Source organism: Phyllostomus discolor, chromosome 7 (genome assembly GCF_004126475.2).
Source record: "Phyllostomus discolor isolate MPI-MPIP mPhyDis1 chromosome 7, mPhyDis1.pri.v3, whole genome shotgun sequence".
NCBI lineage: Eukaryota > Metazoa > Chordata > Mammalia > Chiroptera > Phyllostomidae > Phyllostomus > Phyllostomus discolor.
Window position 1 is genome coordinate 122,049,037 of NC_040909.2, and position 72,089 is coordinate 122,121,125.

A 72,089-nucleotide genomic window follows, 5' to 3' on the forward strand; every position below is an offset into this window, starting at 1 on the left:
AACTGTGTAAAAGTCCTATAACCAATGAGTTAAGCCACATTCATCCAGATAGGTTCCTTCTTTAGGGTATCAAAGCAGCTTTACCTAATACATGAAACCAAACACAGGGAGGCTGCCAAATTGAGGAGACAAAGAAATATGGCCCAAATGAAAGAACAGAACAAAACCCCAGAAAAAGAACTAATGAAATGGAGATAGCCAACCTATCAGATGCAGAGTTCAAAACATTGGTGATCAGGATGCTCAAAAAATTTGTTGATATGGGAGCAACATAAAGGAAGCAATGAAGGTTACATTAAGTGACATAAAGAAAAATCCATAGGGAACCAACAGTGAAGGTAAGGAGGCTGGGATTCAAATAAATGATTTGGAACATAAGGAAGAAATAAACATTCAACCAGAACAGGGAAGAAAAATAACTAAAACAACAACAACAATAACAACAACAAAAACAAGAACAGTATAAGAAGACTCTGGAACATTTCCAAATGTGCCAACATCTGAATCATGGAGATGCCAGAAGGAGAAGAGGAAGAGCAAAAACTTGAAAACTTATTTGAAAAAATAATGAAATAAAACTTCCCTGATTTGGCAAAGGAAATCCAGGAAGCACAGAGTCCCTAACAAGTTGGACCCAAAGAGAACCACACCAACACACATCACAACTAAAATGCCAAAGGTTAAAGATAAAGGCAGAATCTTAAAATCAGCAAGAGAAAAGCAGAGAGTTACCTACAAAGGAGTTTGCATAAGACTGTCAGCTGATTTCTCAAAAGAAACTTTGCAGGCACTGCAAAGGGACTGACAGGAAGTATTCAAAGTGATGAAAAGCAGGGACCCACAGCCAAGATTACTGTATCTAGCAAAGCTATCATTTAGAATGGAAGGACAGATAGAATGCTTCGCAGACAAGGTAAAGCTTAAGGGGTTCATCATCACCAAGCTATTATTACATGAAATATTAAAGGGACTTATTTATGAAAAAGAAGATCAAAACTATGAACACTGAAAAGATAACAAATTCACAACTATCAACAACTGATTAAAAGAAAAAAAACTAATCAAACAACCAGAACAGGAACAGAACCATAGGTATGGAGATCATTTGGAGGGTTATCAGCTGGGAGGGGGAAGGGGAAGAACAGAGGCAAAGGTACAGGGATTTAAAAAGCATAATTGGTAGGTACAAAATAAGCAGGGGATGATTTAAGAATAGTAGAGAAGGGAGAAGTCAAAGAACTTATATGTATGATCCCTGAATATGAACTTGGGCTGGGGGTTGCTGGAGGGAAGGGGGATACTGGGCAGAGTAGGGCAAAGGTGGGGGGGGTGTGAATTGGGACAGCTATAATAACATAAAATATACTTAAAAAATAAAATTATGTCTAAAAATGTAATTCATATTTATCTTCTTAATTGATCTGATCAGTAAAGGATTTACAAAATATGTCCCTAATTTGCATACCATAAGTGAAATATATAAGTCAAAGTTCTCTTCAATCCTGCAAATACTGATCAGTGACACTTTGGGTCTCTAATACATTATCCAGATACACGGTGCTTTGATTACATTGTGCTTGGTGCTTTCGTGAATGTGTTCTTTGTTTATCTCATTTTATAATGCTTTGTCCACTTTGAATAATCACAGAGGTTTTTCTAAATTTATGCTCAAACCGCAATTTAACATACCTTGATATTCATTTCCATGGCATTTATGTGATATAATAGATCTTGTCGAAAACTTCCACTTGTCCTAATGTATTAAAAACCTATTCTATCCCCTCACATTTGTCTGGCTTCCTGACCAAAGTGTTAGTCCACCACTCCAAAGGTCTTCAGTAGAACAGTAAAAAGAACTGACCTGCACAGGAAGTGCCTACAGATTGCTAATGATAATGAAAATGTACCAGAAATACATTTTGTTAGAGATTTATGCATTTTTAATGTAGATGGAATACAGACAGTAGAGAAATGAAAGTACAACCTGGAGAGCTTTCCCTCTTCCTGGGTCTCTCCCTGCCCTCTTTTTTGCCGGGGGGTGGGGGGGGCGGTGTTTCAGATTACATCTGGGGAGCTCCTGGCCATGGCTGAGACCTGACAAAGGGCTACCTGCATTTCTAACCAGACTCTATAAATCAAAGAAATTTTTTAAAATTCTTATAGAAGCAACTAGGTTGTAAATGTAGGATTGGTAAAAGATGAACTCAAATAAGCAAAACTGAAAGATCTGAACGCATACTTTTTCTCCTCTAGAAATTGCTTCTCCTTGGCCTTTATTAAAAGAGTGAAACGTATACCGCCATTATTCCCTGACCCTAAAGTGCATGTTTTATCATGGTTATTATTTTTGAAATTGGGATTCACCATATAATCAATTGCATCTTTTAAGTTAGTAGTTTTTTTTCTTTCTTAGAGGTACACAAAATAATAAGGCTTTAAAATAATAGTGTTGTAGTTTTGATGACTTATAACACATGATTCCATGTCACTGGCTAGAGATTATTAAATTATATGCTTGGTCTGATACCATTCTGAAATTTGAGAGTCTCTCTCCAGAATCTGTGCTAATACATATAAGATATTGATGAAGCGATGGTTTGTAGTGTTGTAATTGTAATATTCAATGTTAGGTAGTATCAGGGATAACATCAAGGTCAGGGCAAGAGTGTGAAGAAGCCATTTGAGACAAAGAGGAGAAAACTAGAAGAACGAGATAAGAGATCATAAGATCCCCTAAGGCAAGAATACAATGCAGATTTTCTTTTTCTTCTAGAGGCTACATGACTTCAGTTCTCATTACAGAAGCATATAATTCAATATTTACATTCATAAGATTGCCTGCTGTACCGTAGAAGAAATTCTCTATAACTGAGTTAGTTTGAATGGATGTCTCTTCTTTATAATGGCAGAAGCTCCAACTCAAAGTATATTGATATTGCCAATTTCATTAGGTCTTATCTTTAAATAAGAAGTAGATACAAATAACTTTTTATCACAATAAGGACATATCCCATCTCATTGCATATTACTTTTCTTTGATATTTGCTTACAGAACAAGTGTGTAAAATCAATAAAATATCAGCATATTTGAAAATGTTTGCATTTTGTATTTTCTTAAGAGTGCTTAACAAGACAACTGCATAAATCAGCTTGTTGGTACTGCAATTTTCATTTGCTATTCTATTTGACAAGTCCCAGCTTCTAAATTTTTTATCAAATAGACTTCATTAAATATGATAGCTTTTGCAACATTTTTGCACCATATATAATCAATGATTCAGATATTTTATTAATAAGGCAGATGTCTCCTATTTTAAAGCCATAGTTTTTAGTGCAACATTTATTATTTTGAACAAAACCAGATATAAAGGGCTTCGAAGAACACAGAAATTTGTCTTTAAAAAGAGCAAAAATGGTATAATTACATGACTACATCAGATTAATATGCATTATAGTTCATTTACTGTTAGATTCCCTTGATATTTTTAACACAGAAATTTCGTGTGTACCTCGGGGCTACGTATCCAACCATGTGAGCATTATTTCTGTGAATGCCATGCTTTCCGCCCAGTTGTGTAGTCAAGAATTTCACAGTGTCACACTTTCTCTCTTGACTTTCATGACCAGTTACTAATCCCTGTACAGTCCACCTTTCACTTATCTTCCATTCCAACTATTTTATTTAACTACAGTTTTCATTTCCCCAGAGTAAGCTATAATCTCTCAACTGTAAGACTATGTCCAGTTGGGGACATGCAAGAGGCAAGCACGCACTGATGTCTCTCTCCTTCTTTTTCTCTCTCCCTTCTCTCTCTAAAAATAAATAAATAAAATCTTTTAAAAGAAAAAGAGAGAAAGCAATATCCTGTCACCATTTTCTACCTCCCCCTGTTAATCCAATGGAATGGTGCTGGTTGCCCCCTGGGAAGGCTATAAAGCCATCTTTCCTGCCTAGCTCACTGGGCAGGCTGCTGTCTGGAGAGATGCTGGTTACTCCCTGGATGACTGTGAAACTGCTGTTTCCTGCCTAAATCAAACTTAACCAGCTGTCTAAACTCCCTTCTCTTCCTTTAATAACTAACTAACTAACTCCCTACTGTAACATACTCACCACTGTAAAGGAAGTATTTGTCTCTTCATTTTACTTTTTATCCAGTCTCACAGATTGGATAAAACCCTGCTTTGCTTTCTCCCACCTCCCTAATCTACGACAGAATTTCATGGAACCCTCCTTACGCCTCTTGATTTTACTGTATAAAATAAAGTGCAAAACTGCCATTCTCCAGAGCATTTTCTCAATCCATTGAGATTTTTTTCCCCAGCAATCGTCATCAGTTTGGACTTTCCTTACGTAGATACAATTAATTGAACACTTATTTAACTAAAAGTAAAAACAAGTAATTGGTTGAATATATAGATAGCTATAACTGTAGAAGAAACTGACTAATACAAACATAAGACAATACTCATTACATGCAGGGAGTTTATCATCAATTTTCAATATGAGACTCACAAATAATAACATAAGGAAATAGCCCTGTCTGGTGTAGTTCAGTGGATTGAGCGCGGGCTGCAAACCAAAGTGTTGCAGGTTCGATTCCCAGTCAGTGTAGATGCCTGGGTTACAGGCCATGACCCCCAGCAACCGCACATTGATGTTTCTCTCTCTTTCTCCGTCCCTTCCCTCTCTAAAAATAAATAAATAAAATCTTTAAAACAATTTTAAAAAATAACATAAGGAAATAAGATAAGAAAAATATGATTTTTACCCCCCAAAGGTAATTGTAGTGTCTCAGTGTCAAATGAGGCTGCTCACTTTTGAACCTATACGCGCTCCTCTTCAGAGTCAGCCACGCAGCAGCTCCTCCTCCCAGGTATGGGTTCCTTTTTCCCCAAACTCAGAGATGGAAACATTAACAAAGCGGTGTCTCCTCATCAGAGGTCTTGTTTTAAGCTCCATGGAGCATCTCCCTCTAAGCTTCTAAATTTTCCTTTTATCATGTTAAAAACAAAATGCAACAGTAAACTTGAAGGTCTAGTTGGCATTATTACGCAGTTCTTGGATCAGGCAGTATCCCGTCTAGCAACTAGAAGGGTGTTCTGAAGGGCAGTACAAAACGAAAGCTTTTATGGGAAAAGGGTGGAGCAAGACAGCTATTAGCAAAGGAAAAGAAAGGATTCTTTTCAGACCAGGGCATCTTCTTTGGAGAGAAAGGGAACGACAAGTGATTTTTATCATGCAGATCACCTCTTCTTTCTCTGGGGATGGAGAGGAACAACAAGACAGATTGCCTTACTGGCACTTAATCAGAAATTTTCCCACTCGTTGATTTAGATTACATTTCTGGGAGAGGTTACAACCACTGTAGTTACACCAGGTATTAAAGCTAGGCTCCTATCAGAATCTTGTAACATGAGTGAGGCCATTTTGTGCCTATGGTTGTCTCTTTAATAATCACCTCTGTCCCCTTACCTCTAGGATGGTAACTGCTTCCTACATTTGCTACCATGTGCCTTAGAATTCTTTTAGATTTTTATGGACTTATGTGTACATCTCCAAGTTTAAAATTCCAAAAGTTATTTTTTGGAAACAAATTTTATTTTGGTTATCATCTTCTTAGGTCTCTCATATAGTACACAACTCTCTTTTGTTACCTGACCAAAGGGACCCATTTCCTGCAAGCATCAAAGCCCAATAAGATAGGAACAGGAATTTGCAGCAAAGGAAGTAGGGGTCTATTTTTAGCACCTGACCCAAGCTCAAAGACAGGGGAGCTAATGCTCTAATGTTACAGAACAAACAAGGGGGGCCTGGGATGATATACTATTATTGAAAGAAGGCCCCGGGTCCGTTATGTCTGCCGCCAGAGGAAAGACGTCTCTCAATGCCAGAGATTCGTGAAAAGGAAAGGAAATGTTTATTTAATGCTATACTAACTTAAAGTAGTGACCTAATGTCTTTATCAAAAAATCCTAAAGTCCCTAAAAACACCCACAAACACAGTCCTTCCTTCCTTCCCCCTTTGCCCAGTCCAGAGTACCATATCTCAGGAAAGGAAATAGAAGTCCATGGCTCAGGCAGTCCTCTGGTTCTTCCCAGTTAGAACTCCATCTCGACTGGGAGACCTCCCTGGGTTCCCGGCACCCTCGGCTGAGTCACCGGGATCTCTGCTAAAACCAGGTGGTGGTTCCCCCTTCTAAAGCTGTGGGGGCCCCACTCTGCCAGGCCATGTGGTTCTCTTCTCAGGGCTGCAGGAGTCTACACTCCGTCAAGTCCGCGTGCTTCTCCTTCTCCCAGGGCTGCGCATGGTTCTCTCTCCTAAAGCAGTATGGTTCTCTTTCCTAAAGCAGCATGGTTCTCCTCCTCAGAGCTGTGCATGGCTCTCCCTTCTAAAGCAGCATGGTTCTCTCTCCAGGGCTGCTCAAGGTTCTCCTTCCTAAAGCAGCATGGCTCTCCCTTCTAAAGCAGCATGGTTCTCTCTTCAATGGCCGCCAAGTCTGGGTTTTTAAATCCCTGTGGCCAATTGTCCTCTGCAGCCTCATTTCCGACTCATCCCACACTCGGCTTCACATGCCAGAACTCGTATCCTTCCAGCTTTACTGGGCTGCCATCATGAGTCTGGGCAGGTGTGGCCCCATGTCCTGGAGCCAATCCTCTCTGAGCTCCCACGCAGGTGCTGTAACTCAGGGGACCCGCCCCCCCAGTTACATCTGGGTGGGGAAGTTACTTCCATTCCCCTGGCTTACAGCTGATCACAGCTACTTAACATATCTATGCAATCAGTCAAAGGTTATAGATATGCCAAACGACCACACCAGAGCTTAGCTGCAAGGCTCTTGCTATGCTAAACAGCTCTCAATGGCCCTGCTCCATTTGTCCCATCCCCCAACCCACACCCTTGGCGGGGGGGGGGGGGGGGGGGGCAAAGAGACATCTTAAAATCTCCTGGACACCTTAAGTTCTGGACCCCATTTCAAATGCCTATTTGGGGCCCCCCTCTTGGCTGCACCCTGTAACACTAAGACTTGGCTCCCCTAGGGCTTCCAGAGGGTGGGTTTCATAGGGGAAAACTATAATCATGGTGACAAAGGGATTTAGGGTTGTGGTCAGGGTCATGGTCTCTACCGATCGGTTGGTGCTAGGGTAGACAGTAGTTGATCATTGCCTCTAATCCTGATGCCAGCCATGGCATTGCTTCATCAGGTTTCACCACCTTTCTGGGCCTGGAGCTGAAATACAACTAAGACATAGATGTTAACTCTAGTTTGACTGAAATTCTGTCTCTGGGGTCCACAGGACCAAGGCTTTGTTCCTAAGATTATTTGATGCAGATCAGAACCTCAGTGCTCTGCAAGAGAGAAGGAGGCAGTGAGTTAGGGTTCTGGATGAGGCCAGCTTGAATCAAAAGGGAAAAAAAAAATCTTATTCAAGAATGAAGTTTCTACACAGTTACACTTTCCTTTCAAGGTTCTTTCTCTCATTCTTGGTTCTCATAAAGGTACCTCTTTCCTACCTACCTCCTCATTAGTATCATTCACTTTGGAAGTATATATAGTGCTTCTACTTTTAAAAAAATATTTACCCCATATTTGCCCTCTTCTTATCAGAGTAGTCTCATGCTTAGGAGTTAACTTAAGTACTCTCTGCTCTGGAACAACAGTGCTGATGTGTCTTCTCCTAAAAGACTGCAACAGAGGCCAAATTTCCCTGTGACACTAAAAAATGTGGGAAGTGCTGGGATATTGTCTGCAAAAGTAAAAGGAACTAATCATAAGATGATTACCAACCAGGATAGTAAGAAGCTAGGAAAATTCCTTGGCAAGTAGAATGAGGAAACAGACAGAGAGCTACATAGACTGAGCAATTTATAGCCAGCTAATAAATCACAAGGTGTTATCTTCCCTAATCAAGGACATTTAGGAGTAAAGGGTTTACACATTCCAGACTGTGCTGGAGCAGACCCACCTTGGTCCTGGTCCCTGTTGGGTGACATTCTTTGAAGGGGAAACAGACCAGATAATGACTCTTGCACCTTTGTATGCTTATTTTGGTAAATCAGCATATTAATGGACATCCCTGGAAAGCTGATGAATATTCTATTAAGATCCTCTTCTGAGACCACCCCTAAAATTTCAACTTTTAGAAAACAGATAAAAACACTTAAGATAAAGGACCCAGTGGACACACTAGTTTCTAGAGCATGCCCACACCTCCCCCTTTCTTCTTCAGGCACGTATTTTTGCTCTCTTTCCCCTCAGTTTCAAGGACCCCGATGAGATTTGCAGCCAGAGGAACAGTAAGCAGTGGCAGCTTGTCCCAGGCTAACCCCATGAACCTGGCTCCAGGGGCCCACCTTTTGCCTAACTGTTAAATGAGCCAAAAACAGCTCCTCCTCAGCTCACTCCTGTTGCTGTGATCTTGCATCGTCTATCTTAAGCCCTTTGTTTCACTGTCCCCAGCTTTAATAAACATACTTTCAAAATCACCTAAACTATTTTGCAAAATCTTTCCTGCTTGACGTCAAGAACCCACACATTCCAAACTGTGCTCAGGCAGACTGTCCTCTGTCCCATCCCTGTAGAGTGACTATTAACTCCTAATAGTATCAGCAAATCATTTGGGATCCACTTATTTGATGGTCAACTGAAAAACTCTCTCTCATTATCAGGTTAGATTAATGCAGAAATGCAATGCCTTTTTTTTCCCCCCAGGGGAACTAGGAAGGACAGCAGCAAATCATTTAAAATAGATTTAATTTATAAGTTAATTGGCTTTTTTCTAATTTGAAAAAGAATATGAAAGAGTTGGTAGAAGGAAGAGCCTTTATTTTTGATCAATTGTGTATTATTCTTTGACAGGAGGTATTTATTGGCATTTTTGTGGTTTGGGAAATGAATACATTTGAAAGAAAACAGCTCTGTCAGCAATTCAAAATCTGTATACAAAGTAATGGTTCTTTCTCCCCAAAGAACAGGTTATATCAGCATGTCCAAAAAAAATGCTCATTTTATCACATTTGAAAGATTTCGCTTTCAGGCATACAGATTTGTATTTTTAAAAAAATCACCACAGACATCTTGTATAGTCACAGTTTAGGATACAATGGGATCAATCAATGAGTCTCCCCATTTTTAGAATCAGAACAGTCTTGTAAAACTTATTTTTAAAGAAGAATCCCAGAAGCTATATCCCAAAGATTTTATTTTGTAGTTCTGAGGTGAAGGCTAGACATGTTTTTTTTTTGGAGCATCTTATTCTGATGTGCACTTGGGCCTGCAAACTACTGAATCAGAGCCCGGGGGGAAGAAATGCAGCTGAATTCTGAATTTAGGAGTGCTCCACTCAAGAGCAGTTGCCTCCGTCCCTATGGCAACACAGAAGAACACATTTTGGGAAGGAATAATATGGTCGTCACAGTTTCTGGAATCCAGGAGGCTATATGATTACATTTGTAGTAAGAAAGTTGAGCAAGTTTCCTCTAATCTCGATTAAAGATCTGTTGTTTATCTAAGTCTGAAGGAAATTTCTTGCCCTTCATCCTGAGTCAAAAACTTCAGAAAATCAAGTAAACTATTTTAGCGTCTTGCTGGCCTCAGAAGCCCTTTGCTCTCCTCCTGCCAATCTCTATGAAAAGTATTTCTAAAGGAATTCCAAAATTAATCAGAGGTTTGAAAGTGCATGTCTCTTTCAACTCCATCAATACACTGCACAGAAAAGTTAATGTAGTCCAAAGATAGAAGGAAAATATCTATTCCAGGAAATATGAAAGATTAGATAAATGAAAAACCAGACAGTTAAGAAATTATTAAAAAAAATGCTGACTAGGACAGGACAAAATCCTTTCTGTTAAAACATTATTTTCCAAGGTTAAAAGTAGAACTCTCATAAATATATAAAATAAACACTCATCAAAAATTTATTAACTAACAGATTCAGGAAATGTAGTAAAATGGTCATGGTTCAAAGAATATTTAAGAAAGAAAGATTTATATATTCCAACAGGAATTTTTTTAAAAAACATTGCCAGCATTAGCTACAAAATTAAAGTACTATATAGTAGTAAATTATAGCCCTTGGGATTATCTAGTCTACTAAACAGAAATATTTTTATTGCTGTCTGACAAGAATTCTCTTTATTACTTTTGATTTTCTGTAAGTTAACCTCTATCCTTACAGAGTTGTAAAATATTATAATCAATAATAGATAGCATGCCTAACACACGTACATAACCCTAGAGAACCAGATAAATTCCTGCTACACACGGTCTAGCACTCTAATGAAGAAACATCCCACTAGTCCATTTGCCAATTACCAAGTTTTAGGTATTTTTATTAATACTGTTCACCCTAGTAGTAATAAATAATTCTCAAGAATTATTATTTACCATATAAGGAAGGTCTCATTATATTTTGATCTGATTCATTTGTATAGGCAGAGAAAGGGTTAGTTAACATCTATACATCATCTTATATTGGTCAGCAAATGCCGAACCATTTGGTATTAAGTTAATAGTAGACCAGAAAATTAATGCTTGTCTAAAATTTTTGTAAGAAATTGACGGTGTTACTTTAAAAGAATACTATGACTTGCTTTTCTATATGAGGCTGAGAGTAAGCACCAAGCCCAAGAAGTATGCCATCGCCTCTTGTCGAGGTCCCACAAATTTGCCAAGGTTCCTGACCTGCAAGGAAGTTACCTTTCTTGCTATGAGACTTGGCTCCATAAACCATAGAATAGGTAGCATGCCAACTTCCTTTGAGGGCTTTGTTGGCATTTGCTCTACATAGAAAGTACAGCATTTGATCCTTATGTGGGCTCATCATACCTGATTATATAAGTGGTATTCTCAAATACCACATTCATGGCCTTGGCTGCACAATTTCCTGTCCAATTATATCCTGTTAAAAGGAGGACATATTCTCTCATCCAAGCAATTTGAATAATTATATTGCCATAAAAATGAAGAAGTCTCAGTAAAATTATTTAATTTTGAATTTTCAGTGTTCAGTAAGAGTCACATATGAGTAATAGTCAAAAACCTAAAAACATGATACTCTAACACAGAAAATTAATGCATGTAAAGGATTTATTAAATAATCATTAATGAGAGAATGGTAAAATTGTAAAGCCAGTTCAAAGGCATTTGTTAGCAGGGGCTTTTATATTCCAACAGAAACTTTTTTTTAAGTTTATAAATATTGAGTTAAGATTGCCAAATGAGATATAAAATGGCAAATGTTCTTTGGGACAATAAAGGATAACCTTTGAGATTACCTTTCTAACAGGACAAGGATCATGTATATTGTCTCAGACAAGAGCAATTTGCAATGCAGTTAAGTATTTCACAAGTTAAATTCCACCTTTAGTTGTAAAATATCCTAATAAATAGTAAATAAAATGTCAAATGAACTGTATTGCCCTAGGAAAAGAGGTAGCCTCAGTAAGATACCACATAAACTCAGCAAACTCTTTTGGCTATTTCGAAGTTTCACACTATTATTAAGAAGTAATGACTTTTCTTAATATTTCACATACATACTTGAACTCATGTGAGTGAAAATTCCCTGTGACCACATCCTCAAAAAAAAAAATACACAAATACTATAGATGGTGAATTAGTTTTCTAGGACTGTCCTAACAAAAATCATAGACTGGTTGACTTAAACAACAGAATTTATTTTCTCATAGTTGTGAAGGCTGCAAGTTCAAGACCAAAGTGCTGGCAGGGTGGTTTTCCTGAAGTCTCTCTCCTTGACTTGCAGATAACTATCTTTTCACTCTGCACTCTTAGTGCATACATCTTGGGTGTCTCTTCCTCTTTTTATAATAAGGACACCAGTCCTATTAAATTAAGACCCCATGTTTATGACCTCATTTAACTCCAACTTTTTCCATGTAGGCCCTGTCTCTAAATATAGTCACTTTAACAGTTAGGGCTTCGGCATAGGAAATTTGGAGGGGCAGGATTCAGCCCATAACATGATGCTAAAAGGGATAAAGTAAAACTGAAGATTCATCTGATTCACTGGCATTTGATTATCACATTATCAAGAGGTTTCCATTTTAATTTCCCAGAGAAAAGATTCAAGGCCATGAGCTCAAATAAAATGGAAAGTTGTGACTAAGAATGCTGCACGTAACCAAACTCCTCAATGTTTTTTACTGTGAGAAAAACAATGAACTAAAAAAATGACAATGACAAAAATAGACAAGAAAACATATTTGGTTGAGAATGGATTATGTGTTAAAATTATAAAAACCCTCTCGGGAGATAAATAATTTCATAGGGTTTGGAAGTTATATGCCTACTGCCAGAACAATAAAGCTAGCCTAGTAAACGGGTGTAAGGTGGTCCTGTTTTGGGACTTCATTGGATATAAGGACAAAACAAAAACAAATTCTTTCTGGATCTCTATCATAAACTAGATAAAGCACTAACCATATAAACATAAACTCACTTCCTCAGATTATAAACATTCTAGCAAGTAATTAAGAACAAAACCAACAATAACAAAAAAAGAAAATTATGATGGGAAGATTTCCACATTTTATAATTATTGGATATGGAATATAATGTAAGCATATTCAATACATTTAAGAAGTGATAAACTGCTCAAGAAGTTTAGAAGAAAATAAGCTACTATTCATAAAATCTTCAAACTAAAAAAAACATATAAATAAATTAACTCCTAGAAATGAAGAGTATAATATTGAGCTTAGAAACTCAACGGAGGACTTAAGCAGCACTGTAGACATTTATTAAAGAGAATGAATAGTTATAAGAGAGATCTGAATAAATTAGTCCTACAAAGCCTAGACAATAAAAAGGTGCAGAGTTATTAATTGGAGGTAAAGGATTCTGGAGGATAGAATACAACTATTTATCTTACCCGGGTTCTGGAATAAAGCAGTAAGTAGTAACATTTGATGACATAGTGACTAAGAATTTTCTAGAATTATTGAAACCGTTGTGTATTTATCTTAATAAGCACACTGAATCCCCCCCGGCAAATACATAGGGATATCCAGACCTGGATACATGATTCAGCAAAATACCAAAGACAACTAAATGACAGAAGCTGGGAAGAAAAGACAGATTACTTATGAAGCAATCGCAATTAAACTGTCACCGGGCTTTCCAAAGGAAGGAGTGTAAATCAGAAAGCCAAGATACAGTATCCTCAAAGTTGAGAGGAAATAGCTATCAACCTCAATATCTGAACCACTTTCATTCAAGTGTGGGAAACCGCAATGCTGCTTCAGCCAATGAGCACCAAAGACATAATACTTAGAAACCTTACTCTTTACAATGAAAAAGGGTATTTTGTAATATGAAATAACATTACTGAGTAAACTTACTCTTCACAACCATAATATTAAAGGAACTCTGCTCTTTGAAAAAATACCAGGGATTAGAAGACAAAAATAAACCAGCTATAAACTGGAAAGAAATGAAGTAGTGAAATTATTGAAGCAGCCACGGTTTCTTATAGGAGCCCATGACCATTTTCCCTGTTAGACATAATCCAATTGGCTCTTCCTGAGTGTGCATGAGACCTGCTTGAACAATTTTTTTTTTTAAGGAAACTGCATCCTAATGTGGGTGCCCTTTGCCCGGAACATTCAGGAATTCAGCTCTGTCCCCCACACTGAGTGATCTTTTGTCTTAACAAATTACTGCATCCATTTGCAAACAAACAAAACAAAGCAACGGTCGTACTAACAATTCTGCACTACAGACCAGGGTTGCCTGGTAGAATTTTCTGTGTGATGACAATGTCCTACAGCTGTGCAGTCCACCAGAGAACTCTCACCAGCCACACGTCTCTATCGAGTGCTTGAAATGTGGCTAATGGGACAGAATAACACAATTCTACATTTTTTTAAATTTTAATTATGAATTTTAATAGCCACGTATGGCTAGGGGCTGCCTTATCAGACAGCTGCATACTTTCAGAGGCAGTTTTTTAAAAGGAGAAAAGTGAACCTAGAATGAAAGCGTGAGATAAGAAACAAGTCCGTAAAAATTTTGGTGAGCACCTAAATTAAATAACTGATTGCATATTTCCAATATTGGGGATTTAAAAGGTGAAAATAAAATGACAATATGTGACAATAAAAATTGAGTAAAAAATTGTTAACAATCAAATATTATTATATTACCATATTTTTTAGACTATAAGGCTCACCTCTCCCCCCCAAATTTGGGAGGAATAATGGTTGTTAATGCTGCTGTTGAGTTCTGTTTATATTTACATTGGTGAAATATTATGTTATTTATGTTATTAAATATTTTACCACATTTTTTGCTTTAATTTTTTTCCTATTTTCCTTTAAAACCTAGATGTGTCTTATGGTCCAAAAAATACGGTATTCTGGAGTCAATTAAAGATATTGATCAAATTTGTACTGTGGTAATGTATGCACTCACACACAAACACACGTGCACATATGTGTTTTCTAGGAATAAAGGTGGAAAATAGAATGGCATAAACATTAACCAACTCAAGAAGGGCTGAAAAAAAAACTCAGACTCCAAGATCACTTTATTTCCTTAGTAAAGGACAAGGATAATTTAGAGAAATGAAATGCTATCTATCTTTGGAATCTCTCTAAACAAAACTCAAACCTAACTGCTTTTTTATCTGTCTTTCCCTCTTTCCTCTACTAATGTGCACAAGAGATCCTCTCCCAGCCTTCCCTCTGCTCTTCTTTCCTTTCATGATGGCAATCTGGAAACCCTGAAAAGTCAGTTGCCACTTTAAGTTAAATCTATTCAAAATAGAGATAGACACTTGATTTTAAATCTACTTCTAAGTCTAAACTGTGATCCATATCCTGTTCAAATGGGAGACAGAAATAAAATAATTTCAAATAGTCTTAACAACATAAAACCAGGTCAGTGAAATGTGTGTCTATTGGTTCATACGTTATTAAGCATTTTGATTAAAACTTAAAAAAAAAAAAGGATGGAAAGGCAGATAGGGAAGACACTAAGGGTGACCTACAAGACTCAAACAGCAAATCCCATAGGATATCAGTGTTTAGAAAAGCCACAGTGTTTAGATAAAATCTTGTCTTTCCTTGAAATAATTCCTTGTAATTCAGTTCTGCAAGCAAAGAAGAGGTAAATATGTGTAGACTTCAGAGAGAAATCTTCAACACCTCTAGACAAGGTTAAATAATAGTTCCCAACTTTGATATCTCACTTCGTGTTTTGCATGAATGGCTTTAACCAGGCCAGTAGAGGGTTTGATACACCAGCAAAGATTACAATTGGAAGATCCCATTGCTGGACACACAATACTTTGCTAAAAATTTTGAGTGAGTCTTCAAACAAAAGCAGAATAAGACCCAGAAAAAGACTAAGGGCTTACAAATTAAATCAGTACAGGGTCCCACCCAGGTAAAATTTGTCAATGAAGAAAACCTCCTTAGTAAAGACACCTGTAGATAGATATTGTAAGGGGGAAAGAAATCAGAAAAGAAATTGTACTGCATTAGCTAAGAAACTGAAAAAAATAGTGGGTGAACAAGGAAGGTCTCCAGTGAAAAAGAACCAAGTGCCCAGTCTTTCCATTTTACTCTTACACTAACGAAGAAAAATGCCAAAAAATATTAAGGAATAACTTTGAAAACTTTTTTAAAATGTTGGTAGGTTTGTTTTTTCTTATTTCTCCCCCCCCCCCTTTTTAAAAAGATTTTATTTATTTATTTTTAGAGAGGGAAGGGAGGGAGAAAAAGAGAGAGAAACATCAATGTGCAGTTGCTGGGGGCCGTGGCCTGCAACCCAGGTATGTGCCCTGACTGGGAATCAAACCTGTGATGCTTTGGTTCGAAGCCCATGCTCAATCCACTGAGCCATGCCAGCCAGGGTCTTGAAAACTTTTAACTAAATCTTGTGTTATAACATTTACTGTAAGTCCTTGAACCATCACGTGCTGGTTTCCAAACTGCCCATGTAGCAGATAACTATAATCTTGGCAATCCTGATGTTTCATTTTATAATTCTCACCCTTAATTTCTTTTAAAGATATATTCATTTATTTTTAGAGAGAGGGGAAGGGAGGGAGAGAGAGGGAGAGAAACATCGGTGTGAGAGCGAAACATCAGTCTGCTGTCTCTTGCACACACCCTGAGTGGGGGCCAGATCCAAACCCAGGCATGTGCTCCGATCAGAAATGAACCAGTGACTTTCAGCTTTGCAGCACGACACCTAACCAACTGAGCAACACTGGTCAGGAATCACCCTTAATTTTTTAAAAAGGATTATTCTTCACTAATGTAACAGAGAGAGTATGCTGGAATCAAAATGCACTATCTTATGGGAGCTGATCCATTGTTCACATCTCTTCCCCGTTCCACATTCTGTGACATCATGGTCCTAAACTGAAATTGGTTTTCCCAGTATAGAAATGAGGACTTTCTTTAAGTGAAAGCTAGTTGTTATACATGAATCACTATGTAAATAAAATGCCAGATTGTGTGATTTTCTAAGGCACCTTCCTGGAGAGCCCCATGGACCTACACAGTCATAATCTAGTCATAGAACATTTGGACATTGATTTACCAGTACCTTCATAACCAAGTCTAACCCAAATTGAAGCTCTGCAGTAGGCATTGGACTGTTACTAATTTCTACTTATCTGTGTAGAATTTCTGGGAATCTTATAAAGGTTCCCATCAGGGTTTTGATAAACCCATCCCAATGGAGGTATGCATTACCCTCTCAAACTAGAGGTAAAAGTAAAGCTAATCAAAAAAGTACTAATCATACATTGTCCCAGTCCTGGTAACAAGCTAAATGTACCAGTCAAAAAAAAAAAAACAAAACAAAGGATGTAAATGTATTTATAACTTCAGGGCCAAAAATCAAATACTTCCCTGCTTCCCGAAGTTCTAAACATAACCACTCTTCAGTGCTGCTTGTGGCTGCATCTTTCACAGTCATTGATTTGAGTTCTGTTTTCCCTAGTGTCCTTCCAGACAGTGGTTGTCAATAACCACGTACCTTTCCCCCCGAAATCAACACCACTCGTGGGCAGCTACAGTGCATCTCAGAGGTTTACTTAGGCACTCTCCTAATTATCACAAATAGCCTCAAATTTCCCTGTAATGCTTCGCTTTTCCAATATATTGAATTCAATTACTTTTTGCAATGGTCTAAAGGTAATGTGAGCTTTAAAACTAAGCCTCTATGGGTATTTGCTAACTTGACCAGTTTTCTTTTTTTAATTTCCAAGGAAAAGTTAATTGGCCAAAACAAAGAGTATTGTGTAAGACTTTATTTATCCCAATGAGATAAATCCCTCATTTCTGACAGACTATAAGCCATTCAAACATTTCCCTGTCACTAAGAAAAAAATTTAAAGTTTCCTTATATTTCCCTTGCTATTGCTGTAAATGAAGATTCACATTTCCTGAAATGATTACACTGCTATATGATTTAACCAAGTCCTCGGCAAGCAAATCTCTTCCTTTGAAGCAAAACGGGAGCCGAGCAGCCACTGTGATTTAAAATGACCTCTTCAGTAACCGCTGGCACTTATTATCATAACCTTGGTACCTATTTATACGTGAGAAATAGAGACAGGCATTGATATTTTGACTAAATGTCATAGGGATGATCAGAGACTATGGGTTAATTACAGACTTCCTCTTCACCTAAGGCTAAGGTTGTATCAGGGAAATAGCAGCTGCATTTTAATTAGTAGAGAGCTAATGCCAACTTGGTTTTTAGTTCACTATTAACATTGATGATCTCTTTAACTCTGTGCAAACTTGTTACACTTTAAAAATATGAAACTATACTGGGAAAGTAGGCTTACCAACTGCAATTCTGTTACTTTTTTCCAAGTGCGTTTTCATATAACACTGGAAAACTTTAAAATACGCTGTTGTTCTTTTTACTACTAGAAAAGGGAGACACTCATTACTGCCTAGTCTCTGTAATAGAATTGTCTGACACGATCGGACTTTTAAAGACCCTGTGAAAATCCCAAATTTATTATTATTTGTTAATGATTTACATGTTAAAATAGATATGGAGAACATGCTGGAAACACCTTTACAGATCTTAACCTGCCTTGCTACAATAATAACCTTTGCAAGAAACAAAATCAACCTAGATAATAATACTCATTGCACTACCTAGTGGTTGACAATTAACAAGAGATACATAAGCTAATATGCACAATGACATGTCCATGGTTTGGGAGTGCTTCAAAAAATTGAGTGTTCTTGTCCTCAGCAGGCACTTCAATTTAAAAAGGTAAAGAGATTAAAGAACTCTTAGTGTTGTTGGAAGATGTGATTATAGTAATACAAGTCAAACAGAAAATAAATGACAAAGAGGCAAAGAAAAGTACCCTAAATGGCAATGGTTTCACACAGATAGTCTTTACTAAAATCCTTGAATTTATAAAAACAGTCAAAGGTCAATCTTTGAAGAAGTGCAAAGAAATCGTCGTGAAATGACAGTGGTTGACTTCAGAAACAGGTGGGGAAAAAAGATATTGGGGAAAATCTGATTGCAAATCACACAAAAATATGACCTCGAATGGAACCTTGTAAATATAAAGTTCTATGAAATTATGTTATAGCAAGGAAAAACTTGTGTGTATAAAATTTGTGTGTATTTGGTAGGGAATCTACACACATTGCTTTGGTAGTTTCCAGTGAATATTTCACTTGTCACCAGTACAATTCTGATAAAAATGATAATATTGGACATGGACAAGACCCCAAGTTTCATGATCCTTGATCATCTCCAAATTGATTTAATACTCTACTCTGATTTGCATAACAGGTTTTAAAAATTAGCTGTTTCATGCTTATTTGTTCATAGAATGGACTAAAGTTTTGCCTTGCCAAGGAGTTATAGCTTTTTAGGTCACAGGAAGAGAAACATTTGATTGTGTTTTCCCAACCTTGAGAATTCCAACCAACCCAGTGAGGAGGACAAAATTGGCTGACAACTTCATTGAAGAAGTGTGAAACCTTTGCCACTTAGTTGGAAATTTCACTACCACATCACCTCTAACCTTTGGAAAAGGTGAAAAAACAGAATAGTAAAACTAAAATTACAGAAGTTCTCTCATGCACCTGAGCTTCCATTACTCAGGCCGTAAGAATGGAATTGATGCCTGCTGGTGTTGGTCAACTCTCCCTTATTGAGGCAGTTGGAGGCAGAACCCTGTAGCTAACATATCACTTCCTCCTCACTTACCGCCTTGTTGTAAATAGATACAACAAATATTGCAAGAGACGCATCTAATAAAACTAGTCTTATCATCCAAAGTACAAACAATAAATGGCCTTTGCTCAATATCCTCCTAACCAACAATTTTATGTTCTAAAATCTAGAGAAGGAAGTTCTGGTGTCCAAAAGACATGGGAAAATACAGCCTTCAAACTTTAATCAAAAATATTTTAGGGTAGTGGTGTATAGCTAGCACATCAATAAATTCTCAAATGATTAATCCTTGGATTCACATTCTGTTTAAGACACACAATTAATTCTCTAATTACTAAAACACTGTGGCACTCTGTATTAGTCAGCGTTCCCCAGAGAAAAAGAGCCAATTAGATATATAGATATACATAAGAGGAGATTTATCACAAACATTGGCTCATGTACACATATATGTGCATATATCACATATGTGCATACATCACAATACATTATATATGTATATGCATATATGTATATATGTCTAATGCATACACATAATGGACATAAAAGGATTTTTTAAAAGATTTTGTTTATTTTCAAAGAGGGAAGGGAGGGAGAAAGAGAGAGAGAGAGAGAGAAACATCAATGTGCGGTTGCTGGGGGTCATGGCCTGCAACCCAGGCATGTACCCTGACTGGGAATCGAACCTACGACACTTTGGTTCACAGCCCGCGCTCAATCCACTGAGCTACGCCAGCCAGGTAAAAGTTTTAAGATATTACAACAAACACCAAATTCAGGATAATAGATATGTACCAGTTGCTAATTAGGTGCACAGACAGCAATTTCTACTGAGAAGAGAAACACACATAGCTTCTATTGCATTTTTCATTTCTTTTTCTTATTCTAAGTCATCATTACACAGATACTCATTATACTATTCTTTATGGATTTTAGATGACTAAACTACTTTGTAATTTTTGTTAAAAATTAATGAAGGAATGGGATTATCTCCTTTTAGCCATTTTATTCCCATTATATATGCACAATTAGTACTGGGACCTAATTGCCTTGTTTTATTTTTTCCAGTGGTAATCTCAGATCAAATTATAATGCAAATAATAATTACTCTTTATACAAAATCCAGAAATAAGTTTCTGTAAATAAGAAAGTACACTAGCCTGATGTCAGGAATTGAATCCTACCTAGGCCATGCACATTCTTTAGCACCTGAGAAATAGTAAAATGATAATGTTTCAAATAAAGATGCAATGAAAAAAATAAAAAGGAATGTAGAAGCCTAATATCACATGAATGTTTTAATTTCTTGGGCCATAATGGCAATGCACCTAATGGCATTATCACAAACCCACTGCCTAAATAAAAATAAAATCTATGCTTGTGCCCTGGCTGGTGTGGCTCAGTGGATTGAGTGCGGGCTCTAAACCAAAGGGTCACTGGTTTGATTCCCAGTTAGGGCATATGCCTGGGTTGCAGGCCAGGTCCCTAGTGGGGACCATGTGAGAAGCAACCACACATTGATGTTTCCCTCCCTCTCTCTCTCCTTCCCTTCCCCTCTCTAAAAATAAATAAAACATTTAAAAATCTCTGATTGTGACTTTCAAGCTCTGGTCATCATGTTTACTGAAAGACAGAGGAAAGCCTGTAGTAGTGGGTGAAATGTTTTTAGTTATCAGAATGTAGGTAGTAATATTGGTTGGTTTGGCTTTGGAAGAAGTATATTATAAACTGTGAAACCATTTTTATAAATAATGAGATATTCTTGGTTAGAACAAAAATTATGAGAAAGAGAAATCAGAAGATACTAGAATTCAACAAACAGACTATTCACAAATATGGTGGAAGAGAACAAAAATCTACCTAACAGGCTGTATGAAGTTAAAAATTGGTCCATCCCTTCATTAAAGTTGCCGGAATCTTCTAGAGGGAGATAAATACAGAATTTAAGAAAACATGCAAATTCAGAGAAGGACACACTTGAAACACCAGAACAAGTACTAACTACAAAAACTTCTTTGTAAAAGGAGGGAATAACAAAGGTTTCTAGTTTTGTTGTCACTGTGGTGAAGTTTGCTCAGTGTTCAAACTAATTCTAAATCTAGCAAAGAAAGAGTATTCCTAAGGCATCGCTAAGCACCGGATACATATGTTTTATGTGGGACCCTGAAGTAGTAGCTTCGGTAGCACAAACATCAGCAGCTGAGATTCAGAATTAACACAGATTCATCCCCTTGATAACAGTCAGTTGAAATCAGAAGACTTCTCTGGGCGTGAGAACTTAAGAAAGGATTTCCGAGGAGGAGATGGGGACTGGAGACAGGACAGCCCGAAAGACAAGTCAGATGAGGATGACCTGAGGATTCATTTAGGGCGAAAGAAACATAAGGAAAGAATCAGTAGTGACTTTGGAAAGTACCAATCATAAAATAAGTGCTTATATAAATACTATATATAAATATATATATATACTATACTCGATCTATTCTCTCTGTGTGTATACATACATATACATATTGTTTTAAGTATATTTGCCATCTTTAGAGATGATACAGACTGTGCTTCTAAGCACATCTAAAATTCGGTCCTGCAGTTGGATGCCCAGAGCACTGTGACTTATTCACAAAAAAGTAAATCAATACATAGTAAACGTACAGAGTGGATATCAATGGGCCTCCAGAAAAGTACAAGGCTTGGAGATGCATCTTATTTTTTTTTTTCCTTTTGAATTGAGATACAATTGTTAAAAGGAAACACAAAATGGTGACCGGACTTGCAAATTCCCTGAGCAGACAAAACCAATTAAACCACGCAAGCAACACTTACTTCAGCTTACTCTGCAAAGCAAGCAAAACTAACTTGGGCTGCTTTTGGAAACACCTCTGAAGATCATAAACAAAACTTAAACTGTTCCCCAAATTAACGTGAGGTAACCACTTTTAAACAACCTTCTATCACTAGGGAAGCTCTAATGTTATATACAATCACCTTAAAGAATAAACGGTGTCTGCCTTCTCACTATATAAGCTGTTTTATAACAATATACCTCCGAGCCTCATTCCACTGTCGGTTTGAGAGCTCTCGGCTCACAAACTGTTTTTATGCGCACAATAAACTCTGACTAATTACTGTTTTAGTGATCCAGTGGTTTTACTTCTGCTATTTCTGAATTTTTCACATTATTAGCATATATCATTATGCAAGTTTCAAATACATAATGTATTGAATTGACACATTTATACATAATGTATTGCAATATGATTCCCACTGGCACTTTAACTTAACACCTCCATCACCTCATGTAATATCTTTTTTTTTTTTCTGGTGAGAACAGTTAAGATCTAGTCTCTTAGTAATTTTGAGATATATAAATACAGTGCTGTTGACTTTAATCACTAGGCTGTGCATTAGCTCTCCTGAACTTTTTTATCTACTAGTTGCAAGTTTATAATTAGCAGAAATACCACCAGGTAAGATTGTTTTATATATTAGCTCCTAAGAAGAATTGTGTGTGGGTTTTTTGTTGCCCAAGGTAAGCAATCTCAGGGAGATAATTACCCTCAGGGAGATAATTACCCTCTTGACAGGGAATTTCTCTCTAATGAGCTTAAAACATACACGTGGTAGGCTCAGGCTGGAACATTGCTTTTTGTTCTCTCTCTGTCTCTCTCTGTCTCTCTCTTCTTCATTATATGCCTCAAAGTTTTTTATGTCTTATAGCTTTTATTATGTTTTCTTCCTTTCCCTCTAAGAATGTTGACTACAGTCTCCTTAACAACAATTTGGGCCCCAAATATAATTTGTGTATTTAACTCTGAAAGCATCTCTTTTGTTAATGAAATACTGTTACTGTTATATAAGATGATGGATGAAATGATAACACAGTGGCCACGTTTGGTTTGAGAACTTGGTTATGTTTTCTGAATTTGGTGAAAGTGGTTTTTTATGTTGTTTTGTGTGCTATTTGTCTTCTGAAAATTTTAAGATAAAGGACACATAAGATGGAGCTATCCCAGTTAGAAATTGCTTAAGGAATGGTTCTAAGGAAAATGCTGCACAGCACCTCTGATAATGAAGAAATCTATTCTGGAAAGACACTCCTGAGTAAGCAAGCCACTTTGGCTGGAACAGAGGAGCAAAAGGAAGTGAGGACCTGCAGATAGGGATTTTATTTTTGTATATTAAATTCTCTGTGTGAACATGACGGATTAGCTTTAATTAGTTCTGAGGGGATATACAACTTGGTAATGGCAGGAAGTTTGCAGTGATCAAAATTTTCCTATCCTATAAAATGTGAGACTTTTATATTTCTGGTATTTTATTACTTGGACTATACTGATGTTAATTATAGACCGTGTACACATTTTTCTTGTGATTTTGGTGGAACCATAAATCTGAATAATATACAAGACAGAAAATAGATTCACTAAAAAGTGATCTTTGGCTATATTTATAGTCTTCAATAAGAGATTTTTGCAGAGAAATTGAAGTATTCAGCGGAGGCTGAGAGGGTGGATATATAAGAACAGCAGCAATTGAAACCTATGAATTAACTTTGCTACTTACTTATGTGGATAACTGTGCCCTGTGCCAATATAAACACAGAGCTGAGCCCCTATTCATTGTGCCCAGATGTTTCAGTGGAGCAAAGGGAATGTAAGCCATGTACATTTTACTGCACATGTTAGGAAAGAGGTGATGGAGTTTATAGCAAAACTCTTCTCCACAGTTTGGCCACCTTCTATATTGGTCATGGAATTTAAAAAAAAATTTCATTGAGGTTCACAGGCTCCAATTAATTTTTTAGAAGATGATCAGATTGTCTTCAGCATCTACATCTGTATTTACATATCAATCTCTTCACAAAGGGCCATTTAATTATTAGGATTTAACCTGCCAAGCAGAAAGTGTTATAAAAAAACCTTTCGTGAATATTAGAAACACAGATCTGTAATTGCTGCAAGTGGTACTTACTTGCCTTTTGAGTTTATTTGATTTTTTACAGCCAGAAGAATGAAATGCTAAACTCAGTGGGGAAGATCAAGACTGCCTCCCTTTCATTGTCCCTACTCGGATGGGGACGGAATTCAAAAGGACTTTCATTGTGCCTCAGTAACAGAAAATGGGCGATAAGCTTTCTCCATGAACCGCAGTAAGCCTTAACCTCTGCTGATGTCAGGGTGGTGGTTCTGAGGACAGCATGAATGTGGTATACAAGCTTAGGACAGAGCTCAGTGCCTCCACTAACAAAGACTGGGGAACACCATGAATGGGGAAAAGGAAAGGTAGTTAATTAGTAGTGGCAGAGAAGTGAGAGGTTGCTACGGAGAACAAATACACTGGGTGTTGATTCAAGTGGCATGTTTTGTGGTCTGTGATATAAACCCCTATACACATCCCTTATAAAATGTCTAGTAGGGCCTGAAAGAAAAAGTCACAAAAAGCTGGATGTTGTTTGAATGTGGTTGAAGGTGTATAAAAAAACCTCTAAATATTTTTTGTTTTATTTTTTAAAGATTTTATTATTTATTTTTAGGGAGGGGAAGAGAGGGAGAAAGAGAGGCAGAGAAACATCAAAGTCTGGTTGCCTCTCACATGCCCTCTACTGGGGATGTGGCCTGCAACCCAGGCATGTGCCCTGACTAGGAATCGAACCAGTGACCCTTTGATTCACAGGCTGGCACTCAATTCACTGAGCCACACCAGCCAGGATGAAGTTACATAAAAAATTTTAAGGACCATGTCTATGTGTTCTTTGTCACCAATATAAAACAGAATTGGACCATTAGAACACAGTTCCAGCAGGCCTCTGGGTAAAATACCACATCCATCTTCCAGCAGAGAGTGTATAGCATGAATTATTTTAAAAGCAATTTTTGATTTCCAAAAACAGAACCAAAAGCAGGTTTCATGTTATCATATTAATAATTTGGTTTTGTACAGTGAATCCAGTGTCACATAAATAAGTAAAAAACATACAGGAAAGCTTTAGTGCTGCCTGTTAATCTGCTCTGACCTCGTGGACAGAAAAGATGGTGGAACTCCAGCCCAAATGGAAGAAAGAATTTTAGCTTCCATGGGCTGTGGGTAGGAGAGAGTTAACCATAAATGTGAAATCCTATAGATCCTTTACTATCTAGAACTTGCCCTGCCTCCTCAATGGAAGAATAATAATGCTACCAATAACTTGTGTTATAGTGGAGAAAATCCCACAGCACAAACTAGATGAATTTTCTGCTACCCAAAAGAGCTTTAGAAAGGTGATCCATGGGTATACATTTTATTGTTTTTGACTTAGCCCACTGAGCAAACCCAAGCATTGGAAACCAGAAAGCTTCCTTGTAAAATTTTGCTTACTATTTAAAATGTATTACAAGAGCCAAATAGGGTCTTACTATTACATATAGCAATTGTACTAAATTTAAACTTTACAATATAAACAATTGGCATATAGTAGTTTCATCCTTACGTCTTATATAGCCTTAGGCCAATAAAATACAGTCTAGTGACTTAAGGTAAAAAAAAAAAAAACCAACCACTCACTATTCAGTAGAAAATGAAAGAAGAGACTGAATTCCCCATGAAAGTTCAGCCCATTCAGGATTTAGGTCTTTTCACCTGATTAATTATTTGTGACAACCACTTGAGAATAAAATCACCCCTATCCATCTTAATTCTGAAGACCGAGAACTGAGACCAACTGTTAGCGTTTCTTAAATATTTGCTGTAGAAAATTCTTGCCCAGGATGGTAAGCTTGGAAAGAAATAACTTATTTACTTCTAGAATTTTTATAAAACAATTTGCTGGGCAAATATTTAGTCATCTGAGCAGACTGTTCATTTTGATGGCAATAGATTGATAATCTGGACAAAAAGCATGCTTTTCAAACAAGTGCTTATAATAACAATTTGCTTCAAAATCTTCACCAATACTAAACTCTCATGACACGAGCTTTGGCTAATTCTAATCAGTTTTCATATTTAATGATATGCCCTAAGGCACAGGTGGCAAACACAAGGCCCAGAGGCCAAATCCGGCCCTCCACCTTGTTTTATCCGGCCCGGCACCTTGTTTCTACCCGGTGGCAGCACCGAGCTCCTTGCCCCTTGTTAAGGAATAGTTACATTTATACAGTCCTAAAATTACATTTGTTCCTTTGAAGGCAACCTCAAGGCTGATGTGGCCCCCAGTGAAAATGAGTTTGATACCTCTGCTTTGATGTCAGACCCCTAAACATTATAAATAGTCTGCAAATATACCTCTTCTAACACACAGCTCAGACTATCAAGACGGCATCTTTCCTTGATATAAGAGGTTTAATAACCTTAGCTTTGCTTAAATAACAGTAAATTCTGATGGATTTATTTGTGGAGTGTGGCGGCAGTAGAAAGTTGGCACACTAAACTGTTATAGTGCTATCACCAATTTACTTGAGAAATAGCCAGTAAATTAGTGTATGCGGAGATAAATGAAAATGATGAATACATTGTTTCATTCACTAATAGTACCTTTTATATGTGTTTTTCTGGCTTTTTATAAATATCCCCCCTGAGGTTTCATAGTAACTAATATATCCTGATTTTATTTACTCTTAACATGACTACTTTCTGTCATTCTAAAGAGCAAATGCCCATACTTCTGAATTTAACCTAATTCTCAGTATATTAAGACCAAAATAATACTGATGTATTAGTATCAAATATGTTAATAATGATTAAAGGTAGATTTTAAACTTTTATTTAAGTTCAATAACTTTAAAGTAGATCAAAAAAGAGCACCCAGTAGGCTTAATTTGTAGAAGTAAGGCTTTAGATTGGAAAAAAATCAAAAATTTTTTGACTCAGAGACACAACGTATAGTTATTGAAGATTCTCTTTTTCTAGAGCTGCCAGTTTTCCTGGATATTCTGAATGTACTAACAAGCTTCCCTGAGAGGGAAGAAATATTCTCTCGGGTTTCTCAAATTTTGCATTTCTACTTTTTTGCAATAAAGTTTAATTTTGATATAAGAATTTCTCTAATACCTTGGACAAACCATGCATATTAAGAAAATTCAGCTCTTTATTTCACAATGTTGAAACTCATAACACTTCTTACTGAGATAATCATCTTCAAATGAACCAGATTTTTGTATCTCTTTCATTAATGCACAGTATTTATTTTTATTATAGTTTTCTCATTAATTCAGAGTCAAAGCAAGCAAGGGAGGTGTCTTATTTAGCTCAGGCTGCTATAATAAAGACTGGATGGCTTAAACAACAGATATTTAATTCTCAATGTTATGGAGGATGACAAGTCCAAGATCAAGATGCTGGCAGATTCTGTTTCTGGTAAGAGCCCTGTTCTGTCTTCCTGCCTTGAGGATGTCTGCCTTGACCTTATATGATGGAGGGTGAGAGGAAAGGATGGATAGAGGAAAGGAGGGAGAGAGAAAGAGAAAGAGAAAGAGAAAGAGAAAGAGAGATGCACAGAGAGGCAGAGAGAGAAACAGAGAGGGAGGCATGGAGAACTTCGGTATTTCTTCCTCTTCTTGTAATAGCACTAATCCTATCATGGGGGCCCAATACTCATGGCATCATCGAAACCTAATTACCTCTCAAAGGCCCATAACATTAGGGTTAGGGCTTCAACATGTGATGAGGGAGAGGGGCACAGACATTCAGTCTTTAATAGTAAATGTGTTACATGGATATCATCCCAACAAATTTCAGGAACTGTGGCTTCCATAATTATAACCATACTTCATAGCTCCTCAGAAACCGTCAACCATAAATCACTTTATTAGCTTTTTCTGTACATTTTCAGTGTTTTCTTCTCTGAAGGTCTTTTTGTGCTTCCAGATGTGATCATTTTTTATTGTTTTACACAAATTTATATTCTTTTCTAACTACTGTCTAAAAGGTGTTCTCTTACACAAATTTATATTCTTTTCTCACTACTGTCTAAAAGGTGTTCTCTTTCTAGACAACTTTTTAATGTGCATTCCATTACTGCATTATAATCTTCTCTAGAATAAAGAACTCAACTTTTTTTTTGTATTTTCAGTACCTAGCAAAGTACCAAGCTTATAGAGATATGGAATATGTAGTAAATATTGAATATAAAACAGTGAATAGATAAGTGAATAATGAATGAATAAACATCTCATTCATTTTTACCTTCTTAATACAAGTGACAACACTACCTATTTGCTGAATCTGATCTCATCTAGTTTACAAATAACTTCCAAAATATATAAAAAGTTTAAGAAAATAGTCTACCTACCTAGATTTTAATCTTGTTCTACCACCAAAGAGCAACCTGATTTTGACCAACTTTCATAAACCTTCTGAACTTCGGTTTCCTGACACAGGGAATTAACTGGGAAACTTAAAGGATAAAATGCACAGACAGTTGAATGAATGTCTTTCAAAATTTTTCCAATAATAGATAATTGTAGATCATTGGCATTATGGGTTTTTAGAGCACTTAATATTATTGATCACTTCTAATTTCAGAAACTCTTTTTCTCCAGTGTTTTTAGTGACAATTTCTAATTTACAGATAATGCCTAGGTTTCCTTTTCAGGCTTCTATTTTCTGCTTAAATACCAAGTTCTCATGGTTTTCTATTTTCTGAATTCACCCTTTTCACTGTTCTTGGGTGATATCTACCCCGTTCTGTACTTGCAATTATTATGGAAATGCTGATGAGTCAATAAAATTATTTTTTTCATCTTTACTTAAGATCTTCTCCACCAGCCAGAACCACAGATGAAATCACATGGCGACCTTCTCCATGTAGATGTCCCACATACATTTATATTCCAAGAAACAAAATAATCATTTCTCATATAACTGCCCTTCCTATTTTCCCTAACTAAAGAAAATAATTGTTATGTATAGGATGTTTTCATTTTTCCTCTTTGATTGATGGCACAACTTTGGGAGAGATGGAAAGTCCTCTTGTCTACCTTTAATCTTTCTTCTGAATCACACCAGAAATTTCTGTGACTCCCCACATTTTCTTTTGTCTCCAGTGTACAATGTCTACTAAGTGACAACCATTATAATTTTCTTAAATAGTGTTTGGTTCCCTTTCTAATAGTCCATTTATATAAAAAGTGTGTTACTTCATCTCTTTTTTTTTCTAATTTTATTACTGTAGCTTTATAATAAGCCTTGAAATGAATACTGTAGTTCTTGTAATTTTATCTTTTATTTCAAAGTTGATTTGGCTATTCTAGATTGTTTGAATTTTTGTGTAAATTTTAGAAACAGCTTGCTTATTTTTTTACAAAAGAAATGCCTACTGGGATTAGTATTGTAATTGAATTTAAACTATAAAACTACTTAGTATTGACATTATAACAATATTGAGAATTACGATCCATGATCAGGGTATATATTCCCTTTTTTCAGAAGTCATCTTTCTTTCTCTCAGCAAAATACAGATTTTCAAAATACAGATCTCAAATATTTTTTTGCCAAATATATTTCTAAGTATTGCATATTTGTTATTTTCCATGACATTATTTTATTCTCTTGTGATTTTTGTTCCTACTATTTAGATATAAAATTAATTTTTGCTGAATGAAATTTTATCTTGCAACCTTGCTATATTCAGCTTTTAATGTTAGAAACTTTTTAGATTTCTTAGAGCCTCCAACATAGGTGACGGCAATAACCAAAAATAGGGTTTTACTTTTTTCAATCTGTGTGCCTGTAAATTCTTTGCCTCACCTTATTGCACTGCTAACAGGTTTCAACGCAATGTTTACAATATATTGTGACAGGACTCTCCTTGCCTTGTTCTCAAGTGAAGGGAAGCTTTTTAGTCTTTCACCTTTAAAAATGAGCTTAGCTGTAGGTTTTTCACAAATGTCTTTATTAGGTTTAGGAAGTTTCCATGCATACATTAGTAGCATTCTGAGAGTTTTTATTATGTATGAATGCTGAATTTTGTCAAAGGCTTTTTCTGTGTATATTGAGATAATCACAGGTTCTTTTTGAAGTTTGTAAATAAGGTGAATGTATTGATTGTCTTTTAGATGTTAAATTACTCTCATATCCCTGGGATAAATCAAACTGGTCATAATGTATTATACTTTTTTATGTATTATCAGATTGAATTATCTAAAATCTTAAGAGATACTTGTCTCTGTTCATGAAGAATATAGGTCTGTGGTTTCTTTATAATGACTTTTCTCATTTTTCTTATCAGAGTAATGCTAGCCTTAGAGAATGAGTTGAAAGGTGTTTTCTTCTCTTTAATTTTCATGAAGATTTTGTGTAGAATTGGTATTATTGCTTCATTAAAAGTTTTAGACAATTCACCAGTAAAGACATCTGAGCCTGGAGTATTCGAAGTGAATAGATTCTTGACTAAAAATTGCATTTCTTTAGTAGATAGGCTATTCAGGTTATCAGTTGTTGTTTTTTTTTTTGCACCAGGAAGAATTGGTAATTTGGAAATTGCCAAGAATATTGTCTATTTCATCAAACTCATTGAAGTAATAAGCATAAAATTATTGATAATATTCTCTTGCTATCTTTCTAATTTATATTATATTTATAGTCTTCTTTCTCACCTCTGATATTAATTTTTTTTATTTTTATTCTTTCTGGTTAGAAGTTTATCAATCTTATTGATCATTTCAAGGAATCAGCTTCATTTTTATTCTTGTGCTTACTTTGTATGTAAGTTACTCCTCTTTTTCAATTTTTGAAGGTGGAAGTTTAAGTCACTGATGTGATGCCTGTCTTCTTTTTAGGAAATGGAGTGCTATAAATTTTTCTTTCAGTACTGCTTTACTTGAGTGACAAAGATTTTATATGGCATGTTTGTATTCTCTTCTGTAGAAAACACTTTCTATTTTCTCTTTTGATTTCCTCTTTTACCCATGCATTGTTGAGGCAAGTGTTATTTAGTTTTGAACACACTTGAGAATTTATGTATTTTTCTGCTATTGATTTCTAAGTGCATTATCACCAGAGAAAAAAAAATTGTTTGATTCTTTTAAATTTATTAAGACTTATTTTTGCTCCAATAGGGGCTATCTTGTTTGCCTTTAGGAAAAATAATGTGTATTCTGCTGTTGTTGGCTTAATTGTTCCATAACTATCAATTACATGATGCTGGCTGACAACCTGGATACCTACGCTACCAAGTTGAGGTTTGAAAAGTTTTAATAGTTATCCAAGATCACAGGGTTAGCAAATGGAAGGCCTGGAATCTGAAAAATCTGATTCCAATTTCTATTTTTATAGCAAATGATGCTTTTCTCCTCCATCCTTTCTTACCTGCCTTAAAATAAAATTCATATTCTCTTTTTTATATTGTGTTCATTTTAATCAATTCTGAGAGGGTTACCACTGGCTTCTCTAAATAATGAATTTCACATTCTTACTTTTTCCCCAATCTTGTTAGTACTCCCTAAACTCCAGTTTAAAACATCCCTAGACTGCTATACAACATCAAAAATGTTTCCTTTTTCCTTTCTACCTGAACACACACATGCTCACTCAGATACACATGTTTAAAATTCCATAATATCTTATATTTTATAACTTATGTATTTATATCATATGTATACAAATATAAAAATTACACAAACAAGAAGGGCAGAGACAGAATCATGGATCAGAGAGCATTTTGATGGTTGCCAGATGGGGGTTGTGGGGAGAATGGGAGAAGAGGTGAGGGGATCAAGAAGTACAAATAGGTGGTCACAGAATAGCCCTGGGGATGTACAGTACAGTATAGGAGATGGAGTAGCCAAAGAACATATGCATGACCCATGGACATGAACAATGGTGTGGGGATTGCCTGAGGGACTGGGAGTGCTGGGTAGTGGGGGCAAAGGGAGAAAAATTGGTACAACTGTAATAGCATAATGCATAAAATATAATAAAAAAGTCACAACTTATTTTCTTATAATACTGAACAAAAAGCATTTCTCCCCCATGACACAAATGTGGCTCCTTTGTTTATATCTGGCTGACTCTTATTCTTCCTACTTTTCCATTTCACTGTATCCCATTATCAAGCAAACCTCTTATGTGTTTGCAAAGCATCCTTTCTCACCACATTCATAAAAAGGGTTATGTACTTTCAATTCACTTTTCTGTCTTTCCATAGCCTCCTAAAGGCAGGCAGATATTGTGTCCTCTCACCAGCCTCTCTAGGGCTGTTCAGAATGCCTGCAGGTATTTGAATTGCTTACTGAGTACATGCTCATATTTCATATACAAATAAAAGGAAAAGTCAAATATTTTACTTCTAGTGGCATATTCTCACTTACTTCAAAAACTAAACTCTTTAGAAATATATGTAACGAGAACCAGGACAACCTAAGAGATAAAGGTAATTTATCTCATGGGTTACTTGGAGTTCCACCTTCTAGACTTCCTACCGTACTCTTTTTTGCCTTTGGGTGAAGATCGTGGGCACCGATCTGTTGTACTCTTGAGGCAAACAACACCTCAGCTGCTGGGCATGAGATATTTTATACCTGTTTACAATGCTTACAGTTATTGTGTTTTGAAGAAACAGCATTGGACTGATTTTGCTTGATTTAATCATTGAACTATTTCATTCTTTCCTTGATGTTTGCTGTTTTCTTTTTGACTTTTCCTATGTATAACTTCTGGAAATATCCAGGGGTCTCCCATTGGTGATTATGCTAAAGGCCTGAACATATTTCAGAGTGATTAAGGGAAATCGATTCCTACTTTTCTTTTTCTTTCTTCCCTTTTTTTGTTAAAATAAAATTCAATTTTGAGGTTCCTTTTGATCATCCATCATTATATGTTATGGCTTAATCTTTTTCTTATGTGAACACATTCTTTCATAGACAGTATATCTTCACTTAAGTGGGCTTTACTTTTCCTAATCAATATTCTGCAAAAGCAATGCTTTTAATCAGATGCAATATTAAAGACAGGGCCAACATTAATTTTTGAAGATATTTAAAAGATTTTTTCAGGTAATAAAAAATGCATCATATGGGTTAAAATTCCATCTTAAAGAAAATGAATTACAGAAATAGTGAATGGCTTTGTACATTTAAAAGTGAAAGTGAAAGTGCAGTTGAAATGAGTATAAACACACTCACACTCACAAGTGCCAAATAAAAAGCTTTCTTTCATTTTAGGCTTTTCTACAGGAGAGCAAGCAAAATATTTAAAAGAATATATTGCATATATTCATATCGTATGAACCATTTTCATATTATACAAATTAATTGTTTAAAAAGGTTAGGACTAAAATATTTGCTATGGACAACTGAGCTAGCTGGTTTAAAAATAATATTCCCTGGGGTCAGTTAGTTGCTTTTTCTGATGTTTTTTCTCAATATCTGAGCCTTATGTGGACAAATAATACATTAAAAAATAAAAAGAATCACTAATGAGAATTTGGCATGAAATAATGCGATTTTAGTAAAAATATATCATACTATCAATTTACTGAATATTTGGTAAACTTCAGTTGAATATGTTAAAAAATGCTGAAAATATCTACAAATTTTTAATTTATTACTCTACAAACCATATCACATGAATTATCACATTGAAATCAGAATTCTGAATTTATTTCTTTTGCTCCATAGTAAAAATTTTCATACATTATGGAATAGAGATCACTTTATATTTTCCAAGTTTGGTTTTTATGTTGTTTTACTTCAATCTTCCTTTGCATTCCTTTTACTTTTTATACTTTCCTAAGATTGCATTTTGCTTATGTTTTCAATATGTATAATATTAATATCACATTTATGATCATAAAATCATTTATGATTATAAAAACATTTTAAATAAAATATAGAAGAAATTTTTATGCATATCAAAAGTTTTTGTTATTTTCCTACTAGATGTAGGTTGTAAATAACCAGTATAATCGTATAATGGTTATATGGCTAAATAAGCTTTTGTTTGTTGAAGTAACCAAACATACCAAACACTAACTCAAAATGATTTATACACATTTATTTGCAGCATGATTTACAAGGTATAGAAAAAACATAGGTTTCCATTAATAGAAGAATGCATAAAGAAAATTTGGCATATTTTATAGACAAATGATGAACTATGCTAAGCAATAAAACAGAATAAAATCTTTCCATTTGCAATAATATGGATTATACTAGGGGGCATTATGCTAAGTGAAGTAAGTCACATAAAGACAAATATCATATGTTTTCACTTATATGTGGAATCTTTAAAAAAGAAAGCAAACAAAACAAATACAGAAACAAGTAAATATAAATACAAAGAAAAGAAAACAAACAAAACAATATAAAAACAGACTCATAGACACAGAGAACACACTGATGTTTGATAGGAAGAAGGGTGGTGGGTGGATGTGTAAAGAGGTGAAGGGAAATAAAAGAGAAAAAGTTCCAGTTATATAATAAGTGAGTCATGAGGATGTAGATTACAGCATACAAAGTATTGTCAATAATATATCTTTGCACGGTGGCATATAGTCACTAGACTTGTGTTGTTCACCTCGTAAGGCATATAAATTTTAAGTCACTATGCTGTATACCTGAAACTAATATAATATTGGATCTCAACTATATTTTAATTAAAAATAATAAGTAAAATATGTCAAACATTCCAATTACCATTTTTCAAGTTCATTTTTATTATGATGCAGCCTATTACAGATGTTGAGAGTATAATGTCCAGAGTTAGGTAGACTTGTGTTCAAATGCATTTCTTTAATAAACATTTCTATGTGTATGTCCCATGCCCTAAGAATCTAGCTAAAACTCAATTCCTTGCCCTTTTAGGGAGCTTATATACTAGCATATCCTAAAAACAAAATTTAGAAATAATATACTATTTGAGGTTATTCTCTTCTCTAATTCTTATGAATATGATATCTTGCATAACTTAATTAGCTGCTCTGAACTTTTGTCTCCATTATCTGAAAACTATGGATAATAGTAGTACTAATTAACTCATAGAGTTATTGTGAGAATACACGAGATAGTTCATGCTAAATGATATTCAAAATTTGTAGAAATTAATGGCTAAAAATTATACATACACATTTTTTAAAGATTTTATATATTTATTTTTAGGGAAGGGAGAGAAAAAGAGGGAGAGAAACATCATTGTGTGCTTGCCTCTCACGTGCCCCCTACTGGGGGCCTGACTCCACAACCCAGCAATGTGCCCTGAGTGGGAATTAAACCGGCAACCCTTTGGTTCTCAGGCCAACACTGAGTCCACTGAGCCACACCAAGCAGGCCTAAAAATTATATTACAGTAGGTGATTATTAATAAGGTTTTAGCTGTTTTCCCTGCTATGGGTTACATATCACCTAATGGTTTTATATGAGACATATTCATCATTAGAGGGAAATCCCTTTTTTTAAATTTTTGTAAATTTCACAATGTACAATTGTGGGTAATGTTTTCAGTGCTAAAAATGAAGTCTTGAGGAAACTGTAGTGTATTTTAAAAAGTACATTAAAAGTAGCAATGATTTTTTATTACTATTTTAGAGGCAATTTTCCTGGACATTATAGTGAGTTAATGATTGGTGAATTTCCTTCTGAAGCATTGCATGCTCCAGGCATTAACTGTAATGATTATTTCAAAAAGCAGTTATGGTTCCTAACCATTAAACCTACCATAATCCCCACAATATGACACAAGGAACAGACATTGTGTTCTTCACTCAATGAAATCTGGTAGCCATATTATTTAAATATACATTGTAAGATCATTGGCTTTTCATTTGGGTTTTAAATCAATAGGTAGTTCATTAGAGAAATTCTAATGCTAAAGTCATTTTTTATCATATAAATGGCAAAGGTTACCTACATGTTTTCTAAATTATCACTGTTTTTGCTCTTTGAAAATTAATGTTAGGATTATTATAATGTTATTGATTACTTTAAAATTACTACCTTGCTGGTGTGGGTCAGTAGGTTGAGTGCCGGCCTGTGAACCAAAGGGTCACAAGTTCGATCCCCAGTTAGATTACATGCCTGGTTGCAGGCCAAATCACCAGTAGGGGCCGCATAAGAGGCAACCACACTTTGATGTTTCTCTCCCGCTCTTTCTCCTTCCCTTCTTCCCTCTCTAAAAATAAATAGATAAAATCTTTAAAAAGTACTATAACAGTTTATGTTCAAATAACATTGTTTAATGAGCTAGGTTTAATCTTTCATGACATACATTAATAGGGATATGTTAATTATACAATGATTTTTATGACAGTGACCCACTGTGAAAAATCAGAATAAGAAAATTACTGAAACAGCTTACAATATAATAAGATCAAATAAATAATTACTTGGGAATGACGATTAACTAATGAGGCCCGCTGATCATACGGGAGGCAATCTTTCACAGATTTTATTTCGTGTGTTGCTGATTCTTCACTTGACATCGCATAGCCCCACCTCCAGATCCTTTCTTCGTTCTTCTCAGCCTGGCTATGGGTTGAACCTATGAGCTAAGTCAGCCCAACCTCCTTGACTTCTGGCTTTCAAATTGTGTTCAGGGAGTGGATTGCACGGGCAGGAGATTGTAGAGTAGAAGAGACAGGTCACTATGTTTCTATCTCTATTCCTTCTTGTCTTGTTACCAAATTTTTGCAGGGTGCTGGGTCCCTCTATGAAAAATGTTCTGTCTCTGATGTCAGCTTACTTATAATTTCCTACTTTTGCTGTAGCAGACATAGGAGCAGTAAAGGCTTCCTGTTTTGGTTAGTTCCTAGTTGTCACAATATCCCTTTTATGGTTTAACACTGATCATATTTCTGTAATGATCTTCATTAAATTCTTTTCCATTAGTTTTTTGAGTAGAAGTCCATTTCTTGCTAGGATTTTCGTTTCTAAACATGGCAAAGTGATGCTGGTATTGCTGCTCTTATAAAATAACAGAGCATGGCAGGTAAGAGTAGAGTGTAGACCCGGACTGCCTGGATTTGAATTCTAGCCCCACCATGGACAAACTACTCGACCTCATGACTCTGGCCATGTCAAATTCACATAAATGGTTACCAATCATTTTTACGATGCTGCCTACATTTTAAGCATTAGGTGAAAGTCACTAAGTCCCTGACTAAGGGCATTGTAGATGTTTTTACCCTACAAAACATTCTCAGAAAGATTACATATTTTTCCAATGAGAAAAATTTCTTGCGTGGGGAAGTATTAGTTATGTTTTTCAAAAACAATTAATTTAGCCTTTCCATTTCTTAATATTTTATTTTATTTTGTACTGGTTCTGACAAAATAAGCTTTACTCTCAACTTTACTGTAATTTTGTCTAGCAGAACAGTCTTTGCCAATATAAATACATCAATAAAATGTAAAATATTTCATTTTTATGTATAATAACCAACTATTATTCAATCATTTATTAAAACAAATTCACAAATCACAGGTCGGTTAAAAGTTGGCAGAAGTTTCTTCATGAGGTAAGTTAACTGATATTGTCTAATGATATTTGTTCTCAAAAAAAGCTATGATGATTGTGTAAAGTAAGCAGTTTTATAGAAATTTAAGTCACCCCTTGGGCAATGAGATGATAGGAAGATAGGAAGACATATACTTCAAGTCATTAAGAATTATAGTAAAATAGAATGTTCTCCTTAGCCAAGACTTTGATATTCTGATATGACTAATGGAGATACTTATGAAACAGAACAGTTCCTCCCTGAAGAGTAAACCCAACAGCCCTGCCCTTTACTCAAGGTCATAGTAAATATGTAATTAGCAAGAAGCTTACTATTGTGTACTGTAATGAAATGTATTTGAGCTCAGCTATGGTACTCATTGAACCCTTTGGTATACCTGTAACTTCAAGCTTGGGAAAGTGACAAATAGATAGTTCCAAATTCTTAACCCGGTCTTCATAGACCAAATAGGCTTTGTTTGTTTACTTTCATTCTTTTTGAAATTTAGTATATTTTCCAGAAAACTATCAATCCATCAGTGACCTTGAATAAATGCTAATCTCAATTATGGACTGAGAATAAAATTCATGTTTTCAAATAACAGTAGTATAAAAATAGTTCAGTTCACATGGAATATATTGCAGCTAAATAAAGACTATTTTGAGTGTATAAAGACATATTTAAAATGTGTTTTCACCTCTTGTCAGAAGAGAGAGAATCAAAACCAAATGCTCTTTTTCAAATTTAAATGTTAATACTGACAGACCTAAAAACAATGTGTCACATTCCATTGGAGAAATAGAAAGTATTATGAAATAAACCTGTCAACATTTATTAAATCATTTGATGATTAAGGGACTAGGAGGGATGTTCACTGACTTAATAAATGATAGACAGCACTTTCCCCATATGTTCTACCTAATATTTTAATTAATAATGAAATACATTTTATTGACCAATGAATTATAGGAAAGAGGCAAATATTAAGTCCCTGTCATAGAAAATATTTTCTTTAAAGATTTCCAGCAATGAACATATTTAACTTGATCTTCCATGAATCTTTTTTTTTTCACTTTCATTAACTTACATTTAAGGAAAACCCCAAGATATATTCAGGATAGAATTCTAATTAGATAATTTTCATAATATGAACATGAGTCAAATATGTTACAAGAATATGGTCAAGGAACATACATATTGTTTTCATCCTCCAAAATGAAGATATCTTCTAAGTATATAGAACTGAGTATAGTGGACAATATTCTAGTTGAGTTTAGAAACTGTATTGTAATTGTAATATATGTGAGTGAAGGAAATAAAGTAAAATGTATGAGAAAACATAATTTGGCAATTGACATTGAGGGAAGACTTTTTTAACTTGATCAATTTTAATAGAAGCACAGTATTTAGATGGGCTGTAGGTTCCCAGTACAAACACTAATCCTCACACACAGCCATATGCACACAAAGAGCTAAAGAATGAATGGATAGGAGTCACAGAGACTGAGGTAGAGAAAGAGAGCTTCATATAAAGAAAGCTGTGTGTGCAAAGATCTTGGTAGATGTAGAAGCTTGTACAAGTTCAAGGAAAAGCATTCAGGAAAATATTGGACCTAATTTTTTTGAAATTGATGAATAATACAGAAAAATGGTAAAGTAGAAATATGCAGAATTCCAGATCTATCTAGTACTGTGAAATATTACAGTACACTAATTATGAAATATAACCATGCCCATGCAGACCATATGAAAAACATGATATAAGAAGGAAGTTTTCATAGGGTAGGTAAGCCAAAGTCAGGTATAGTCCACATAGATCTTGAAATCAAAGTAAAAACTAAACTATTCATAGATGATAAGTGTTATGTGGAAACACAGATAAAGTAGAAGTGAGGATGTGTCTAGAATGGAAGTTTATGAATGGAGAAAATAACTAATCCTGTGAAGCCCTAGAGAAGAGAAAGGTGAACAGTTGTCCCCTGAAAAGAAAAGCAATGATTATCATCAACCACACTGACCTGACTGAGAAGTGACAGATCTAATGAGAGCACTATGACCAGCTTTCACCACTAAAAACACTTGCAAATAGGGTGAACATAAGCTTGGTTTTTCATATACTCATTAGAAATAGGGAAGAGAAGACTAATATTTCAAAATCTTTGTTTGTCTTTGCCATTCATAATTTTACTATGATGTGTCTAGATGGGGATATTTTTTTGTTTGTCCTACTTCCTGTTTGAGAGTCTTCTTGGATGTATACATTAATGATTTTTACCAATTTGGGAAGACTTTTAAATTATTACTTTAATTATATTTTTTTTCCTCTCCTCTTCTTTTGATACCTTCATTATGTGTCTGTTTACATGTTTAATAGTTTACACACAGGTCTCAGGCTCTGTTCATGTTTCTTTATACTTTTCCTTCCTGTTTTTCAGGTTGCATAATCTCTGTTGTCTGCCTTCAAATTCATGGATTCTTTCTTTTGTCAGTTCAAACCTGACATTGAGGCCCTCTAATGAGTTTTTATTTCTTCCATTTTAATTTTAAACTCTATAATTTCCATTTGAAAATATTCAATTTTGTGATCCAAATCTATTCGAACTTTCTTTGGCCCACTTCAGTGATTTTTATTATTTTTTTCATGTGATCTTCTTCCTTAATATAACTAGTTTTTAATTGTAATTATGTTATTTATGAGAAAAGTATAGACATTTTTACAGATGTGAATTATTTTTATTAGAGTTGATATAATTTTGCTTTATACAAATAGTTAAGCTAGAATAGCTAGAATAAGATCACTATAATCCAATCCATAATTGAATTGAGTTGGAGTCCAGCTTAGTATATGTGAACATATTTCTATTTTCAATTTAGTCTTCCTCCTAATTTGTAGTACTTGGTGGTTTTCGACTGACATTTGAGAGCAGGCTGTGTACTGTTGGGCCGCAGTCTCCACAGGTATTCATCTCAAACAAATGTAAGTGTGATTATTGGTTCTTTAACTAAAACCTATACAATTTTGTTTCAATATATTGTTCATTTAAAGTCAAATTATTTTAAAAAATGCCATCATCTTCTAGTTGTTAAATATATTAGATAAGGTGCCATAAATATTGAATTCTTATAGGCCCAGGCAATGATTAAATTTTAAGTCAGAGATGGAGAAAACACATATGAATACACTCTATTTAAGTATTATATTTTGTTGACCACTTTAGAGTGGGGGCTGTATGTCATCTGTCTTTGTATCCTGTCCAACATCTCTCTAGCCCAAACTTCTATACTAATGTTTTGCTTAGAAGAGGTGAGTATAAAATTTGGTACAACAAGAACAAGTAGAAATGATTCTAAATAGGAGCTGACCAAACTTATAAAGTAAGTTTGTATAATTTGGACTGTTAGGTTTTAGTCAAAATGTAAGGTTTAAACTAGAGGTGAATTGTGTCAAATCAATCAAATGCTAAGAAAAAATATTGCTTGATTTCCAAAAGGCAAATTCATTCAGAACTTTGACTTACTCAAACATGCTTTGAAGTTTCAGTTTATGTAGTTTGTAATTCCAACACCACCTAGTATTTTTTACCTAATGCACTAATGATATTTTTTTGAGTAATTTATTTTCTAAAAAGTATTTGAAATCCCTATCACCACTGTTAGTTACATGTACAAATAAGGTATAAATATTATAGTAAAAATCAGAGGTTATACTGAGTACCATATAATTATGTTTCTTAATTTACTTATGATTTCTGCAACATGCTTTCTATGTAGCTATGCATAAGTATTTTTTAAAGATTGAAGCCAAAATAGAATGGAAATAAATGTGTCTAGTGACTCATGCAGGATGGCAATTATTAAAAAGTGTCTAGAATATAACTGTAGTACATTTTATAATTGTTCATAAATAATTTTAGATGTCTTACATTCAGTCAATTTTTTAAAATTTTATTTATGTTAGAAAGGGAGAGAGGGAGAAAGAAAGGGAGAAAAACATCAATGTGTGAGAGAAAGGTGGATCAGTTGCCTCTTGTACAGTCCCAATTATAGGTCCACAACCCAGGCGTGTGCCCTGACCAGGAATCAAACCAATGACCTTTCTGCTTGTGTGATGATGCCCAAAACACTAAGTCACGCCAGCCGGGGAAAGTCAAATTGTCATGTAAATATCCTATTGTTGAGTTTAAGATCATTTGGGTTCAGAGGATACTGCTAATAATCAGTTAATAATGGAAGCCAGGGTAGTATAATAAACTTATAATTTACTAAATATTATAACAATGATATTCTTTCCAATTAATACACCTTCAGTCATTTTTTATTCTCAGATCTTGTGTTGGATGCAGCAGATTAGAGATCCCCTACCTTGACACTGTTGACATTATGACGTGAATAATCATTTTTTAAGGGCGCATCATGTGCATGTTAGGATGTTTAGCAGCATCCCTGGCCTCTACCAACTGGATGCTAGTAGTACCCCTTTCCTGGTTTTAACAACCAAAATTGCCTCCAGACGTTGCTGAATGTCTCCTAAGAGACAAAATCATACCCTGTGGAGAACTGTTATTGTAAATGACACTTTAGATAAGATAAATCAGGTCCACGACCTCCATCTAGTAGGAGATACAAGCAACAAATTAAAAGTGAATAAAATGGATCAATAACTGATTGTTCTCAATAGTTTAAATGTACTAAAGAGAATGATGTAGCAGGGAATGGGAAGACAAAATTCAAATAATATGGTCATAGAATACTTCTTGAGGAGGTAGCTCTTGAGCTGAGTTTGAAGAATGAAAAAGAGATACCTATGTGAGGAGGTAAGCTAAGTGCCAGAGTCATGTAACTTAAAGAGTGCCTGAATCTGCCTGGGAAATCCAGACGAAGGTTTGCTTAGATGGTTTTCTATGTAAGATAGAGATCATGTGAATTTGTCGGAGAATTGAAGAAAGTTTCTTTTCCCCCACCTTTCCAATGGAAATAAAATATTCTAGGAAATCAAGGGAATGAAAGATAGCGTCCAACACTGTGAAGGGCGTAAGGTATTATCGTGTTATGGGCTAACAAGTTAGGCTGTCACAGTTATGGATGCTGGCAAAAGATCTGAGACCCCTGAGGCTGGGACAAAGGACAAAGTTTTACTTACAATAATAATAGTACTCAAATTGTTAGCATGATTTGATGCTGGTTCCCAGAACCCCAATTCACACAAGGTGATGCAAGGAGGGCAAAATACCAGAGACTGAAGTGGGTTACCTGACAGGGGCATGTAGGAAAGAAACACAAATCTTTTATAATCATTGTAAACATGTTTGCCCTACCTCTGCTCCAGTGAGCAACACAGTTTTTATAATTCTGGACTATAAACAAACATGCCACAACCAAGGTTGTTAGGTACACAAACATCGTTTAAAAGATAATCAAGAACAATAAGATAGTTAGAGCTTCCGCTTGAAAGACATGCAAAAATGAAAGCAGCTCATGGAGAATATCTTAGAACACATGGGAATAGTGTGATGAACTAAACCGTGTCCTCCAAAAATTCATATGTTTCAGTCCTGATGCCCAAGGTGACTGTATTTGCAGATAAGGCATTTGAAGACGTAGATATGGTTAACTAAGCTCACGTGGGTGGGACATCAATCCCTGAAAAGACGCCAAGGACGCACCTACACAGAGAAAGGCCCTGTGAGAACACAGGGAGAGGTGGCCAACAGGGACAGCCGTACCTGCCAATGCTGCAGTCTTAAACATCCAGACTGTAACTGTGAACAAAGTTCTGTTGTTGAAGCCACCCAGTCTGTGGTATTGTTATGGTAGCCTTAGCAGCCTAAGCATATTTGGAAAGCTGAAATCGAGATTATGTGTTATGTAAAGAATGAATCTTCAGAGGGAAAGAAAAATAAAAAAATAATCTTTACTCGTACACAGGAGCATTTAGGTTCCAACAATGTTGAAGCATCTGATAGTTTGCCTACTTACAAGCTAACAAGGTAGCAGGTCACAGTTGCTGGCAGAATACACGAACTCTGGTCAGAGAAGGAGGACAATTTATTATTCATGGGAATCACAATAGCCAGATTATTAATGTTTTGTCTTGGTCCTTTGAGCCCTAGTTCCTAGAGGACAGTATAAAAAAAGCCAGGTAACACTTGAACATGCAGTGATTAACACTGCAGGGAAGATCTGAGCTTAGAGGATCTGAGCCCTTTTTAAGAGCCAGTTAGTACGCTGCCCCTTTGCCCGAGAGGAAGATTCTGGGTCTTCTCAAGATGTAAGGCCACCTGATATGTGCACCAGATGAGAAACTATCTCTGTCTCTCTAAACAGTTTGCTGTATAAACATCCTTGAAAAGACAGTCCAAAACAGGGAGAGCTGGTGCCACCCTCGGAAGATGTATGAAAATGGGAGAGAACAACGGGGAGATACTGTCCGACATTAACAAGAAAGCGGAAGAGAAAGACGTGGCACATTTTTATGTGAGAAGTAAGCCTTGCGTCTGTTTTATGCTGATAGGTATCTTTGAAAAGGCGGAATGTGTGGTTGCCTTTCAAGTGCAATTTAAGGGAAAGTAAACTATGGGTGCTAGTGAGAAATATTTCTCCCTTTACTTTCGGCGAATACCTGAGATGCTACCCTTGTATTTTAGCCTCTGTGAAAAATATTATGCCATCTCTAAAGTCTTCTTTTTAGAAAAGAAATAACCCTGGGAAAAATAAAGCATTGTAACTATCATGTTGGTATAAAGTAAATTTAGCTCAATGATTTGCCTCCTAATAAGAGAAAAAGCAGCACCCAGGAGTGGTAGGAAAGGTGAGGTGATCAAAGAACAATATGCAAGTGTTAAAGTCACTTTAAATAACATTTATATTAGGACTATCTATCTTCTTCTTATATTGCAATCATTTTCTATGTTTAGAATTATACCATAGTACATTGGCTAATATACTCTATTATACATGTGCATAACTTTTTATAATGCCTACAGATTTTCTAAAAATCTATTCTTAAATAGATTTTACACTTAAAACAATATTTAATGGTGTTCATCTCCTTGGATAATTAAATGTCCTTGTTTAAATAATCAGTGCAATATTTAAATGACTCCATAAAATTCTGAATCAAGGCTTAAATATTTAATCAACATAGTCAATATAGTAAGGGTTTTCTAGATGCACAACTGAAGGCTTCATGCAAAATGACTCATCCTCAAACTCTTGCACAAACACCTGAAATAATCTTATCATACAGCTCCTCAGTAAAAGTGGTACTCAACCAACAATTCTTACGCAAGATTCAAGTGGAATAATATATCATGTGTTATGCAATATAAATGTAATATCTATTTATTTGTATAAATCATATATCTGCCCTTCCTTACAAAGAGGCAGTTCAGTAACAGAGGGGTTAAGTGACTTTCTCAAAACGTAAACATGGTAGCTACCCAACTAGCATACAAAGTCAGAGCTTCAGACTAAGTTTGCTATTTTCTTCACCATTTCTCAGTATTTTTTAAAATCCTCACCCAAAGCCCTACTCATTGACTTTAGAGAGAGAGGAAGAAAGAGAGAGAGAAAACCATTGGTATGAGAGAGAAATCTCCCACATATGACCTGACCAGGTATTGAACCCACAACCTAAATATGTGCCCTGACCAGGAATTGAACCTGCAACCTTTTGGTGTATGGACAATGCTCCAACCAACTGAGCTACCCAGCCAGGCTTGTCTCTGTATTTTTAATATAAACATTACTGCCGTCATTTTATTTAGATGTTTATGGCATAGCAGAGAGCACACTGGCAGGCCTCATTTTTAAGTAATAAGGCATTCCTGGTGACCAACAGCTAAGGGAATTGCCATGAGCTGAAATATTGATTGTGAATAAGCAAAATTTGAATTACTATTTCTCCACATATAGAAAATATCAAATAACTCTAGCTAAATTCCAGCAAGGTACATTCTTCTTTTGAAAGGGGAATCATTTGAAGAAAAAATAAGAGTAAAACAAGAAACAAGTATTAATATTTTAAGGTCATTGGAAGATATACCTTTGTCCCTAGAAGTCCAAGTTGCATTAGACGCTGTAGTGCAAACACCTGAAACCCAATGTAAAGCAGTTCAAATGTGTGGGAAATTATATGGCAGGATGACAAAATTTCAAATAACTGCCACTGTTTAGTTAGTTTCTGTGGCTAACTGGAACTTCTAAAACTCTGTTCTTTCCATCTTGTATCTCTTCTTTCTGCCTGATTTTCTCAGGTCAGTTCTCTCTGCACGATCAGAAAAGTGACAGCCTACACAGTATATGTCTCTTGGTTTTGCTCTGAGGATGACAGATGCTCTGATCATTTAACGCTTGAAAGCTGTCAACCTAATATTCTGATTTTCCAAGAAGCAACCACCTTTAAGTCAAGCAGATACTGTAAAGAGACAGGGTCACAAACACAGATACGGGGTCGCAGGCCTGTGCGTAAGAAAGTACGTTAATCACAGAACAAGAAGTGCAGCCACACATAACAATCACTATTCCCTTTTTGGAGAGGGGATAAAATCATGGTGACAGATGAAGATTTTTAAAAATATATTACAGAAGAGTGGCTTTGGAGACTAACGTTGTGACTTAAAATTATGTGGCTACATGGGAGGTTGGTTAGGGAATGAGTGTTGGCAAATGGAGTGGCACAAGGAATGCAGTATCTCCTGAAGTCATCAGGTAAGTGGATCGCTCTAGGATTTCCTCCCACCACTTTTGTCAGGGCCCTAACATGAACTATGGAACTCCATCAGATCAATAGGACTTTCAATGGCAAAGGCTATTTTGATTGCAATTGAATTGGAGTCCTGTGATTAATGCCCCTAAAACACAGAACAGAAGTCAACCTGAACCACACAATATCTATTTAAAACAAAAACACTAAAAGGCAATCCATCCAGAAGCTGCAAGTGCTCAACAAAAGATGGAGTCAATTCTCTTGTGTCTACTTGCAACAACGATAGCTAATGTGAACAGTTCAGGCCTTGGAATGAATATTAGTCTCTTGAACTAGAAAATTCACTAGCTTTCCCAAGCACCATGGTAGTTATGCCAAAACCTAACTAAGAGTCTGTCTACTTCCTTATTCTTCCATCTCCTTTGCCTTTTCTCACTCTCCTATTTGCTTGCCAACATTTTCAACTAATGTTTATAACTGCCTTAATTCCCATCAACTGAAAATGTAATAAGATAGGGTAAATATAGTTCTTTCTTTAGTGATATATTGGGTGGAGCAGGGTTTAATATTCTCAGTCAGCCATTCATAGCCAGAATTCTGAAAGCTCCTTTTGGCACTAGCCTGCAGGCGTGATGAATGGGGGCAATGGACAAGTAAAGCAGAATAGCAATTTCTCCCATAGGAAGACCGCAATTTTAGTTATAAATAGTCTAATGAAAATTATACCACATATTAGAGAAATGAAAAGTGAATTAGTGAAAAAGTTTGGTTTTAATATTTCATTTTTCACCATTATTATCATTTATTTATTTGTGGAGTGATGACAGGTACTTGGCTTTAGTCGAGCTATTAGAGGAGACAGAGTTCCTGCCCTAACACAATTTCCTATTGCAAGGACACAAATGCAGGAAGTAAAACATCATTTGGTTCATACAAGGATGACATCTTTTTATTTTTTAATAAGTGTGACATTTTACTGCTAATTTTCTTCTACTTAAGGAAGGGGATGATTGATGCGAAAAAAAAAAGTCTGAAGTTAAGAGAGTAATCCTTGGCAAAAATTCAATATTGTAAAGGAAAGAAACTTAATTTGATTATTATAAGGTTTTACAAGGCATCACGATATCAAATGTGCTTAATTAATAACATCCATTGTATATTACTAGACAGTGATAATAACAAAAAGTCTTCTGAACAAGCATAGCAAGTCACTTTGGCCAGAAATCCTATGATTAAAAAAAAGGAAGATTTTTAAATAAACCCAACTTTTGTCACATAAATAGAAATATGGAAGCCACAACTCAAGGTCAGATCATCTGCCCATGAATTATGTTCCTTTAAAGACCAAAGGAAACTACTGTATTACCAATAATTTTTCATTATGTCATTTATGGAAGAAAAATAGCAACAATGCTTTTTTTCTGGCCTCTTCCCACAGAAGTAAAAGGCTAAAACTTTAGATAATATTGTTATCATTCCTGTGGAAACCAGAGTGAACACCCTGAAACTGTGCTTTCAAATTTGTTTCCAATTAGTGGTGATTGATTGTATGCATATTTGATCAATCGTTATTGGTGCACAGACAAAATAAACATTGCTGACTCCAAACCAATGCACAGATGGGAAATAAAGCTGGAAAAGACAGCTTGAAAGCTTCCCGTATAGCCCTTGAATTATGTTTCTAAAAAATTATCATCCTGCTTTAAAAGTCGTATAAGAAAGGGATGCATTTCCCTTGTCATAGATTACACAGGGTTTACCTGTCTTTTCAATTACAGAGTCTGAGAAAGGCCCAGAAAATGCTTGTGCAAAGATGTTCCATTTCGGTCTATTCCATTTTTCTTTGGCAGATTTTGCACCTCGTCAGCATCACCAAGTGTGGTCGTCTCCAAAGTGCAGGCTGCCAGCCGGACAACAGGAAATACCCACTAGAGTAAAAAAGTGTATAGTGTTTTAAAACTTCTTTTCCAGGAGCAGAAAAACTGATCTTCTCTACAAGCTAATAGAAAACACTTCACAGTTAGGAGAAACAGTGCTTCACTTTTTCTCATAATTATTTCAAACAGCTCTAGTTAGTTGAAAGCCATTGCGTGCATTCAAGGAAAAGCAGCAGTTACATGGTAAACCACGTGGCTTTGTTTCCTCTGAGGATGAAAGCAATTCGAAGTGAAAAACCAGGAAAGCTGATGACTAAAAATAAATGCACACGCATATTTCTTTGATAAAATAGAGCTTTTGTAGTTATAAATTCCTCCTGTGTGCGGTCTCACTATTAAAATATCATTATTATTTTTTGTTCTATTTTCTCCGGGGTATATTTAAGATAACCCATTTGCAGGTGTACATTTAGAAACAATTTTTTTTATTTCCTCTAATTTTCAAATTTATAGACATCTACAAGATGAATTTGAACTTCCAGAATAAATAAAAGTCTTCTTTTAAGTAAGTTCAACAGTTATATCCAATAGAAAGAAGGCTCTGCCAGGAAGAGAGGCCCTTAATCTGTTTCCCAGCCAAAGGAAAACATCACCAGGAAAAACTATTCCCAGACCAGCGAGAACAAAGTTCTTCATTCACAAAGTGAAAGACGCCAAAGACAACCAGAATGTTTAGTAAAATCCAAGGAATAGCTTTGATTGCAAAATACTCCATTTTTTAAAGTGGAACTAAAATTTACTTTCTAGATAGTTGCAGCTTACTGAAATTAGGAAGACCTGCATAGACTCACTAACTTGCTTGGTTTTAAAAATAGATTATGTTCCATATATCAAGCTTCTGTTTTTCTGTTTTACTCATAAAATTACATCCGTTCTAGAAATCAATTCAGAAACCTTACATTAAAACTCTCTTCTAACCCAACACTTGTTTCCGTTTTTTTCTTTCTTTTCTCGTTTCACAAATCACTTCTGAATATTAAGCTATTTATATTCTCACAAACAAATTCCAGAGAATATTTGGTATAATATATTCAGGGAAAGATCATTAACCAAGTGAAGTTTAACTACACCAGTTAAGTATGGTGTACAGGGCGGAAAAGATCATTAGAATCTGGTGAGAGCTTTAACTACCTTTCCAAGCAGCTTGAACTTGTCCACAGTCAGTAAAATAGCATTGTTATTTTTGGGGGGGGAGGAATGGGAGGATGCAAGATAGCATGATCAGACTTAAATTTTATCAAGATCATATGAGAAAACTGATGAATTGGCAGGAGGGCAGAAAGTCTAGAGTTTTGAATAATGATTAATAAGGTATTTTTACTGCAGTAATCAGATAAAAAAGACAAAGTCCTGAAATACAGAGGATGAAGAGAGAAAAGGGATCTGAGAAGCACTTTGGACCTGCAATTGAGGAGGTAAGATAATTTCTTGGAGGTACAGCCTAAGGACTTCGTGCCAAGGACTTTAATGTCAGCCTTTGGTGAAGGTGTTACACTATTAATAGATTAGAAAGTATGGGAAGACAAACAGGTGTTGAAAAATTACGAATTCTGAAAAGTAAATTTCAGCCAATATGATTATTAATAACTATTCATTGGAAGGTAAACATAAAGCAACTTATATGTGTTACCACCTTCTTGTTACCTTCTTCCCACGAGGAGAGAATAACCCACCACACCAGGCACGAAATAGAAAAGCAATGAAATACCAAAGATTTTTTCAGTCAGGCAAGTTGAAAACAGAATTAAATGAAAAGCCTAAGGCACCTTTGTGAATCTATCTGATTTGGAAAAATTGTATGGGATTCAGTGTATGTCATTCTTTCTCCTCAAAGGAGAAAGGTATACATCTTAAATATTGACTTAGCATAAAGGAAATGAAAGTTTTATGTTGGAAGACCGATGAGCAGAGCATTCAAACTGGGACAAAAATGTTAGAACAAAAAATAGTCATTATTAACAGGTAACAATTGATAGACCAGAGTATGCATTTTATGTTTGATGGCATAGGATTTTTGACTCAATTAATGTTTTGTATTCTCACTTCATTTTGTTGCAGAGTGTCTTCTTAGCTGATCTTAAAAATATTCAGATACCCCATTGAAATACAAAACTGGGAAAAACTAATCAATGATTCCGCATGTTGGTTGGCATACGGGTCAGAGTCAGCCTTACAATATGCATGAAGCATTGGCATATTGTCACCTGGTAGTTATTTATTAACCATACCCATAATGAGAAAAACCAACATTAAAAAAACCTCCAAATCCATTATTGCCACAGATTTCCCACTCTAGACCCTCAAAAAAGGTATATGCAAACTAGCTGAGACCAAACACTGCATGAGAGCTCCCAGTTTAGACCTTTCTGATCTCCTGAGATGTGCCGATTGCAATGGCTGCTGCTGCATAAACGATGAACCTGAGTCAAGGGCATCCTTTTGTCCTTGGCTCCCCTCCAACTCTTGTTTGACTCTCAAGTTTGAAGCCTATGTGCTTACAGGAAAATTGATTGAAGAGGACTCCAAAGGACTGACTTCAATAAGCAAACTTCTTCCTAAAGAAATCCCAATACTTTGGCAGATAGATAAAAAAAAAAAACTTTAACTTCTTTTACATGACTGAAAACTCTCAACCAAATCTCTCCATTCTGCCTGGTTGCTCCTTAAATCTTCCCAGAATGAACATGTAACACTATCTTAGTTTTGACTTTGAATATTTGTACTTCCTTTCTTTTTCATTTTCACAAATTAGGGTAGGGCTTGAGAAAGAGGTTGCCAAGCTTCTAATTGTAACTGGAGTATACCACTGTTGATAGTTTTAAAATTTATTTTAGAAATTGAGCATTTTTACAAACTGATGGCCAACCTGATGATGAATTTGAACATTATGGTTAAAACTCAGGAGATTAAATAATATAGCCCCACCAGGGCCCTTATATAAGACTCAAGAAACCTGGGCTGTATTTTTATCTTTGTTTTGAGTGATAAGATGTTTTCCCTAGAAAAATCTGAAAATCTATTATGTCATATGTATACAACCCACTCTGTGAGTATTTTGTCTCTAATTTGCTATGGCTAGACCCCCAACACTTTGTAAAGTTCTCATTTTGAAGACATTTCTAAGGAATTCTCAAATGACTTCATTTTTTAAAAGTCTGATTATATATTAGTTTGTTTTATTCCCCACTTGTGGGTCTTTTATATTTCTATCATTCATACCCCTCATCACACACTGGGGAGTACAAGTCTTAAGGTCATTACCACTGTGTATCTGCAAGCTATCTTTGTTTCTCCCTTTCCCTGTCACCTCTCATGAATTTTGACCAAGAACTATCCTTACCCAGTCATCCTTGCTTCCTTCTGGGTATCGCTGTCTCTGTTGGACCCCCCCTGCTAATCCCACTGTGATTCTGAGAAGCCCTTACAATTGGTTTTCCCAGAGAAAATAGATCAACTACTCTCCCCATTAATTCTTCAAATGCTCTTTCAAAGAGGTTCTAAGACGGTGTATCTTGTTCTTTAATAACTACAGAAGTGTCGGTGAAACCACCATTTTAACCACATGCAAGAGTTTTATGAATCCTCTGTCTCTTTTTCATCATTCTATTAAGATTAAGATACGAGTTCATGGCATATTTGGCCAAACAAAATCTAAATGAAATCCTCCTCGCTAAGCATACCCTATCCATTACAATAATCAGTGTTTTGTTACTAGGTCAAGGGTGCCTACCTAACCTTGTAACAAGTTTCTTAGCTTCTTAAGTCAACAGTCATCTGATGTTCTTTATCTGAATCATAATACTAGGCAAGGTTCATTACATGTAAAGCAAGAGAACTGGAAATGAAGAGAGTCCTAGGAGTTTCATTAAAACATGGGGCTCTGATGACATGTGGTCATCTGCTCCCACATTTCCCTGTTGAGTGATGCCTTTATATCATTTATATTTAGCTTAGTTCTCTTTCCTCTAAAGAATCCAAGTATGCTGGAATTTCCCTAAACTATTGTCATATTTTGTGACAAATTTATTTAGGACCATTTAACATTTTGACACTATAAGAAGAATCTATGCATGAAGATTATTGTATCCTTTACATATCACTCAGAGGGGAAACATTCTTTTCAAACACGAGGATGGCATTAGTTACCATTTCCAGGTAGCAAATTCATCTAAAAACAGCATCATCTCTGAAAATATATTGTCTACCATAAAAGGACACTTGTCCATAGAAACTTCCTCCAATTAACATGCTTCTTCACTTCAAATATGTAATTTTAATTGTAAAATAAGGAAATATAAAGTAAATCGTTATTTAAGCAAAATCAAAATGTATAGTTATATTCAACTGATACAAATTAAATACATGAAAGCAGAAGCTTATTCTCAGTTATAGTGATATTCTTAATCAGGTGCATGTAATAAAATAAATTCTTTAAACTTTCATTCTGCTTGCTCTTGAAAACACCAAAAAAGGAGAGAGGCATGTGGAAGAATGTAAGATTAAATACGCTGCAACAGGCATATAATTGATTAATTTTTGTCATGTTGTTGACATATATGTCTTACACATTTTCTGAGATTGTTTGATTTTCATTAATATCTGTGCATATGTTAATATATCTCAGTATAGATGTGGTTCTGGAGCAGCTAAAATGTGAGATGCAGCCAACTCAGGAGAGTGGGGGAAGCAGGAGGAATCAGGAATGAGCCTGTTTACTGACCTCAGACAAGGTCTCCACATCAGTGTTCTAAAACTTTTTGATTCATTAAAAATCTAATTAAAACTGTGGGTTTTCTCCATAGACACACACACACACACACACACACACAATGTGTGTTTTTTTAATTTTCTCACATTTTCTATCCATGAAGCAAGAAACTCAATTTGAAATTTAAGATTGAGTGCTGCAAAGACAAAATAGCACTTAATAGAATGAAATAATATGAATGACCAGAGACCTTCTATCCATATAGGCAGCATCGAGAAATCTACTCAAAGGAATTATTATTGTTGTTATCACTATCATTATCATTATTATTATTAAACTATTTACTAGTTGCTATTCAAAATGTTTAACATATGCTAAAAATTAAACATCCACAGCTTCATACTATTTTGATTATCACTCTAAGGATGGTGGTGTACAGAGGGAAAAACTAGGGTTAAAGAAAAAAAAGAGTTCCCCCTCAAATCATCCAATGTGTAGCAGGTAGAGACTGGATTTAAACCCAATCAATCTTGTTCCAGACTAAAACATCACAGCAGGAGCACATAACTTAGGAAACTGCAAGGGGATAATTAAATAACAGTAGGTCACTCTGTCCACAAATAAAAGACCCACAGCCCTGAGAAAGATAAGAGGCTTTATTTCAGTCCCAATTTAGGGAGAGCTGTCACCTAGAAAACAGGGCTTCTACCTAAGCAGGTTTGGATGTTACAGAATGAGAGAGATGTGTAATTAGTAGAGCTAGTGAGGATGAAAGGTTTTAGATCTCAAAACAGAAGAGAGTCTAGTTAAAAGAACTGACAAATTAAAAATAAATATCATTACTTCCAAAAAGCGAACAATTTCCTTCTTTCTAAAATAGCCTTGGACTAGTCAATAATCCCAATTTTTTAAGTTCAGATGTATGAGCTGACAATTCACAGCTGCACATTTTTAAAAAGATGTATTTGTCAACAGAGTATCATTATAGAAACATAGTTGATTAAAGTCTTTCTCCTGACTATATAATTGTTCATAAAAGAAAGTCCCTTTCATCCAAATTATTGTTTAAAAGAAGCAGTTGCAAAAATGGTTGATAGATCTGGGAGAAATAAACTCATTTGTCAACTTCAAGGGACAAAGGTTAATCACTATTATCTTTACATATTCACTTCCTAAAAGAGCTTGTCTAAATATCTAGAATCTGCTGAATATTGCAGCTGAATATTTTCTTGCTATCCATTGAGATTATAGAAGGGACATAGGTATGTACACATAATCATCATCATCATCATCATCATCATTGATTTGAGAGAAAAGAACAGTGAGAGAGACAGACAGACATTGATTTGTTGTTTTACTTATTTATGCACCCACTGGGTAATTTGCATATGTGCTCTCTTCAGAGACGGAACCTGCAACCTTGGCATATTGGAATGATGCTCTACCTAACTGAGCTACCCGGTCATGGTACACATTATTATTGTTTTAGAAGACTAGGTTCACGTTCCAAATATCACTGCCCCTATGTACTATGTGTCATGAGAATATAATGCAAGACTTTAAAGGAGGTTGAAAAAATATACAGTAGTGAACAGGTAACACCAATCATTTTTTTCAGTTTATTACCTGGAAAAATGAACATATTTTAATGAGTATTTAATCAAAAGGAAAGAAACCAGAATAGAAGTTCTGGTGTTGGCAACCAATACAATTTAGAAATTCCATCTAATTATTTGAAATCCAGATTTATTTAAAACACTATTCTGAGAGGAAATACAAATAAGTCTACTAGAAAGAATAAATAAAAAAAAATACGTAGTTGTGCAAAACACGTTTACAATGTCCTATATCCACAGTGAACAAAATTAGGAAGTATTAAGTGTCCATGTTAAAGCTCAAGACAAAGATGGCACTATGTTTTCTTCAATCAGAGTAAAAAGCATGATATTCAAAATACTTTTCATATTGGCATACAGTTTGTTTTCTGTTATAGTTGGAACTAAAAATTACCTGAAAATTAATGCATTTATTTATTTATTATGTAAAGCAGTACATTAAAAGTACTAAACCACACACTAGAAATATGATAATGGGCAAGACTACTTCCCATCTACAAGGGAATTACGGTTTAACAGGGCATTTCCCAACCTACTATGTGCTATATAAAACCAATTACAAGAAAAGTTAATGGCAAATATTTTGAGAACATAGTGCTTCATCGTAAAATAAGTTTGGAAATATGCTTTAACTCCCTTTCTATATGTATATTTTCTGACATGTGGATTAGCATCTTCCTTAGCAGTTAGGTTTTCAAGGGTAAAAGTAATATTCAAATGACCCTTAAAATTCTCCTAAATCTTCTACAAGACACAATACACATGGCTAAATTTTTAAACTTTAGTTTAAATTTTAAACATTAGTTTTACTTGCACTATGTCCAGAAGATCTCTTGTTGAAAAAATGCATGGCAATTTAGACCAGTTTGGATAAAATCAATTCATACCACCTACATCAATTTTATAAACTACACCTTTCAAATTTACTAAGCATTAATGCAAAAAAATAAATAAACTGGATAATATACAGTCACCTTGCAGTTGATAACATAACAAACACTTGAGATGCCATTCAGAAGCACGAAGTATTATTTAGGTATCCATCAATTACGCTTCTAGGAAAGATACTTAGGGGACAGAGTGATGAAACAATTTTTTTCTGTACATTTAGGCCCATATAAGCAAGACACTATTAAAATAATAGCCATACATTTATCCCTCTTATATTGCCTCCTTTGTGATCTTTAGTAATATTCCATTGTGCATTTGATTAAAAAAGTAAAAATAATATATATATATATATTCAGTAACTCCATCAAGCATTGTTATGATCTACATTATTAGAACAGCAAAATAACTTCTCTTATAAATGTATATTATATCTTCTCATTTTCCAAATACTTCCATTGATACTGAATTAAACAAAATAATTATTTGATTTATATTTACTATCCAGCTTCTTAAGAAATATCACCTCTATGTAGATTGTGAGACCAATGAACAAATTTGATCATGTGTAGCAGTGGAATAAGAAAAATAATACTGAAAGGGCATATTTTTCCCAAGGGATGAGGAGACTTTGCCAAAGGAAGACAATTACCAAGATATGCATATTAATTATTCCTTTGAAGACTCTTATAAATTCAGCAGAGATAATACGAGCAACTGACACCTCAGCACAAATTAATTTATCAGATTAACTTGCCTCACACACATCAAAGCCATAAGGGAATTGACAAAGTGTAGGCTAAGTTTGAGTGGTAAAAAGAGCTTAAGGAATATAGTCAAAGGGTAGGGATGGCTAGGAAGTAAAAGAGTTGAGATTAGCAAGCGTCAATTAAGAAGCTCTTATAGAATCATGAGAAAAAATAAAGGTGAAAATGTAGAAATTAATAGTGAGATTCTGAGTTAAGATTCATGTTCTTTGAAATTTTGGTCACTTTATACACTAAAACAGTCTTTCATGTTTACAGGAAATGAAAAGTAAAATGTTAATGTAATAAATATTAAAAGGAGCACTTCATGCACTTTGGGTCGTGATCCTGTTCCACTCTACCTTTGTTGAACTAAGCACAACAAATTCACTATTGTATGTAATTTATTACAGTAGCCATTTTTTTCAAAACTGCAACCATATGCTATAGCTTTCAAATGAAAACAGGGCGGTACTTACTCAGACCTGATGTAGTATATAAACTTCTATGCTTGCTATGTTGATTAATTAGTTTACATATTGCCAGAGAAAGCTAATTTATCTTGGGTCTGATATAATTATATCTGGTGATTCTAACTATTATATTATTAAAAATCTGTCTAAAATATCAGTAACCTTTTAAATTGCCCAAAAGCAAAATAACACATTTTCCACTTTAAGCTGTACACTCTCAGTTAATAATAGATCATTAATTGACAATAATGAAATAATTAATTATGAGAAGAAAAGATCTTTAGATGAATTTTATCAGTATTCAGTTTTGCATTCTTAAAGCTCATTTGAAGCAATTATGGCATTTAATGGCCACTACTTAAAAACTGAAAAAATATATTTTACAAAACATTTGCAAAATAATTAGGAATAAAACCAATAAATTTCTTATTTATACTTACAATAATCACATCTGTCTAATTACTTACAGTAATAAGAACTATCAGGTATCTCATTTTACAATTACATATTTATTATTTATTTATTTTTTAAAGATTGTATTTTTTTTTTTTTAGGAAGGGAGGGAGAGAGAGAGAGAGAAACATCAATGTGTGGTTGCTGGGGGTCATGGCCTGCAACCCAGGCATGTACCCTGACTGGGAATCGAACCTGGACACTTTGGTTCGAAGCCTGCGCTTAATCCACTGAGCTATGCCAGCCAGGGCCATATTTATTATTTAGAAAGAAATTGAACATTACATATATGTATCAATCAAATATAAAGAAATTATCAGTATTTTAGTGAACAAGTTAGGTTTCCAACAAAAGATTACTGGGAATACAAAAAGGCAATAAGAAAACAGACTGAAGGGACAAAGCTACTATTGGAGCAAATTCAAATATGATGCAGATGTTTCAACATTAGGCAGAGAATTTTAAATAATGATGATTAAAATGTAAAAGATTCTCATGGAAAAGGTAAATAACATGCATGATTGGATATGTGATGTCAGCAGAAAGATGACAACTACACAAATGAATCAAATGAATTTGCTTTGGTAGGTACAGAAGAACACAGTGACTAAGATGAAGAATTCCTCTAGTGAGACTGCCAATAGGCTACATAGCTGAAGAGAGAAACAGTAAACTTACAGGTCAATAGAAGTTACATAAACAGAATGCTGAAGAAAAATGTTAAACATAAAAATCAGAACTATAAAATCTATGGGACAATAGCAGATTATATAATATATGTACACTTGAAACCCAGAAGGATGAGAGAGAAAATGAAGAAATTTTGGAGAAATAATGGTCAAGGTATTCCAAAAACTAGTGATAGAAATCAAACAATGGATCCAAAAAGTAGAAAGATACATTACATACAGAAACACAAGGATAAGTATTCTCATGAGAATTCATGCAAACAAGAAGGCAATGGAGTGACATTTTTAAGTTGCTAAAAGAAATAATTCTATATCCAATGAACAGAATCTTTAAATATGAAGAATTTTTCAGACAGAAGGAATATAAGATAGCCATAAATTAAGTCTACATAATAATATGAAGAGTGCCAGAAATGGATAGAATGAAGGTAAACTATCTTTTTCATTTTTAATTGATCAAACAATAAAGTTACTACACCAAGAATTTTAGCAATGTATTCTGTGTTTATAACACATGTAGAAGTGAAATACATGCCACCAATAGCACAAGGATTAACAGACAGAATATACTGGGAATATTATATTGGGAATATACTATTATACAGTTCCTATGCTACATGTAAAGTCATTGAATACTATTTGAATATAAACTCAGATCATTGTAAAATGTACGTTGTAAAGTCAAATGTAGCCACCATTCACATTTTACAAAGAGGTATAATAAACTACTCAGGACAAAGGATAATGTATAATAAAAAATTCAATTAAACTGGAGAAGACATAAAAATAAAAAAGAAACCAAGAATGAATGGAACAAATATAAAACAGTTAGCAAGAAACTAGCCTTCTGTCTAACCATATCAATAAAACTTAAATTTTTACACTGGTCAGCCATAGCTCTGTTTACTAAAATAAGACGTTTGTTTGATGAAATTATTCTGATAGCAGGAGGGATTCATTAAAACAGTATGTAACCAGTACAAGGTGCTGTGAGGACAGAAATTTACTGTTGGTGTTGTCAACACTAGTTAAAAGATTGAGACTATTAAATTAGATGAAAATGCAATACACAACTATATACAGTATACAGGTAACCTACTTCAAATATAACAATTCAGACAGGTTAAAAGTAATGGACAAAAAGTAACATGTAAACAATAACAAAAAATGCTGGAGTAGTTTTACTAATTTCAGGAAAAGAAGTCCTCACAACTAGACATTTTATTAAGAATAAAGAGTGACATTATATAATTATAAAGGGGTCAATTCTCTAAGTAGAAATCCTAGCTGTGTACCCAACAAGTGGGCTTTCAAATATATGAGGCAAAAACAAAAAAGAGAGATAAATAAATCTGAAAGGATAAATAAATAAGTGCACAATTACAACCAGAAACTTCAATACTTTTCTCAATAATGGAGAAACCAACTAGTCTGAAAATCAGTAAGGATATAGGTGATCTGAGAATATTGTTCTCCAATTTGACCTAATCTATTATTATAGAACATTCCAATCAAGAGCAGAATGCACATTTTTCTTGGCTGCCACTGTAATTAAGGGAGTATAGTGTTGATCAAAGAGTGATAGGATAGGGCAATAAAACAGAATAGAGATTGGCACAAATTGACTGACACAAATATAGTCAATTGTTTTGATGAAAATGCAAAGACAATTCAATGCAGAAAAATTGCATCATAAATAATGCTAGAAAAATTGGACATTCACTTGAGAGAGCAGCACTTAAAGACTGTTTTAGTAAATATAAATAAAGTCACTTTTATGATTTTTAAACAACTAAATTGGGTCCCGACTTTCACAATACCAAGTATGAAATTAGTGACCCTTCAAACTTGTAAATGGGAAAAAAATTATAAAGTTTTTGCAGTTCTTCAATATGAACTCTTAGACCCAAAGCAATAGATGGCCTTTCTGACTCGTGTGCAATGAAATAAGGTTATAAATAAATGGAAAATGCATAAAATTTAGTCAAGAAGCAGTAGAAAAAGTAGTCAGAGGCTGTCCACTTCACTGAGGTGCACCTTATATTAATTTATTTTAATAACATTAGAATTAATTTAGATTTATGTCAGTTATACAATTTGTGTATTTAATTTGATTTGATAAATAAGTTGCTTTGATATGGAGTATAATGTGATAAAATATAAAATATTTCTGATAATGTGGTATAAACTATGACATTTCATTTACAGCAAAAAGAGCAATAACCATCTTTAAACGGCATAGATTAAATTATATTTCTGAACACCAGGAAATAATTTTTGGTACCAAATGTAGGCACATTGTTTCTCAGCAAGTCACCATGGGTAAAGTTATGAATCCAATGTTTAAGCAGGAATCTTTACTCATATCAAGTGCCATGGCTGATATCTGAGCATTCTACTGATGAGAACCTAAACCTCTGTGCTGCCAATTTAATTTTTTTCATTTAAGAGTATTGTCATACATAAATGTACCATAATTTTTTGATCCATTCATCTACTGATGGGCACATAGGTTGCTTCCAGTACTTGGCTATTATAAATTGTGCTGCTATGAACATTGGGATGCATAGGTTCTTTTGGATTGGTGTTTCAGGGTTCTTAGGGCTGGGATGGGAGTAAAGGACAGAAAACTGTACTTGAACAATGATTAAAATAAAATCAAAAAAAGAAACAGTCTAAGAATAAATACAATTTTGGAATAAAAAATAAAGAAATAAAAATAAAAAAATAGAAATACAAAAAAATAAGGGTATTGTGTTATGAAATAAATTCCTGTGAGGTATCTGTATGAGTTCAGAAAACTTTGTTTCATAGTAAATTTCAAAGGGATGGAATCATGACATTGTTTTCAACCAGTGAAAAAAATTCAGAACCTTAAGTTATTGCAAATTTTGAGTAGCTAACATGCTCTCATCATACTAACTTATGGCCTTGAACAACTATTTCTACTTTTAGAACATAATTTAATAATTATATTAAAATCAGTATCTTTACAATCAGTTTCATATATGTGATATAATAGCATACAATTAAAATAAATCATTTTACTTATGTTGTTTCACACATATTATTTCTTCTCTATAATATATTGCATTCAAAGATTTATGCCTGCTGAGTGGTTTGTCCAAATTAATGTGCAATTTTTGTTAGGTTGTTAATGGTGTTTCTTTCTGTCACTTGGTAACCAAAAAAATAACGTTTTCTCATTGCAAAGCATCAGTGGCTCACTTCTCATAATAAGGGCAAAATCCTCAGTGCCCCATGGCTGCACACAGAGCAGTTGTAATCTTTGTGAGGACTGCGTGTTGACGGAGGGAGCTGAGGACATAATCAAGCAGGCCAGCAAGGAAAACACGAATGAAATTTCCAGGCAGGCTCTTTATGAGGTAATCTGTTTCCCAGAGGAAAACAATTATTTCAGCTGGGAACTGCACACTTTCTGGGATTAAGAAGAAGAGGAAACTAGGCATCTAACTCCTGCAAGGGTAGAAAAGCATCAATGGGCCATTATGAGCAGATAACACAATGTGCCTCCCTGTGCTTCTTTGTTCTTCTCCCCCCACCAAGGAATCTCTCTCGCTGGGCTGCCAGAGCTCTATTTACTAAAATAAGACGTTTGTTTGATGAAATTATTCTGATACCCAGAGGGATTCATTAAAACTGTATCTAACCAGTACAAGGTGCCGGGAGGACAGAAATTTAGAATCTAATCTTTAGAATAGTCTCTGTAGCCTAATGTGAAATAGAGTTTTGACAGCTCAAATCTTCTTTCTCAAAATAAAACCAAAGAGCCCATGACTCAAAGTGTGCCCTATTGTATTCCCCATGGGCTACAATTATCTCAAAATCTAGTTTTAGTCCTTGCCCTTGATTAAAAGGTGAAATTGGAATGTATAGATAACAGTTAAGAAATGTCATTGAAGAGAAACTCCTGTCTAGCATGGATCTTATTAATGATTGGTAATTAGTCTTACGTGTCCACTTGACCAAGCAGTAGTCCCCAGTTACTTAATTAAACACTTATCCAGGTGTTGCTATGGAAATATTTTGTAGATGGGTTAACACCTACCATCAGTTGACTTTAAGTAAAGGAGATATTATCTTCTACAGGGCCTCATCCAATTGGGTGAGGGCCTTAGGATCAGAACACTGAGTTTTCCCAGAGAAGGAATTGTGCCTTAATAAGGTGGCATCAGGTACTGGCTGAGTATCCAGGCTTCTGGCCTGCAAATTTCTGAGTTGCCAACTCCCACAGTCATGAAAGACAGTTCTTTAAATCTCTCTCTCAGTGTATGTGTGTGTCTGTGTGTCTGTGTGCTTATCTCTTATTGGTTATATTTGTGTAGAGAACCATGAAAAATATAGGTGGATACATAAAATGTCAAAAAATTATAGAATTGACCCTCGAGCAAAATGGGTTTGAACTGTATCAGTCCACTCACATGCAATATTTTCCAATTAACACCTGTACTCTTTGGATTCATGGTTGAGAGTTTGCGGAGACAAAGCCAACTGTATGCATTGCACTGTGCCATTTTATACAGAGAATTCAGGCATCCCGGATTCGGTATCCATGCAAGGACCTGGAACCAATTCCCTGTGGATACCAGGGGACAGGTAAGTTTGTGGGGATTCAGAAGTTATGCATGGATTTTCCACTGCATGAGAGTCAGTACCCCTAACTCCCATGTTGTTTAAGGGTCAGCTGTATATGTTAATCATGTAAAAATAGATGTGTAAAAAAATTCACGAAACATCCTTTTTCTTACCTCCCTAAGTAACCTATACTCTATAGATACAATTGACAGCAAAACACAAACTATGTGGGTACGAAACCTTGCTTCCTAGTCTCACTGCACAAACACATATGTTTATGTGCTGGATATACATGCACCCAAGCTTCTTCTTATAGCTACATTCTACGTAATGTTACTGGACATCATGAGCTCTCTGAACACACTTTAATGCAGCTGGGTATTTTGGTTAATATAAAGAATAGAGTTGAAAATGGATCAACAATTGACTTCTAAAAGGTTTCAGGGAAAGAACACATTTAAGAGATCATCAGCCAGCTATGGCTAAGATGTCTAAGTAGTTTTTTATGTAACTTTGACAGTAATGAATGATACATAATACCAGTTGTAGAGGAAGGAAGGCTCAACACATTCCAAAGAATAGAGAAGTCAGAGAAACATGGACATATTCAGCATTACTAAATGTCATAAAAGCAAGACAACAGAAAAAAACACAGAGTATATCATCACGGCCTGTTTTATTTTCACTTTTTAAAAGCTGTTAGCTTTTATCTCTGCTTGTAGACAGCAATGTTGTGCTCGAAAGGCACCTAAGTGAAGTCATGTTTTCTATCACTTTGCCTTGAGATAAGTTTTTACTTGGATATAATCTACTTATTTTATTCTGTACATAAAGAGAAAAAGACATGCACATGTTTCTTTGTTTTTTTGTGTTTGTGTTTAACATTCTCACCTTGTCCAGATTATGTTTCTAGTGTGGTCCAAGGATTCTTGTGGGTCTCTGAGATGGTTTGAGGTCTCCATAAGGTCGAAACTATTTTTGTCACCATACTAAAATGTCATTGCTTCTTTTCACTGAGTGTACTGATGGTGGAGAAGGAACTGGCGAGGGAAAAGGTATGAACTGAAACTATGTTACCATGCTACAGAAGTAGTAGTCATTTTATTTTTCATTTTCACACTCTTACTTTTCTTTAAAGCAAACAAGTTTCACATAGGAATGTCGTGATTAAAAAAAGTATAACATTAATTATACCAAATTTCTATTCCTGAATATGTGTCATTTAAAATTTTGTAAAGAAATGGAAAGTACACATAAAGTGCTTCTGCCAGGTACTGAAGAGTGAGCACTGTCTTAAGGAATAGCGCATGCGCACTTGAGTTGCTAGCTGAACTAGCGGCTGCTTTTGCAATGGGAAATCCATCTCACTTGAAAGAATGCCTGCCAGGCCATGGGTACTCAGACTTGGGTATTTAGCTCTCACAAAAAAGCAAAGTAATCCTGTCCCTACAAGGAAAATAACTAAGGAACTTATGACTAATGATAAAATCTGGTCTTTTAAGTAAAAAATAGAGTTTTATAAAACGTGCATCTACCACTCTGGGGCTCACAGCTTGGCAATACTTCAAGAATTCTCTGAAAATGGGTTGTGATAGCAACAAAAATAATTTTCCACATTCTATATTAAAATGTGACAACATCTGGAAGATATGCATAACTAGAGACCTTTGCTTTTCAAATCAGCATTGATAATCTGACAAAATCACGCTGGGCATATAACACAAGGTGAGTGCGTGAAGACCATTTTAATATAATTTCTTTCATACTCTGACCTGAGACTTGTTGTTATAATATCAAATAAGAAATATTTACATTTATCTGAAAAGGCTATTAAAATATTCCAAACCTTTTTAAGTATGTTCAACTACCCCTCAATCTTTTTTCAATTATTTAAACACTTTCAACTATATATTTCTTCATATACTTCCACCAACACCAAATACCATGACATATTGAATGACATATGAGAATCCAAATATCTTCCAAAAAGCCTAATGTTAAAGAAATTTTAAAAGAACACAAAACAGTTTTAGCCTTCTATTTTTATTTTCCAAAATATAGTTATATTATTAAAATATTAACATAGTATAAATTAATAAATATATTTGTATAAATTAATAAATCTATTTATAATTTCTATTTTAATATAGGATATGGTTAATTTCAGTACATAGTGCCACAAAACAAAAAATTCTTGAAGCAATAAAAATTCATTTTATTAAATCTCCACCCTTGTGTACATGTCTTTTTAAAATGCTACATGATAAAATGGAGAACACATATAAAACGCTTCTGCTGTATAATGGAGATACAACAGTTGGTAAACTGCTAAGCAATAATTTTTAGGCTTTAAAAGATCCAGAGATCAATAAATTAGAAAATCTCCCATTAACAGGTTATGATTTCAAAGGAAATAGATTGGTGCTGGTTTCCATATTCATGTGAATATCACTGTAGGAATCTCTTGCTATCCAAATGCCTGCTACCTGGATACATCTGAATAAATCCTGAAATAAACCTTTGTTAATTACAGTCTTCCTATTTTATATCTAACATTCAAATATCATATACATTTAGATGACAAAATCGTCTTCACTCTCCAGGCTCTTTTCTCAAATCCTTGCTCTCTGTAATAAAGAACAAAATAGGTATGGAGATTAAAGGATACTTGGTTCTTAGAACATTTCATTTTCTATTATCCTTCACCACTTTATGATTCATGGTTATCTACAGTTTTGTCTCTCCAAGCACCCAAGCTTTCCAGGAATAATTCTCTGCAATTCAATTCTAGAGAGAGGCTGCTTTAGAGTAAGTGTCTATGTTCATACAAAACGATGACCTCCCTTTGATATCGTGGATGAGGCCGGTAGCAGGCACCTGATGCCAGCTGAATTAGTGAGCCCTGCCATTATTATATTTGGACAAAATCTCCTCAATCAGTTTGATGCCCTTGAATGAAGGAAGTTATTAACTCTAGAGCTGCCATGTGTGATTTATCACTGAGGGAATTGGAAGCCGAACAAGTCAGAGTCACAAGAGTGAGGCAGATGCACATAGAACAAGAAAAGCAGGAAGGAGAAACGGAAAAGAACTATTTCTGTGTGTGTGTGTGTGTGTGTGTGTGTGTGTGTGTGTTTCTGGTCTTATTCCTAACATTGGGTTTTATGGATTGCCTATGTTTTTATAATAAATTTCAATTTACCTATCTCAAGTGGAAATCAAATGATCTTAACTAGTTAGCTGTCAAAATTAACATCCATGGCTGCCCTAACTGGTATGGCTCAGGGGTATTGTCAACATCCCACAAACCTAAAGATTACCTGTTCAATTCCCAGCAGTGCACACACCTAGGTTTCTAACTAGGGATGTGCACGAGGCAAATGAGTGATGTTTCTCTCACACATAGATGTCTGTCTCCTTTTTATCCCTCCCTTCCCCTCTCTACAAATAAATGAATAAAATCATTAAGTAAAATTAACATCCATGGCTTAGGAACCTTCTATAGAGAATACATACCCATGATATAAAAGTAAATTTTTAATAGGAACTCAAGTTTCTCTCTTTTCTGGTTTTCTTGTTTTCTTCCTCTATCCCACAATTATGTCTCACAGTTTCCTCTCTGTTCATGTTCTTGTTCTCCAAAGTTTGATTCTTGGCTTTGCTTATTTTTAGCACATATAATTTACCCTGTTGACTTCAGCTGCTCCTGTGATTTTAAATTTCTGTCTAGTAACTCCCAAACCTACATTGCCAACTTGGATTTCTCTTCTGAGACTGAGATTCATTTAATCAACTGCTTACTGAACATATCCAATTGCTGCCCTATAAAAATCACAGGCTTAGCAAACTCAACATTGAATTTGCTAATTTGTCCTCAATACCAACTCTCTCACTCACTCCTGCCTAGTAAGTGGCTTCTCTATCTGCCTATTTATTCAAGGGAAAAACAACCAAAACCCTCCTTAATATTAACAATTGCTTTCTGTAAGACTCTACCTATTCTTTACATTTTTTCCCTAATAACTGCTAGTTCTGTCTTATTTTATATAAGTTTCTTTCCAATTCCACAGATATTCATTATTTCTCACATGGACAATCAAAAGAGATAAGCAAAAATCCATTAAATGAGAGAGTTTCTTCCTAAAGCCTGGGTGTGTAACCTAACATTTTATTTACTATGCTTTTTCTTAAGCATTTCATATGTATTTAAAATATTTGCTACATGAACAAATCTAATTCTATTTCCCCCTAGGACACTACCTACTAATGCAATACAACAGTCCTTCATTCGTTCCCAGAACCTCAGTTCTCCAGGAAGAGACCAAGGACAAGGAGCATTAAAATAAAATCTTAAACTTTTAATTAATGTATTTTATATAAATTTTGTACTTCTTAATTCATAGATTGTAAAAAAAAAAAAAGGCAATTAGCAAAACCTAACTTCTGACCTAAGAGTTAAAGGATCAAAGTGACTGATATCCTCCCTTATCTGATGAATCCTACTTCCTAAGAGGGGCCTTAATAAAAGAACACACAGAAGTGAAAATACTTTCAATATATGAATCACCATGTCCGCAGAACATAACAATTCTGGACTCTAGGAAGAGACATTCGAATTGTCGATGAGATAGAGCAGTGTATGTTCAGTAATTTGTATTTGAATCATTGGGAAGAAGACTGCACATATAAGGGTTAGTCTGGCCCTCAAATATTTCCTTTTTTTTGTAAAGACTTTATTTTTTGTTAGAGAGGGAAAGGGAGAAAGAGAGAGAGAGGGAGAGAAACATCAATGTTTGGTTGCCTCTCACATGCTCCCAACCAGAGACCTAGCCTGCAACCCAGGCATGTGCCCAGACTGGGGACCAAACCAGCAACTCCTTGGTCCTCAGGCCAGTGCTCAATCCACTGAGCCACACTAGCCAGGACAAATATTTCCTTCTATTTGTAAAGCCATTTTCATCATTTTGTGAAACTGCCCTATATGATAAACATTCTTCCTGTAATCACTTTATGTTGCAAAGGAACTCATTCTTTGTACAAATCATTCCTGGCTAATTACATGATCCTAATCTGGGAACAACTTCTATTTCTCCAGTGATGGCAAATATTTTATTCAGTATTACCTGCTTTTAAATGCCATTACTGTATAACTTTCTCTGATGGCCTATCACAGTGACTCAAAACAAAGTCTATTCAATTTTTTTAAGATTTAACTGATTTAATTTCAGAGAGGGTGAAGGGAGGGGCAAAGAGAAGGAGAGAAATATCAATGTGCCAGAGAAACATTGATCCATTGCCTTCCACACTCCCAAACCAGGGACGTGGCTGGCACCCCACGCATGTGCTCTGGCTGGGAATCAAACCAGGAATTCTCGCTTTGCAGGACAACACCCAACCCACTGAGTCACACCAGTCAGGGAGTCCATTCATTTTTAAAAGAAGTCACAATATGTAATAAAATAAAAAATTCACATATTCACATGATTTATTATCATTCTTCATATTACCATTTTTGGACACGAAGCAATTTATTCTGGAAGAATAACTTGGTATTCAATACTCTAAACTGCTTATGGTGTGTTTCTGAAGTTTTGTGCTAATCAAATATTCCTTGCATGTGAACAGATGAACAAGGATCTATGAGCATTTTGCATATTCCCCATAAATATCATTTGAGATTTTCTTTTTATTTTCCTCCTTTTTTTCCTGCTAACACAGACCCCACTGTTTGGGGGGAAAAAAATGGCCCAAAGCAGCATTGTCAGGTGAAGAGTAGTCGAGTTGGGAAAAAAATAATAGGATGATGAACTAGAAAATACTCATGGTCGTTCATGGTCATTCTCCCTGGTTACCTTAAAAAATAGGCAGCCAGATAGTTCTCTAGCACAGCGGGTTTACTTGGGAAAAACAAAGAATTGTAATTCGGGACATGCAGCCTAATAGCAAACCACAAGGAAGTCAGAGAAACGAAGAAGAGGAACACTCTTCCATGGACTTGGAAAAGGCTGTTGTAAAGAAAGAGTCAATTGGAGAAAATCGAAAATTTGAATAAAGTGACTTTTCATTGGCTGAGTTATGGTACTCTCCCATTGGCTGAGCTGTTACTGGGCAAAGAGGAATCTTCCCCTCCTTTGGCTGGGGTAGTAAAGTCGGATCACCTTGTTTTGGAATCACCGGATGTGTGTCTTCCTGTTATGGTCAGTGTGAGTGACATGTGCATAAGAGTTCTCTCTTCTAGCCTCCGTTTCAACTAAGTTTTCTGTTTATTATATTTCATGCCCCAGCTGCTGCTCCCTTTGTGTAAATTTCTAAGTTTCATTGACTATGTTTACTATTCTACTTCCATCTACCCACCCCATGGGGTGGGTAGACCCACCCCAATGAAAATAGCCATGGTGAAACTTAAAAGGGAAAGAGAAATGGGTTAGCCACTCCTATGGGTTCTCAAGATTAAAGATTTTAAAAGGAAGATATTAAAGAAGTCAGCTATGGATAAATACTTATTCTGGACTATATTCTGGATTCAGAGACTTTAGTAAGTAATAACATTTTTTCCCAGTTAAAATAAGTTTTCCTATTTTGCTGGAAAAGTTGTCATGATGTAAAGCATTTTGTCTAACAATGCACAGGGAACTTTTAAAGCAATGACTTGTAACTGATGGATTGACTGCATTTTTAAAACATTTGCAATTCAAAACATCTGAGTCTATATCTAACATTAAGGTGAAAATGTACAGTTTTCCTAAGATTATTGGCATGATAAAAACTTACCATTGTTCACAAAGTGTCACCCTCCTCACTCTCCTTCTTTGTGCCCCCACATCCCTACTAATCTAGGAGATATTATTCATCATTACCTGATTGAAGAAAATTTCCATTCTCTGGTAAACTTAAGCTCATGAAATCCCCAAAAGGATAAAGAGAAAAGACAAAAATCTCTCACAAAAGAACAAATTGTCAATTGTTCTTATAAATTCGAAGTTGAAGAAAGAAACCGTTGTAATCCTGTAACGATTACTTATTAGGGAAGAAACTGTTTAGTAGAAAATCACATACCATTCAACCCTCTTGAGATACTATTCTACATCTTGAAATACAATCAAGGAGATCAGAATACAATGTGACTTTAAACAGAACACCCACATTTTATGATGCTTTCTTCACTCCTGATTCCTTGCCTGCAGGTCAGTCTTTGCTGAGCAGCTGCTGGATTGCAGGAGTCCCTTGGTTTGAAATCATTTTACCAAGCACGAACTTGTTGTCTCAGACATTATACTTACATTTGACTAAATCCTAAAGTTATCAGATGTGGGACAATTCCTGGGCAATACGCTGCACATCACTTATAAAGCACTCTTTAAAGAACAGCAGCCATGCAGTATCACCAAAGATTAGGTGCATCACCAAACTAGTATCGTTTTTTAAAAATCAGGAGAGTTGAATTATGTTGCATTAAATGGGGCGATTATAAGTAAGATGTATATAAGAAGCACTAGATAATTTTTACTAATAATCAAGAGCCATTTGGGATTAAAGCAATTCTTTCCCAAAAAAAAACTTTCAGAGAAACTTTAAAAAAATGTTTTGTTTATTTTTAGACAGAGGGGAAGGGAAGGACAAAGAGAAGGAGAGAAACATCAATGTGTGGTTGTCTCTTGCACACTCCCAACTGGGAGGATGTGGCCTACAACCCAGGCACATGCCCTGAGTGAAAATTAAACCAGCGACCCTTTGGTTCACAGGCCAATGCTCAATCCACTGAGTCACACTAATGAGGGCTCAGGGAAACTTTTAAGAATTGACACTGAGATCCCTGCTGTAAGTAGATTGCATTATCTTATTTACAGTACAAAGTGGAGTCTCCAGAGTATAGAAATGTAGAAAAGCTGTTTTCCACATTTCAGGCATTTAGGTAGTAGCCCAGATTCACCGAGAACATCCATTTTCTGCTTTTTGTTCTACAGGTGGAACAGCCTCACCATTCTCTGTATAATATCTACAAGGACAGAGCTGAGCAGATACTTGCAAAACCACTGATTTCCAAAGATAGTGAATCAGATGATATCCTTGCCTTAACAAATGTGGAATGTTGGATGAACTACACATCAGTGAAAATGCTTTCAGTAAAGATGTACCTGAGAATATAAAGGAGATAATCAAAATATTTTGTGAGCAGACCAACTTTGCTACTTTCATCTGGATTAAATCTCTTAAATAGCAGATTTTTAACATAAGATATCCATTCTCTTTTTATATCTTCTCAAGTGAAATTGTCAAACTCTCTGTATAATTTAAGAGTGAAAACAACCTATAGTGCTTAATTTTGTGCTTAATTTTCATTTCCATACTTGCTTTTGGTCCTTCCCTGACCCCAGCTTTATTCCCACTAACCTGTCTCATGGTGACTTGACTAGAGAGAAAAATCTGTGGGAGCGACATAAACTTGAAAGCCTTTCTTCATACATTTTTCAATCACTTCAGGCTAAAGTTGTTTTTGAAGAGGGAAAACTCATTTTTTTTTATCTTGAGAGACTTGAAAAAACAAGATCAAAATTTATTCCTGTGCCAGATTATGTTCAAGGTTTGTAATATAGTGGTAATGTAAAAATAAAATCTGTTCATTGTTCTAGCTTTTCTTATTTGCCTCGTATTTGCAGTGTGCTGCATCGACTGTTGACACTTCTCAGTAAATGTACAAGCTATAAAGCTTTTACTATTTCCTGTGCCTCTGGAATGTAAGAGTTAGATGTTACATATTCAGTGCTTGGAATGCCAAAACGTGTTGTTCAGAGAAGTTATATAATCTTTTTTGCTAGCGATCTTTAAGAATAGAATAGACACCTCTCCTCCCTTTTAGTTTAAATGCAACCATGCCTAGAGGCAAAGAAAGATAGTAACCGACCCCTGGAGATACTTTTAAGCTCTATGATTTATAAAATAAAAGTGCAAGATTTCAGAGTGGTGTGTAGACATGCCATCTAGTGAAACTTCACATAGTTGAAAATTTATAAAATGTACCCTATTTATACAGTACATGTAAGGGATATATTTTAATCAATTGTAAAAATCTTAGTCTTAATATGTTAACTTGATTTAATAATCAAGTCATATTTACTGAATACAATAATTATGTGTGGTCAGCCAAAATATGTCCCCACAAAAGACATACACATCAAATCCCTGCAATTTGTGTTTGTTAATCTTATTTTCAAAGGGGTCTTCCAGATGTGATTAAGGAATTTTAAATGAAGACAATCCTGGATTATCAGAGTGGGTTCTAAATCCTGTGACCGATGTCCATATGATAGAAAGGCAGAAAGAAGCTGGAGATAGAAGACGAGACCCATAGACAGGAAAAGGCAATGTGAAGACAGAGGCAGACATGGAAGTGGTGTATGCATTCACACACCCAGGAAGCTCAGGAATGCTGCAGCCACCAGAAGCTGGAAGAGGCCAAGAATGGATTCTCTTCCTGGACCCCCAAAAGGATGGAGGCCTTGCCCGATTGAGCACTTCCTGTTTGCATGACTGTAAGAGAATAAATTTCTGTTGGTTCAAGCCACTAAGGTTGTGGTAGTTTGTTACAAAATCCACAGGAAACCAATATATCAGTTTAATAACATGTTAAATCTGAATCTGTTGATAAATTTATACAACCATCACATTGAATCATTTGACT